This window comes from Coregonus clupeaformis, chromosome 17 (genome assembly GCF_020615455.1).
Source record: "Coregonus clupeaformis isolate EN_2021a chromosome 17, ASM2061545v1, whole genome shotgun sequence".
Classification (NCBI taxonomy): Eukaryota; Metazoa; Chordata; class Actinopteri; order Salmoniformes; family Salmonidae; genus Coregonus; species Coregonus clupeaformis.
The window spans coordinates 28,068,289-28,140,377 of NC_059208.1; the positions used below are offsets into that span (position 1 = coordinate 28,068,289).

A 72,089-nucleotide genomic window follows, 5' to 3' on the forward strand; every position below is an offset into this window, starting at 1 on the left:
GCATGCAGAGTCTCAATTTTGTGTTTTTCCCATTTTGTGAATTATTGGTTGGTGAGCGGACCCCAGACCTCACAGCCATAAAGGGCAATTGGTTATATAACTGATTCAAGTATTTTTTGCCAGATCCTAATTGGGATGTCAAATTGTATGTTCCTTTTGATGGCATAGAAGGCCCTTCTTGTCTTGTCTCTCAGATCGTTCACAGCTTTGTGGAAGTTACCTGTGGCGCTGGTGTTTAGGCTGAGGTAGGTATAGTTTTTGGTGTGCTCTAGGGCAAGTGTGTCTAGATGGAATTTGTATTTGTGACCCTGGCAACTGGACCTTTTATGGAACACCATTATTTTTGTCTTACTGAGATTCACTGTCAGGGCCCAGGTCGGACAGAATCTGCGCAGAATTTCTAGGTGTTGCTGTAGGCCCTCCTTGGCTGGGGACAGAAGCTATGACAACAGGCACAACTCAGATATAAAGTACCCTTTTTTCAATGTTGCCGAATTGCCACGTGTATCCACTTATATCAGCGCATTCATAACACCTAAGATTTATGAAACTTCTATTAGATCAAATAAGCGTCAAGTAGCAAATGAGCAATTACATTTTTTTGTTGACCAAATTCTTCACATCGTTGGCTTATTTTCGAGGACAGATTTTGGGACGATTAAAACTTCTCACTTCGTCGCTTCCTCTCTGAGCAAACGGAACGAGACCGGGAGGGCCCTACCTACATTTGTCCAATATAAACTCTAGTTTTCGTTGCAAAACGTTTTCCGTTTGGAGTAAACGGCTTCCGTTGTAAAACGTTTTGCAACAGACCAAACGTTTTACAACGGAATCAGACTAGTGAATAATCTCCTGAAGAAGAACGCGTCTTTTTACTGACACTGTGGTAGATGAGATTTCGGAAGATACACACCTCTCCGCCACAAATTAACTCTGGTATGGTCAAATACAATTATTTCCACAACAGTTGGTAGGCGTATTCGATAGGCTATCTTGTCGGAGACAACGCAATGCAATGTTATGGATTCTGTGTTTATATGACAACCTCAAAACTAATAATAGCCTAGCCAAACCTAACTAATAAGAGCCTATAGGGTGACATCAGCTAAATTGGGCCACTTTTTGGTAAATCGTTTGGGACAATAATACAATACCATATATGCCTTTTCCATGTGTTTTTATGATTAATAATGACTGTTTTTGATAATTTTGTGTTGAAATTATTTAATAAAATATAATTATTTAGGCCCTACAGTTCTTGAAACATCAGCTCTGCCAACATTTGTTGCATGAGCAGTTTCAGGTAAAATGGGCCACAGCTTCAGGTAAAATGGGCCAGTCAAACTCCAAAGGGAAATAGTCATTTATCATCAATTTTAATTTTAAAACACAGTTGCTTATACAGCCACATAACATTTAAACTGCATTAAACAAAAATTCAGCCATCATCCTTGTCCACTTCCTCCCTTCCTGGTCCCAGTGGTGCTTTAGACTCTTGAAGAGGGCCTTGTCCGCCGGTTGCAGCGCATGGGTTGTGTGGGGAGGGTAGCACATGATGTGCACATTCTTGCTTTTCAGTAGCTTAATAAATTCCAGATTATAGACGTGGCTACTGTGGCCGTCAAGGAGGAGAAGATGGGGCCTGGGGTCATCCCTGGGGAGGGACTGAATGAACATTTGACCCCATTCCAGAAAGAGGTCAGAGGTAATCCAGCCATTGTCTGAACACCTTACGCTGGTGTTCTCCGGGCATCCCTGTAGCCACTCAGAACGAACACGCTTCCCCTTAAAAATAATTATTGTTCGACTGTATGTACCTTCTGCATTGAACGCTGCCAGACAAGTTGTTGTCTCCCCCTTCTCTCCGGCACACACCTCCACACATGGCTGGCCAACCTGTCCAACAACCTTTGTCGAACTGAACTGGTCCTGAAGCCCAGACTCGTCACAGTTCCATATATGTGACGGTGTGCCCTCAATACCCAGCTCGACCAAAAGGTTCTCATACTGGTTAAACCACTGGCTAACCACCTCTTTGTTAAGTCCAGCAGCCCGTGCTGCAGACAGGACCTCTGGCTTGCGCATCCCAAGCTCTGGGTTTCGCTTAGAAAGTTCTGAAACCAGTAATATCCGGCCCTTCCTGCTGTCAGGGAGAAACCAGATATGTCGTTGTTGGCTGCAAAATCAAAGGCCACTTGCTGGACATCACGCTTTGTGAAGGGAAACCCCCTCTGCGCCAATGTCTTGAGGGTGGCAGCAAGCTCCCTTTCCGCCTCCTCTGGAAGGTAGGGCTTCCGCCCTGACACATGTTCACTGCCAGTCACCTTTCCGCTGATGCGTCTTTGCAGTGTGGATCGCGGCACACCCCATGCTCGTGATAAGAAGTGCACACTCACTGTAATTCCTTTCTTCACTCCCTCCCTGTATTCATCTAAGGCACCCTTCATCCTCTCCTCTTTCCACAGATTGTAGTTGTTTGGCCTTCCTTTCCCTCCCTGTTTTATCTTTGTATCCTTTCCTCTCTGGTCCTTGCTCCTCCTCTCTTTTCTCTCGTTCTGTCTCCTCTCATTTCCTCTGCATTCCTTTCTCCTCACCTGTTCTCTCACTTCCTGTCTCCTCTGCTTGTCTCCTCTCTCATCCTTCCTTCTCCTCTCACTTCCTCTCTCTTTCCTTCTCCCTCTCTCCTCTCCTCTCGCTTCCTTCTCGTTTGCCATACTCACTGTAAATAAAATACTACCATTATTACTGTTGGGGGGGGTCATGGTGTGTGTGTGTGTGTGTGTGTGTGTGTGTGTGTATGCACGTACATACACATACAAACACAAACACACACCCTTACACACAAACTCACTCACACACACTCAAACACATGTGTATGTGTGTTTGTGAGTGACACAAATGATGGCCCATTTTAGCTGAAACCATGTGGCCCATTTTACCTCAAGGGGTTAAGGTAAATTGGGCCCCCCAAAAAAGCATCACTTTTTCAAAAAATATGTTCATATACCAAACTAACAACATTATTTCTGATTGATGCCATCAAGACAGATATTATGCATAGTTTTTTATGGGCATGTTGTTGTTTTTTACAGATTTATCATCCTTATAATAGTTTAGTTAGATTTGGTATGCCAGGCTACTCACCATGCAGCTTTCTGGTGCAGTCTTGATTTGAATTATTGCACTGCCCACCATAGCAACCATGAACCAATCAAATCACCTGTTACTTGTCAAGTACAGTTATGACAACAGTTTGAAATCCTTTGCAGTCATTGGCTCTAAATTCCAGAGGGGCTGGGACCCCCAAACCTTAAATGGCCCATTTTACCTGATGGCCCATTTTACCTGATATCAACCTACTTGTATCCTGGGAACAAGATAATCATACTAACCCTCACCAGATTGTCAACATTATAACTACTGTATTTTTTCACAATAAGACATATGTCGTATGCCTGTCCTACTAGAAAAACGTGTTAGATTTCTATTCAAATGAGGAATTCCCATAGAAACTGTTCTTGTAGTGATTTATTTGCCTAAGTACCATAGAGATAGATAGAGGACTCTAGTTCTCAAAAGCCTATTTTAGCATGGGGCAGCGCCTTTGAGTACTTTCACCATTTTGAAGTAGTCGATTGGGTGGGACTTACTATGGGTTAAGGAATGATCACATAATTCCGTCCAGGTCATCAGGAGGGATCAGTCAATGAATTATATGTGTGAGCAAACGTTCCATAACTGCAGGTGGCATTTAATCACCAACCTTGGCTTTGTACCTTTTCAAACAACACACTCCAGGTGGCAGTATGCACCCTTTCACTTTGTTACTAACTCATAGAAGTAGCAGAATAACAAAATTGACTACACTGCCCATGCTCTCACAGACGCCATAATAGGACAGATACAATGTTGCGTCCTCTAACTATCTCTATGCTATGTAGGCCTACACACACACAGCATAGCACGTTGGTGGGTGTGATAACTGCGGGCTGAAGTCTACAGCCGCGCTTGCCTGTCAGTGACGTGGAGAAGCAGAAGTCAAGCAACTCTTCTGATTCCTAAGAAAGACCAGAGAAGATTCGAAATAGGTTTTTATTGTCGACTTGGGTATCGCGGGCAACCTTTAAAATTAGACCTTATTGCGACAGCGAACGAAGGACGTGGTGAGTAGCCTTGTTTATAGAGATTTGTTGATGTTAAAGGCCTACCGGTATCTCCTTTTCCGATTTGCTTCAAATGTTTCACAGTTGTACGTGACAATGTTACGTCAAAGATCAGCACATTTCTTCAGATGAAGCAATCATGAGTAAACCCTGTAACAGTGTTTATATCCACCCATAGACACTGTAACGAACGTGCGGTTCAATCCCCGCCCTCTCTCACACCAAAACATTGAGCTGTCACTGTCAGTAGCCAGCTTTAGCTGAGGTTCAGAATCAGATTTTGGAGGCAAATTAAAGTTTAACATCTTTAATACATAAAAAATCTGTTTTTAAGCCTTTGCGATTCAACTCTAAAGTAAACAGTCGAATGACACATCAATATATTGGGCTGAACCCAAGCCATAATAATGACTAAAATAGAAGGCGTTTTACAATCTAAAGTCAACTTCAGAAGTTACCGACTTCAGACTGTAAAACGCTAGCCTGGGAAAGGGAAACGGGGATACCTAGTCAGTTGTACAACTGAATTCATTCAACTGAAATGTGTCTTCCGCATTTAACCCAACCCCTCTGAATCAGACCAGTCTCTTTAGCCAAAAACCTACAAAAACTCTATTAATTTCCCCATAAGCTTTGTCCAACGAACAATGGCGGGGTTAGTGCCAACAAAAAGACGCCATTACTATTTCTCTCTATTGAACGTTGAGATTGCTGAAAGACCAGCCTCTTTGGCGATTACAAGGAGTGTCAAGGAGTGGAATGTTAGCTAAAGAGACTGGTACTCAGACTAGTAAAACGCCTCTAGGCTGAACCCCTGAACATACCACACCTTGTTAGGTAATATAAGATAGGCTAATTCCTGTAGATTGTTTTAGGCCAGGTAAAGGTGCTGCAACTTTGCACATGAGGAGCAGTAAGCAATTTGGTTACCTAGAGCAACATTTGAATGTGCAACAACCGATCATGTTTTATAGATTTAAATAGCCTAAATACATAACCAACATTGGCTATATAAAACATACAATTACTGTACACACATACTTTGACTTTGAATTGAAACATTCAAACTGAAGAATGATATTCTGGCCCTGTCGTTTTGGTCCCTGTAGGCACAGTCATGTTTAATTCATTTGTTTCCTTTCTTGTCTCTCTCCAGGCTTCACAGGGAGAGGGGAAAATGCAAAAAGGCTTGTCAGTTTCTGACAGTGATGGCTCAACATTTGCCCCTCTGGTGGTCATCGAGTTGGCTTCGGAAACCAAAGAGGAAGCCATCGCATGGTTACTAGACCGGATCAGAGACAAGCAGCAAGATGGAGGTACAGTACATTGAGCTTAGCTTACCTACTGTATGTTGGAAACAGAGATCTGAAACATTTGAAACAGTCTTTTCTCAATCCCTTTTCACTTTGCCTCTGCTTCTTCTTCTCTGTTATACAAATGTTAAAGATTTGGCTTTCACGCTAACGTGCTCTCTGAAAGTGAGCTAAACTGGCCCGATAACATATCTGGGCCCGTTTCCACAAAGAGGCTCAGAGTAGGAGTGCTGATCTAGGATCTGTTTATAAAATATTATTATGATCTAAATGGCAAAACTGATCCTAGATCACACTCGTACTCTGAGATGCTTTATTAATACGGGCCCTGATGCCACCTGTGATAAGCTATGTGGAAACAAAGCAGGCTGACCTAATCGCTTATATCATGAAATACTCACTGAAAAGAGCACGGTTCAGTACAATAGTGTGAAAGTCCCTTTTAGTTACTGTATCTATTAACCAGTCAGTCTGGCTCTGTTGATACAATATTGTTGTCCTAGGTGACGTCCCAAAATGTCACCCTATTCCCTACATAGTGCACTACTTTTGACCAGAGCCCTATGTGCCCTGGTCAAAAGTAGTGCACTATAAAGGGAATAGGGTGTCATTTGGGACCAAAACGTAGTCTATTGACACCTTCCTACCTGTCCTGATTCCTCTGCTGTGTTAGGGGCTGAGCTGCTGGTGGAGCAGCTGACCCCAGGGGCCCAGGGCATGGAGAAGGACAACCCCAATGTGTACGTGGTGGGGGCCTCCTGGCAAAGGCTCCTATACGGAGCTGAGAACGTGGGCCTCTTCAAGGAGTTCAACGACGGCTCCATGAGAGGCTTCACGTATGCCAACAAGCACAACTTCAAAGAGTTCCAAGGTAATCTAGGGTATGTCACAAATGGCACCCTATTCCTTATTGTATGTACTATAGATGAGGTGTAGTATTTTATTATTTGCTGTAATATATTATTACAACTATATTACAGTACAATTACAGTACAATGCAATAACTAGATTGATATGTTAATACAACGTGTTGTTTAAGTAAACATCATTACTACACTAGTGAGCACGTTATTGTATTGTATTGTAAAGTGACTGTAACTGTGTTAATTGTCTGTGTCTGTAAACTACAGCTGATGGGGATGGTTTTCTGAGCATGGCAGAGTGTCAATACATCATAAAACATGAACTGGACAACCTGAGGGCCAAGGATGAGGCCCAGGTGCCCGGATATCCTAAAATGAAACTATATCCAGGGAAGTCAGTCAGTAAGTACAGCATTGACCCTATGACCTCAGCCACACTGAAACACTGGGTGCACAGTCATCAAACCTGGGTTCAAATAGTATATATTTTCTTTCAAATACTCTGAGCCTGCTGCCTGGATTGGAATGCCAGATGGGCAGGGTTTGCACTTTTGGGACTATTCCATTGGTTCCATTGTGCTAGGGAAGCTCAGAGTCATGTAAGTCCAGAGTCATGTGGTCCTCTGTAGCTCAGCTGGTAGAGCACGGCGCTTGTAACGCCAAGGTAGTGGGTTCGATCCCCGGGACCACCCATACACAAAAATGTATGCACGCATGACTGTAAGTCGCTTTGGATAAAAGCGTCTGCTAAATGGCATATTATTATTATTATTATTAATGTACACTCAGTGGGCAGTTTATTAGGTACACCACCCATTCACGAAAATGGTGCGCTCCTACAGACAGTGAGTCACGTGGCCGTGGCTTGCTATATAAAGCATGCAGACAGGCATCGAGGCATTCGGTTAATGTTCGATTGAACGTTAGAATGGGCAAAACGAGTGTGATATGATCGTCGGTGCCAGGCGCGAAGGTTCCAGTATCCTTTCATGCATTACAGCGTCTAGGGTTTTCCGAGAATGGTGCGACAAACAAAAAACATCCAGTCAGCGGCAGTCCTGTGGGTGAAAACAGCTCGTTGATGAGAGGTCTAAGGAGAATGGCAAGAATTGTGCAAGCTAACAGGCGGGCCACAAACAGGCAAATAACGGCACAGTACGACAGTGGTATGCAGAATGGCATCTCGGAACACACAACTCGTCAGTCCTTGTCACGGATGGGCTGTTGCAGCGGACGACCACACTGGGTTCCACTCCTATCAGCTAAAAACAAGAAGAAGCGACTCCAGTGGGCACTTGATCACCAATACTGGGCAATTGAGAAGTGGAAAAACATCACCTGGTCCGACGAATCCCTGTTCCTGTTGAGTCATGCTGATGGCAGAGTCAGGTGTATATATCTTATGCATGGCTCTGGGCAAGCTCAATCAAGTGCAGCACGAATGAAAACCAGTACTATTTGAACCCAGGTCTGAAGCCAATACCATATTTGAAACATAACATACATAATCCTCACATTGTCTCCTCATCAGTGTCTGCAATAAGGGCAATACATATGCAAATATCAGTGGATTATTCAAATACGAGATAAGGAGTCAATGCTCTCGCTGAGCAGATAGTCTGCTATTCAGCTTAACCAATTGGATAGAAAAATAATGCAATGTTTTGGAAATAATGTCAAGAAATGACGGATGAAATTACGTTTTTCATTGCTTTTTATTTTTATACAAATATACTATTACATTATATATGGGTCCCCTCCATTGTCTGTATGTTATTGTTTTAGAAAACTAAGCTTTCTCTCATTATGAGGAAAGTTAACAGTTCAAACTCGATGGAAAACAACTCAACTGTTTTCATTGCTCTCAAGTAGCCAATGTTGTCAGAGTCATTTTTAGCACTTCAATAACTTAACAAGGGAATTATTGCTCACCAAAAGAAGAACATCTATAGACTGCATAGGCCAGCGTTTCCCAACTCCAGTCCTCCAGTATCCCCAACAGTACACATTTTTACTGTAGCCCTGGACAAGCACATCTGATTCAACTTGTCAGCTAATCATCAAGCCCTCAATGAGTTGAATAAGGTGAGTTTGTCCGAGGCAACAATAAAAATGTGTTCTGTTGGAGGTACTCGAGGACTGGAGTTGGGAAACACTGGCATTGGCTACTAGTTCAAATTTCGTTATGTTAATATAATAAAGATGGCTAGAATCACATGACAAATAGCGTCAGGAGACTTGGGGAAAATGTGAATGGACTGACTCTTCTGTTTTTAATCTAATCTCAGTACGCAGAATGCAATCAAAGGGGATCCTTGTCCAAGTTTTCCCTCTGCATGAGAAGGAGGAACTAAAGAGGCTTTCCTTTTCCTGGTTCAAAAAGATCAAGTTGTCCTTCCAGCCTCTTGGTAAGTTACAGTCGCCGTGGCTTTATCATTTAGCCATTTGAATCCTAAGGCTACACTTAGGCTACACCTAAGGCTACACTATGAACTTCACTGGTATATGTAAAGTGATTAGGCTATCACCATGTACAAGACACCGAACATTCTAAGCACCTTCGAATACCTAGTTTGTGACTAAATCCTCCCCATGATTAGGTGAAAAATCTGTCGATGTGTCCTTAAGCAAGGCACTTAACCCTAATTGCTACTGTAAGTCGCTCTGGATAAGAGCGTCTGCTAAATGACTAAAATGTAAATGTAAATGTAATGATTCCCCATGGTCCATCCAGATGACATCAGGCATTACTTTGGTGAGGGTATGGCGCTCTACTTTGGTTTCCTGGAGTACTTCACCTTGGCCCTGATCCCCATGGCCCTCATAGGGATCCCCTACTACCTCTTCGACTTTGAGGACTACGACAAGTTCACGTTGTTCGCCGGCTTCAACCTGGTGTGGTGCACGGTGATCCTGGAGTTGTGGAAGCGCCTCAGCGCCTCGCTGGCATACGGCTGGGGCACCCTGAGCAGGAAGAAAGCATTTGAGGAGCCGAGGCCGGGCTTCCACGGCGTCTTGGGCGTCAACCCCGTCACGGGGCGGGCGGAGCCCCTCTACTCAAACGCCAAGCGTCAGCTGAGGATCTACCTGGTGTCTGTTCCTTTTGTGCTGCTGTGCCTCTACCTGTCTCTCTACGTCATGATGATCTACTTTGACATGGAGGGCTGGGCGTTGATGATCCATGATGAGGAGCCTACCTTCTGGACGGGAGTGCTGATTTTTATCCCCAGTATTATCTATGCTGTGGTTATAGAGATCATGAACCTCATATACCGATATGCTGCAGAGTTCCTCACTGGCTGGGGTGAGTGGGGTTGGATGGGTGGATGAATGGATGGGTGGATGAAAGCATTTTAGTTCATATTTTATAAAATATACAAGGTTTTAACTATGCAGAAAACAACAGAACACACAAATCATTGAGGCTAAAAATACATTTTCTTAATGCTACAGAGGTGTCTCCTGTGTTTCTCTTGTTCTTTTTGATGACTGTAGGGAAAGTTGTTGACTTGATTCATGCGTACCATTCTAGATAGAAGATAAAATGTTTCTGAAGTCAAAATGTTATTTTTGTTTTAGAAAACCACAGGCTTGAGTCAACATTTCAAAATCACCTGGTCCTTAAAGTATTGGTGGTGAGTCTTAAATAAAATTGGTTTGTTTCCATGATAATTTCAAGTTACCATCGATTTTGTAAATCCTTTTGTTAACAGTTTTTCTGTAATCTCCTCTCTTCTCTCCCCAGTTCAACTTCTTCAACTGTTTTGCCTCCCTGTTCTACATTGCCTTTGTGATGCAGGACATGGTGCTTCTCAGACAGGTGGGTCGCTACCAATGATGTGTACAGTGAGGGGAAAAAAGTATTTGATCCCCTGCTGATTTTGTACATTTGCCCACTGACAAAGCCATGATCAGTCTATAATTTTAATGGTAGGTTTATTTGAACAGTGAGAGACAGAATAACAACAAAACAATCCAGAAAAACGCATGTCAAAAATGTTATAAATTGTTTTGCATTTTAATTAGGGAAAAAAGTATTTGACCCCTCTGCAAAACATGATTTGGTACTTGGTGGAAAAACCCTTGTTGGCAATCACAGAGGTCAGACGTTTCTTGTAGTTGGCCACTAGGTTTGCGCACATCTCAGGAGGGATTTTGTCCCACTCCTCTTTGCAGATCTTCTCCAAGTCATTAAGGTTTCGAGGCTGACATTTGGCAACTCGAACCTTCAGCTCCCTCCACAGATTTTCTATGGGATTAAGGTCTGGAGACTGGCTAGACCACTTCAGGACCTTAATGTGCTTCTTCTTGAGCCACTCCTTTGTTGCCTTGGCTGTGTGTTTTGGGTCATTGTCATGCTGGAATACCCATCCACGACCCATTTTCAATGCCCTGGCTGAGGGAAGGAGTTTCTCACCCAAGTTTGACGGTACATGGCCCCGTCCATCGTCCCTTTGATGCGGTGTAGTTGTCCTGTCCCCTTAGCAGAAAAACATCCTTAGAGAGCTCTTTGGTCTTGGCCATGGTGGAGAGTTTGGAATCTGATTGATTGATTGCTTCTGTGGACAGGTGTCTTTTATACAGGTAACAAGCTGAGATTAGGAGCACTCCCTTTAATAGTATGCTCCTAATCTCAGCTCGTTACCTGTATAAAAGACACCTGGGAGCCAGAAATCTTTCTGATTGAGAGGGGGTCAAATACTTATTTTCCTCATTAAAATGCAAATCAATTTATAACATTTTTGACATTTGTTTTTCTGGATTTTGTTGTTGTTATTCTGTCTCTCACTGTTCAAATAAACCTACCATTAAAATTATAGACTGATCATTTCTTTGTCAGTGGGCAAACATACAAAATCAGCAGGGGATCAAATATTTTTTTCCCTCACTGTATATATACAGTGGGGGAAAAAAGTATTTAGTCAGCCACCAATTGTGCAAGTTCTCCCACTTAAAAAGATGAGAGAGGCCTGTAATTTTCATCATAGGTACACGTCAACTATGACAGACAAATTGAGATTTTTTTTCTCCAGAAAATCACATTGTAGGATTTTTTATGAATTTATTTGCAAATTATGGTGGAAAATAAGTAGTTTGTCACCTACAAGCAAGCAAGATTTCTGGCTCTCACAGACCTGTAACTTCTTCTTTAAGAGGCTCCTCTGTCCTCCACTCGTTACCTGTATTAATGGCACCTGTTTGAACTTGTTATCAGTATAAAAGACACCTGTCCACAACCTCAAACAGTCACACTCCAAACTCCACTATGGCCAAGACCAAAGAGCTGTCAAAGGACACCAGAAACAAAATTGTAGACCTGCACCAGGCTGGGAAGACTGAATCTGCAATAGGTAAGCAGCTTGGTTTGAAGAAATCAACTGTGGGAGCAATTATTAGAAAATGGAAGACATACAAGACCACTGATAATCTCCCTCGATCTGGGGCTCCACGCAAGATCTCACCCCGTGGGGTCAAAATGATCACAAGAACGGTGAGCAAAAATCCCAGAACCACACGGGGGGACCTAGTGAATGACCTGCAGAGAGCTGGGACCAAAGTAACAAAGCCTACCATCAGTAACACACTACACCGCCAGGGACTCAAATCCTGCAGTGCCAGATGTGTCCCCCTGCTTAAGCCAGTACATGTCCAGGCCTGTCTGAAGTTTGCTAGAGTGCATTTGGATGATCCAGAAGAGGATTGGGAGAATGTCATATGGTCAGATGAAACCACTCAACTCGTCGTGTTTGGAGGACAAAGAATGCTGAGTTGCATCCAAAGAACACCATACCTACTGTGAAGCATGGGGGTGGAAACATCATGCTTTGGGGCTGTTTTTCTGCAAAGGGACCAGGACGACTGATCCGTGTAAAGGAAAGAATGAATGGGGCCATGTATCGTGAGATTTTGAGTGAAAACCTCCTTCCATCAGGGTCTTTCAGCTTGACAATGATCCCAAACACACCGCCCGGGCAACAAAGGAGTGGCTTCGTAAGAAGCATTTCAAGGTCCTGGAGTGGCCTAGCCAGTCTCCAGATCTTAACCCCATAGAAAATCTTTGGAGGGAGTTGAAAGTCCGTGTTGCCCAGCGACAGCCCCAAAACATCACTGCTCTAGAGGAGATCTGCATGGAGGAATGGGCCAAAATACCAGCAACAGTGTGTGAAAACCTTGTGAAGACTTACAGAAAACATTTGACCTATGTCATTGCCAACAAAGGGTATATAACAAAGTATTGAGAAACTTTTATTTTCCACCATAATTTGCAAATACATTCATAAAAAATCCTACAATGTGATTTTCTGGAGAAAAAAAATCTTATTTTGTCTGTCATAGTTGACGTGTACCTATGATGAAAATTACAGGCCTCTCTCATCTTTTTAAGTGGGAGAACTTGCACAATTGGTGGCTGACTAAATACTTTTTTTCCCCACTGTACCCTGGATGACTGACAGGGGGGCGCTGTATTGAAGCCACTGTGCAGCCATCTTGGTACTCCTCCATTGTAAACAAGATTTTGGAAGCTATAGAAATGCATTTATAAATGTCTACATTTGTTTTTGACATGTTTATTCTATTACAGACACCTTATTGCAAAACAAAAAATATATACTTTTTTTTGGGGGGGGAGAGTTCTATTGTTACTGTCCTCACTACAACAACAAAATATCTTAAATACATGTAATTTTATTGAAATACTGTAGAATTCCATTCATTCCTATGGAGTTCTGCTCCTACTGGGGAGTGCCAATATGGCCGACTGGTGGCTTCAAAGCGTCTCAAATGGCCAATACATAACATCAGCAATCCAGAGTTTATACACATCATTGGTCACTACTAGCCTTCGGCCTTAGACATTCCTATTCAAGTGATCCATCATACCAGACATGGACGGCTAGAGGCACTAGCAACAGAGACAGAGATAGATATATAAGACTCTCACTACTAGCAATATCCCCAATGCTGTTATTGTGTTTCATTGTAAAGGGAAAAGGGTACAATTTGGGATGCTGCCAGAGTCGTTTACTGCTACTAGTACTACTGCTGCTGCTACTATTACTACTGCTGCTACTGCTGCTACTACTGCTACTACTACTGTTACTGCTGCTGCTACTATTATTACTACTGCTGCTACTACTATTGGTACTGCTTCTACTACTACTACTACTACTACTGCTACTACTACTGTTACTGCTACTACTACTGCTACTGCTACTACTACTGTTACTGCTGCTGCTACTATTACTACTGCTGCTACTACTATTGGTATTGCTTCTACTGCTGCTACTACTACTGTTACTTCTACTGCTACTACTACTGCTACTACTACTACTGCTGTTACTACTTCTGCTGCTGCTACTACTACTACTACTACTACTACTGCTACTACTACTACTACTACTGTTACTACTACTGCTACTACTACTGTTACTACTGCTACTACTACTACTGTTACTGCTACTATTACTGCTGCTACTACTATTGGTACTGATTATACTACTGCTGTTACTACTGCTGCTGCTACTACTGCTGCTGCTACTATTACTACTGCTTCTACTGCTGCTACTACTGCTACTACTGCTACTACTACTGTTACTGCTGCTGCTACTATTACTACTGCTGCTACTACTATTGGTACTGCTTCTACTACTACTACTACTACTGCTACTACTACTGTTACTGCTACTACTACTACTACTACTGCTACTACTACTGCTACTGCTACTACTACTGTTACTGCTGCTGCTACTATTACTACTGCTGCTACTACTATTGGTACTGCTTCTACTACTACTACTACTACTGCTACTACTACTGTTACTGCTACTACTACTACTACTACTGCTACTACTACTGCTACTGCTACTACTACTGTTACTGCTGCTGCTACTATTACTACTGCTGCTACTACTATTGGTACTGCTTCTACTGCTACTACTGCTACTACTACTGTTACTGCTACTGCTACTACTACTGCTACTACTACTACTGCTGTTACTACTTCTGCTGCTGCTACTACTACTACTGTTACTACTGCTGCTACTACTATTGGTACTGCTGCTACTACTACTACTACTGCTACTACTACTACTGTTACTACTACTACTATTGTTACTACTACTGCTGCTACTACTACTACTACTGCTACTACTACTGCTGCTGCTGCTACTACTACTACTACTACTACTACTGCTACTACTACTACTACTACTGCTACTACTACTGTTACTACTGCTACTACTACTACTGTTACTACTACTGCTGCTACTACTACTACTACTACTGTTGCTACTACTACTACTACTGCTGCTACTACTACTACTACTGCTACTACTACTGCTGCTACTACTACTATTGTTACTACTACTGCTGCTACTACTACTACTACTACTACTACTGTTACTACTGTTACTACTACTGCTACTACTACTGTTACTACTGCTACTACTACTACTGTTACTACTACTGCTACTATTACTGCTGCTACTACTATTGGTACTGCTGCTACTACTGCTGTTACTACTGCTGCTGCTACTACTGCTGCTGCTACTATTACTACTGCTACTACTGCTACTACTACTACTACTACTACTACTACTACTACTACTACTACTACTACTGTTACTGCTGCTGCTACTATTACTACTGCTGCTACTACTATTGGTACTGCTGCTACTACTATTGGTACTGCTGCTACTACTACTACTACTACTACTACTACTACTGTTACTGCTGCTGCTACTACTACTGCTGTTACTACTACTACTACTACTACTACTACTACTACTGCTACTACTACTACTGTTACTACTACTGCTACTATTACTGCTGCTACTACTATTGGTACTGCTGCTACTACTACTGTTACTACTGCTGCTACTGCTGCGACTACTACTACTGCTACTGCTACTACTACTACTACTATCAATATCCTCTTCTATTGCCTTTCAGAGTCTGGCCACGCTGCTGATAACGTCTCAGATCCTGAACCAGATCATGGAGGCCTTCCTACCCTACTGGCTCCAGAGGAGGAGGAACAAGAAGGCCCATAAGAGAATGATTAAGACCATGGGAGACAGAGAGCTGCCCCTCTCTGAGCAGGTCAAGCTGGAGGCGGACATGAGCACCTACCTGGTGAGTTGGAGGAATGAATGTGTTACTAGGGAGGTTGTTATGAATATGAACGATACTGCAACGGACATAAAGGTGTCTTTACATTACATTTGAGTGATTTAGCAGACGCTCTCATCCAGAGCGATTTATAGGAGCAATTAGGGTTAATGCTTTGCTCAATGGCACATTGACAGATTTTTCACCTAGTCGGATCGGGGATTCGAACCAGCGACCTTTCGGTTACTGGCCCAACGCTCTTAACCACTAGGATAGCTGTCTTGACTGGTTACGCTGTTATGAGTGCCTTATGCACAGTATACCCCCATCAAGTGAAGTATTACTGCAGTGTTTAGACAAAGACATAGATGAAGGAAGAGTCCAGTGGCTGAAGTGGGTATTGTAATGCTCTAGTGTAGTCTAACCTCCATGTATTTGTATAAACTCTGTTGTATTCTATTAAGGGAACATTTGATGACTACCTAGAGCTGTTCCTGCTGTTTGGCTATGTCAGCCTGTTCTCCTGTGTCTACCCTCTGGCCGCGGTGCTGGTGGTGCTCAACAATGTCACAGAGGTCTACTCCGATGCCTTCAAGATGTGCAAGGTGTTCAAAAGACCCTTCTCTGAACCTGCAGCCAATATAGGGGTGTGGCAGGTAAGACTGACCTAATAGCTCTTTCTACTTTGTTTAGTTCACTATTGTACATTTTAGTTCAGAGATCAGTTCACTTTAGTGTGGTTGGTTGGTTGGTTGCTTGATTGACTTAATTTGATAACATTTTCTAGGATAAAAAAAGTTTGTCTGACCGATTCAGTTAATCACTCTGATGATTGTTTTGAATGGGGGTGGAAAGGGAGACCAGTCAGTGGGGAAAGTTCCTGTGTTTTCTTTTCTTCCAGCTTGCCTTTGAGGCCATGAGTGTGATCGCCGTGGCGACCAACTGTGCCTTGATTGGCATGTCCCCCCAAGTCAAGTCCTATTTCCCAGAGTCAGAGACACAGCTCATACTGTGGGTGGTGGGCTTTGAGGTACTGTACCATTTTCACACCTCTCACTATTCACACACACAATCTGACTAGACATGTACGAAATCATTTCCTACAAATGTAAATATCTTATTTCCCAGATTGTGTCTCAGTTTGGTGCTTCTTGCGCCTAAATAGAGTTGAAGCAGGCTGATCAGCAGAATAGAGTTGAAGCAGGCTACTCAGCAGAATAGAGTTGAAGCAGGCTACTCAGCAGAATAGAGTTGAAGCAGGCTGATCAGCAGAATAGAGTTGAAGCAGGCTGATCAGCAGAATAGAGTTGAAGCAGGCTACTCAGCAGAATAGAGTTGAAGCAGGCTACTCAGCAGAATAGAGTTGAAGCAGGCTACTCAGCAGAATAGAGTTGAAGCAGGCTGATCAGCAGAATAGAGTTGAAGCAGGCTGATCAGCAGAATAGAGTTGAAGCAGGCTGATCAGCAGAATAGAGTTGAAGCAGGCTGATCAGCAGATGGCGCCAGAGAGTCATAGAATGAGAGATCCATCTTTGCTGCTTTGGTAGCATGTGTGAAGATGATGATGACAGGGTGTTTATGTCCTGGCTATACTGTAGGTCTCCTCCACTGTGTCTTTGAGTGCCACTGTAAGCAGGGGAGAGTACAGAGGGTAGGCAAATAGATAGGACCTGTGTTAGTGGGGGAGATATGTGTGGATAATACACTGTTCCAGGTTCCAGCCCCAGAATAACTCCAGTCAGTCCACGTCTGTTAGGATCACAATTGGGGGAGCTCGTTGTGCAACATCCTCTGCATGCACCTCCAGCCCTCGAGAGAAAATGCTTAAAATAACTAAGAGAAAAAAGAGCAGAGGGGGGGCCTGAAGCAGAGGAGACGTAGTTCATTAGAATAGAATACATTTTTACATTTGAGTCATTTAGCAGACGCTCTTATCCAGAGCGATTTACAGTTAGTGAGTGCATAAATTTTTTTCATACTGGCCCCCCGTGGGAATCGAACCCACAACCCTGGCGTTGCAAGCGCCATGCTCTACCAACTGAGCTACAGGAGGCCTAATAGAAATGTATTTTATTTTATTAGTCCTTGGAGGCCATTCTAGTGTGGTTTATCACCTTGCTCAAACAACATTGTATTTTTACAGATTTTAAATGAGGTCATGTTGATTTGCTGGCTGCATGTTTGGTTGAATATTGTTTTTGCATTGGTCTACAGACCTGCCGCAGAGCAAGTAAACACGTTCCCTTAATACTAACTGAGTATGACAACCCCTTCACTGCGGTTCAAACATTTCATATTTGTGCACTATTTGTGTATTGATTTCCTGTCTTTGCACCAGCTAATACAGACCAGCACCAATACAGACAGAATCATGGACAGACAGACAGCAGTAAATACAACACACTTGCTCCTGCACATACTGTATGTCTCCAGCGCCCAGGGAGTTGCTCTGACCACTCTGTGGAGCCTGTATACTCTGTGCCTGGGCTCTGTGCTCGGCTGCTCGGGGCTTGATGTTGTGTGGTAATGTAATGCCTTGACCTCTAACCTCGGTGGCTCAGAGGCTGAAGTTGGCACGGTGGTGAGGTGAGCTGCTGCAGGGTGAATCAGGGCTTATTTTTTTTCTCTCTGCAGTCCACCTCACACTGTAGAACATGTGATGTCACACACACTGCCACGGTTAAACCTACAGCACGGGGGTTATCACACTGGATTTGTGTGTGTGTGTGTGTGCGTGCGTGCGAGCGTGCGAGATGAACCTACCTCACTAGCTTATTGTACATCCAGGCACATTTCACACTGCTGGAAGCAGCACATTTCCTGTAGATCTGTGGGCTGGCGTCTCCCTGCCAGATCATTCAGTCCATTACAGACTGGAGCAGCAGAATCTGCCCTGCTACTCAGCATGCAGGGACAGGGTACTGTTATGATTTAACTGGATAAGAACCCAAATGCAGACAAGTACACCAAGCCAGAGAAGTTTTAACAGGTTTATTTACAATGTTCAAAGTCCAGGTTTCCAAATATATGGGAAGCGCAAGTCCAGGTACAGGGAGGGTAACAGATCCAGATCAGGGCAGGTGTGGTACCGTAATGTCCTAGTGTCCGTGGTGAGTCCAAAAGAGAGGTCCGGTAATGGAGAGCAGGATGGTGGTGGCAGGAGTGAAGCGGAGGCAGGAGTCAGGTTCCAAATATCTGTGGCACAGGAGAAAAAGTAAATAGAACAGACCAAAAACACAAAGAGCAAAAATAACCAGGTTGAGTCGGCAGCGAGACTAACATGGTCGTCTTGACTATGATCTGACGATGAGTGGTAAGTTTGACCGGGTCTTAAAGGCTGAGGTGATATGGTGAATGAGCTGCAGCTGGAACCCTGACTCCCGCACACCAGACTTCACTCCTGCAATCAAGGACAGACAGAGGGGAGGGAGAGAGCAGAGAGAGCTACCTATCAGCAGTAGGCCTAACAGTACCCCCCTCTACGGACGCCACCTGGCGGCGGCCGGGGCTTATCGGGATGTAACCTATGAAACTCTCGGACCAGATCAGGATCCACAATGAAGCTCCTGGGCACCCAGGAACGTTCCTCGGGACCATAACCCTCCCAATCCACCAGGTACTGGAAACCACGACCTCGGCGGCGAACATCCAGAAGTCGCCGGACAGTGTAGACCGGACCCCCACCCACGATCTTGGGCGGAGGAGGGGGACGAGAGGGCGGGCACAAAGGGCTAACCGACACAGGCTTAATCTGGGAAACATGAAAGGTGGAATGAACCCGTAGGGAGGCAGGAAGCTGTAGCTTAACCGCGCAGGGGTTAACAATAGACAGTATCTTGAACGGTCCTATAAAACGAGGCGCCATCTTCTTAGACTCCACCTTCAATGGAAGGTCCCGTGACTTCAGCCATACCTCTTGACCAGGAGAGTAACCGGGAGCCTGGGACCGGTGACGGTTGGCTTGCCTCTGCATGTACGCCGAAGCTCGGGACAGAGCTACCCTGGCCTTCCTCCAGACCTTGAAGCAGCGGGCGCATGTGGGACTGCACCGAGGGTACCGCAAGTTCCCTCTCTTGGGAAGGGAACAGGGGAGGTTGATAACCCAGAGCACACAGAAAAGGAGACAAACCAGAGGAAGCGTTAGTCAAGGTGTTATGAGCATATTCCACCCAGGGGAGCATGGAGCTCCATGACCCAGGGTTAGACCCAGTGACACAGCGAAGAGCGGTCTCCATCTCCTGGTTCGCTCTCTCGGCTTGCCCGTTGGTCTGGGGGTGATATCCAGAGGACAGGCTGGATGTAATGCCCAAAGCTTTACAGAAAGCTTTCCACACCTGGGAGACAAACTGGGGACCCCTGTCAGAGACAATATCCGTGGGTAGACCATGAGAGCGGAACACATGTTCAACCAAAATATCAGCCGTCTCTCTGGCAGTGGGCAGTTTAGGTAGGGCCAAAAAATGAGCGAACTTAGAAAAACGATCAATCACCGTAAGAATGACAGTCTTACCAGATGAGGGGAAGTCCAGTGACAAAATCCATAGCGATATGCGACCAGGGCCGGCTGGGTATAGGTAGAGGTCGTAGATGACCAGCGCTGGCCTGGGTGGAGTTTTTACTTCGTGCACATACCGTACAAGCAGCAATGAAGGCTCGAGTGTCCGCCTCCATCGTGGCCCACCAGAACTTCCGTCGCACAAAGTCAAGGGGTCCGCGAAACTCCAGGGTGACAGGTAAGGGGAGACGAGTGAGCCCACTGAAGTACCTGGGAGCGAGCAGACTCAGGGACAAACATCCGGTTAGGAGGACCCCTCCCAGGGTCAGCTTGATGATGTTGAGCCTGTCTAACAATCCCCTCGATGTCACATGTGATGACTGCAATACTGCAGGTAGGAGGCAAAATGGGTTCAGGGTTACTACCAGTATCAACAGCCGAATGAACACGAGACAGGGCGTCAGGCTTGACGTTGCGTGACCCAGGACGGTAAGACAGAGAAAAATTGAATCTCCCAAAAAATAGTGCCCACCTGGCTTGACGGGGGTTGAGCTGCTTCGCTGACTGGAGGTAAGCCAGATTCTTATGATCCGTCCAAACGATGAAGGGTTGTTCCGCCCCCTCCAACCAATGTCGCCACTCCTCGAGAGCCAGCTTAACGGCGAGCAGTTCACGATTTCCAACATCATAATTCCTCTCTGCCTGAGAAAGTTTCCTTGAGAGAAAAGCACAGGGATGCAGTTTGTTATCTTCAGGAGAACGTTGTGACAACACTGCACCTACCCCAGTGTCGGATGCATCCACCTCCACGACAAACTGGCGGTCGGGGTCCGGCTGCATCAGAATGGGAGCCGAGGCGAAGCGATGTTTCAGTTCTTCGAACGCTGATTCGGCCCCTTCATTCCAAGCGAACGGTCGTGAGATGGAGGTGAGAGCGGTGAGTGGCGCCGCAATGCGGCTGTAGTCCTTGATGAACCTCCTATAGAAGTTCGCAAACCCCAGGAATCGTTGAAGTTGTTTGCGGGTAGAGGGAGCTGGCCAGTCCGTGACAGCAGAGATCTTAGCTGGGTCCATCCGCAGCTCCCCCTGAGCTATGATGTAACCCAAAAAAGAGGTCTCAGACACATGAAATTCACATTTCTCCATCTTCACAAACAGTTTGTTCTCCAACAACCTTTGCAACACCTGGCGCACATGCAGTTCATGTTCCTGGGAGGACTCTGAGAAAATCAAGATATCATCCAGATAGACAAAAACAAACCGATTCAACATGTCCCGAAGGACATCATTGACTAGTGCCTGAAAAACAGCAGGGGCATTAGACAACCCAAAAGGCATAACCCGATACTCAAAATGTCCCAAGGGTGTGTTGAAGGCAGTCTTCCATTCATCACCCTTACGAATGCGCACCAGGTGATACGATTTCGTAGATCCAGTTTCGTAAAGATGGTAGCACCATGAAGGAGGGGAAAAGCAGAATTAATCAAAGGCAGAGAATACTTGTTCTTAATGGTGATGTTGTTAAGTCCACGGTAATCAATACAGGGTCTGAGGGTCTTATCCTTCTTAGCAACAAAAAAGAATCCCGCTCCTACAGGTGACGAGGAAGGACGCATAATACCTGCCGCCAAGGAGTCCCGAATGTAGTTCTCCATAGCCTCCGTCTCCGGCCGGGAGAGATTGTACAGGCGACTGCTGGGGAGCGGGGCTCCTGGCTGGAGGTCAATGGCGCAGTCGTAAGGCCGGTGAGGAGGAAGAGAAGTAGCTCTGTGTTTGCAGAAAACGGATGCCAGGTCATGATACACGTCAGGAACAGCAGAAAGATCCATGGACTCCAGTGGAGGTTGAGGCACAGTACTGGCAGGAGTCTGAGCAGAACACAAACAATTCACATGACAAAATGTGCTCCATGAAACAATGCTACCTGTCACCCAATCAATGTGTGGATTGTGTTTTATGAGCCAGGGAATACCAAGGACCAGGGGAGTCTGTGGGCAGTCGATAATATGGAATTGAATGTTCTCCTGATGATTTCCCGACACTCTAAGACAAACAGGAACAGTCTGATGGGTAATGCGGGTCAACAATTGTCCATTTAGACCCTTAGCCTGCAGCGGACAGTCCATAGGAACAGTCTCCAAATCCATTTGTTGAGCCCACTCTCTATCCAAAAAGCTTTCGGGCACCAGAGTCAATCAGCGCACTAACAGAGAAATTCTGGGACTGCCACTGGAGGGATGCCTGGAGCAGAATGCGGGGAGAAGAGGAAGAATCCGCTGCTCGGCTCACCAAAACTTCTCCCATTAATGATGAGCCGGCCCTTTTCCCCGGACGAACTGGGCAGGAAGGAACGAAATGACCAGCTTCTCCACAATACAGGCAGACCCGAGCCTGAATACGACGCGTGCACGCTCCTCTGAGGACAACCGTGCACGACCCACCTCCATGGCTTCGGGTTCAGTGCTCCTCGTATCGACTCGGGAAGACACGGCCTCTCCGTAGGGACGATGCAGGGAGGAGTTTGTTGATGACAGACAGGTTGCTTGGAACTAACACTCCTCTCCCGGCGGCGCTCCCGAATCCGATTATCCAACCTGATAGTGAGTGAAATAAGATTATCCAGCGTTGGCGATTCATCATATGACACCAATTCATCTTTTAAGGTCTCAGACAAAGCATTGATGAACACTCCTTGTAATGCCTCGTCATTCCAACCACTCACTGCTGCTAAAGTCCGAAACTCCACTGCCATCTCCGCCACACTACGAGCCCCCTGCCGAAGAGAAAACAGCCGTTTCGCAGCCTCCTTGCCTCGTACGGGGTGGTCAAAAACCTTCCTCATCTCCGTGGTGAAGGCAACGTAAGCGTTGCAAATGTCCGACTGACTCTCCCAGACCGCGGATCCCCAGGCACGAGCGGAACCGCTAGTAGAGTTGATAAGGTAGGCAATACGGGCTCTTTCTGAGGCGTAGGTGAGGGGCTGTTGTTCAAACACTAACGAGCATTGAGTCAAAAATCGCCACAGGTTCCCATGTTCCCGTCATAGCGCTCTGGAGCAGGAACAAAAGGCTCTCTGATCTGGGCTGAAGGGGTAGTAAGGGCAGCTACTTGATTGGAGAGTAATTGAACCTGATTAAGCAGCACCTGACTGTCCTCAGCAATCGTTTTTAAACAGGGTATCATGTTGGCCAAGTAAAATGCCCTGATTGGCTATGGCAGTCCAAATTTGAGTGCACTCTGGGGTGGTATCCGAGCTACTGTCTGCTGGGTTCATGTTGGTCAGATCATACTGTTATGATTTAACTGGATAAGAACCCAAATGCAGACAAGTACACCAAGCCAGAGAAGTTTTAACAGGTTTATTTACAATGTTCAAAGTCCAGGTTTCCAAATATATGGGAAGCGCAAGTCCAGGTACAGGGAGGGTAACAGATCCAGATCAGGGCAGGTGTGGTACCGTAATGTCCTAGTGTCCGTGGTGAGTCCAAAAGAGACGTCCGGTAATGGAGAGCAGGATGGTGGTGGCAGGAGTGAAGCGGAGGCAGGAGTCAGGTTCCAAATATCTGTGGCACAGGAGAAAAAGTAAATAGAACAGACCAAAAACACAAAGAGCAAAAATAACCAGGTTGAGTCGGCAGCGAGACTAACATGGTCGTCTTGACTATGATCTGACGATGAGTGGTAAGTTTGACCGGGTCTTAAAGGCTGAGGTGATATGGTGAATGAGCTGCAGCTGGAACCCTGACTCCCGCACACCAGACTTCACTCCTGCAATCAAGGACAGACAGAGGGGAGGGAGAGAGCAGAGAGAGCTACCTATCAGCAGTAGGCCTAACAGGTACACACACACACACACACTGATCCTTTTCTGGATGCATTGTTTGTTTATGTATTCATTGAACGTAGTCAATACATAATCACCACAAAATATCTGCCAGAAACTATTTGAGAAATATTAATGAATCACTGATCCACATGATACACTGTGGCAGAGGCTATGAATATCTAGATTATATTCTATGAATATCTAGATTATATTCTATGAATATCTAGATTATATTGATAGATTCTAAATAAACAGAGTAAAAACTCACGGAAGAATAGTAAAGCTCAAACCAAGTTTATTCACCCAGCTACATAAGACAAGACATATTCACACAAGCACTGGTATTTAAACCCTCCTATGCTGAGTCTCTATCCTTACACATCTGGACAGCCAATACATCTCTGTTGCTAGACAGGACTGATGCCTGTTCTTTCTCACTTCATCTAACCTGACCTTGGCCCAAATTCCTCCCTAACTCACGGCTGTCCTGTTGACTTGTACCAGACTGTGGCCCTTATCCTTTCCATAGGATACCTGATGTCTAACAATAACATGTTCTGACAGAATGTAAACGTTCTTCATTCCCCTCTCTACCTCAGTGACATTATTAAGGATATTTCAAGTTCATAAGTCAGAACCCCATCACTATTCTATGAATATCTAGATTATATTCTATGAGTAGTGCTACAGAGACAGTCAATGTTGGCAGACATAAAGCCTGCATTCCAAATGGCACCCTATTCCATATACTGTACTTTGGGCCCTGGTCAAAAGTAGTGCACTATAGGGAATAGGGTGTCATAATAACCCAGCCAGTTTGTCACGAGAATTTCTATCTCTAATTAATCAAACTTAATGCTCTGAATAATTCCCAGAGGGTGTAAATTCTCTGGTTTAATCATGAATTAAACAAAGGTCCGCAACCAGCAAGAATAATCTGTATTTTTAATCATGGAGAGCTCTGGCGCCAAAAAACATACATACAGCTTTTATATCCCTTGACACACAAAGGCACTTTGCTCCGCCCACCTATAAACCGTTTCTTAGTCCCCTTCACCCTGGAATGCTTTCAACAGTTTCTAACTCCCCCCCTCTGTTAGTGGGTTGACACTACATTATAACTCTAACACCGTTCACACATTTATACTGTATTTGGGGTGAAATCCTTTAGTCATTATTCTTAAAATACAAATTAATCTATCAATCCACCCCTTTGACTAAATGTTTTCACATTCAGGATAAATGTATTTACAAGCATGATTAATCTCAGAGATTACGTCAGAACTAATAAACATTTCATCCAATGGCGGTCTTTCAGGGTCAAAATCCTCATCATCCACCAAGCCTGGAAGATCGTTTTTCACATTCCCCTGTTCAGAGTCCGGATTCGGTCCATCTCTCATCATTGTTGAGATACTGCATTTCACCAACGCCTTACTCACCAATCCTCGGACACAGGGAACAAGACAACAACCACATAATACAAGAATACCCATACAAACACTGACCGCCCCTAAGATGGTGGCTGCTATGGTTTTCCATTTACCAACCATTTCATCAAATCACCCTATCCACGATGTACTAACTTCTGAGTTCTCAGTTCATTCTTCACTTAGTGCAGTTAATTCTGCAAGAGCTCTGGTGACTGTCCCATCCAGTGTGGTGGTGTTAGGGATAAATGTGCAACAATGGCTTATCATTCTATAGACACCGGCCCTTTCTGCCTGATGGGATGGCGGATAATTGCTTGGAGATCCCCTTTACTGCATCTCTAGTCTGGTTAATAAATCGTTGTTGGTCGTAAAATATATAATTAATCCACTTCACAATTTTGTTTGTCACCCACCAAAAGAACGTGGTAGTAAACCCTTCCCCTAATTCTTTCATAGCTTGTTATCCATCCGATACCCCCCTTGGTATCCCAATCGCATCCATCTAAATAGGGCTATTCTCCTTCTTGTTAAAACTCCTCCTACGTCTGTTTAACCCTTTCCTTGGTTCCTGGTGACTAGTTCTAACTAGCTGAATCAGTAGAACCAGGGCGCACGTATCCAGCCACCCTTTTGGTATTCTCTGCCTTATACTGCCTTTACTGGCACACGCCCACCACACATCGGTTACAGGGGCTGTAAGGTTCATAATTCTCTCCTGTGCTTCTGAACTCAAGTCAATCACATTACTACTATCTGCAATTGATAATTGGTGATGTCTTTGTTTCTCTTTACCCCCCATCTGGATGTTCAGTCCCGCCCGGTCTCATATTCCCGTCCCCAAGTGTGTTTAAACACTTGAGTCTAGGAACAATCCGCCGTGGGGGCCAAACACAAATATAATGGGATTTTATAATCCCAAATTGCTTATTGACATGTACCCCACCCATTGGCTACGTCCCTAACCCTTATTCTGAATCTGACAGTCTGCCCTTCTCTGACTCCCATTTTGTAGGCCACTCGTTCTTGACGGTCAGTATGTCGGGTCGCTTCTCTTCTCTTTTACTTCTTAACAATGGTAAGGGCATAGCGTAATTGGTGGTGGATCTTGACATATCAAGACCATTGCCGAGACTATGATGCAGCTCAAGTTACCCCTATTCCCAAAAACCGCCAACCCTCTCCTGTCCTCAGTCTTTCTGCTTGGTATCACCCCATACTCACACCCTAAGAACACAGTGATGATAGGTCGGGGTAGGAGATCTTCGTTAACAGAGGTGATCCCCGGACCCTATTGGTCCAGTTCTTCTCTCTAACTCTGCGTGTGTTCAGTGGTGCTTGTATGTGTTCTTACCTTTTTGCAGTGGGTAACGTGGACCCAGGTTGCTCTTTCTGCTATTCTAATGGCAAAGGCAGTGACCAATATCACCTGATAGGGCCCTTCCCAACAGGCCTGCTTCCAGTCTTTCTTCTTTAGGGACTGGATGCTCACCAGTCACCTGGTTAGATAGAGTGGGTCACCTTCTCCTTTAGTTCACCTGTGGGGCACAAAACCTCTGACATACCGCTCACATCAGTATTCTCTTTCTAGACTGTATCAATTTTATTTATTTTTTAAAAGTATTTTGTCCTCTCCTTCGTATATTATTTAATCCTACCACTAGCCTCTTCCCCCCTCTTGACACATGGTTCTGCTCATGTGTCAATATTACCACCTACCTAAACAATCACTTAGGTAATATTGGTAATTTATCATCCAATTGCCATCCCTTATTTATTTTTGAGACTGTCCCTTGCTTCATTATTGCTCCTCCCACTTCCTTTGTCTTTTATGGCGGCTAAATTCGACTTTCATTCAGTTCAGAATCAATAGTAATCCAATCAATCAATCTCTTATCTTGTAAAAACACTCATGTTTAGTTCAAACTGTTCTACCCCGGCTCTCCCGGGCTTGACCTGAAGACTGATGGTTGGACATGACAGGTCCATACTTAAATCTTTCAAACCTAACACAAACCCCCCTTCATGCTGTAATCAATCAAGAAGATAGCAAAGGAGAGACAGGTTTTAGCCTGAACTCTGCTCAACCCTGGTGACGCTCCCTTCACAATGTTTGAAGAGAGACAAAAGACAGCCATGGATTGAAGTAAGAGCAAGCACTTCGACCCTAGATCACCTAAGTCTTCTGCCTAGCAACAAAGAATAAAAAAAACTCTATGTTCGTGATTAACCCAGTTATATCTAATAGCCCACTAAAAAAAACTCCCTCATCACCATATTTAAATCACAACCAATGTCATATATCCCTCTTTACTCTCTACCATTTGGGTAAAATCCCTGTTATATGTGGGAAAAGCTAAGACTGTTTGGGAAGTGAGCAACTTTTTTCTCTTCATAAATTGTTCTTCCTCCTCAGAGTTCCAAATTATTTTACCATGGGCTGCCATTGCCTTCCCATAGATAAGATCACTTAATTTACCAGTATGCAGTACATAATGGAGTACCCAAGCTTTACAGCAGTCTATCATTCCCAAAAATATTTCATATTTCTGGACAGCTAGTCCCTATCTTAAATGATCCTATCCAGCTTCCTATTATTACTATCTTCCTGATCTTATTACTAAATCAATGATCTAGGCAATAGCTGTTTCGCATTAGATTGTGCCTTCCTCTGATTACTGCAGCTCATTGTATTAATTTAGTTTCAAATACCAACTTGTTGTTTATTAAAGCATAATAAAAATGAAATGTAAGTGACAACATTTGATAATATCTCAACTTACTTCTATCCCGTAAAAGTAATCCAAGATTAGTACAATTGACTAGCAACAGGTATCTTTCATTCAGGGAAAGCTCTCTCCCTCTTCTGTTATTTAATGTTTCAAATCCTATTATTACCAAATTATAATCTTCTTCACACTTTTCACAGCACTATAAATTACCTTCAATTTGATAAAATAAACCATCCCAAAGTCCTCCTCTCATGCCCCCAGAACTACCAGTGTGGATGACCAATCAACACCAGAAAGTCAAAACAGATCCCAGAGGCCATTGAAATCACCCAACAAACCGTTCTATCCCACAGCATAGTAAACACCACCTATGAACTGTTGAAAATCCCCTAAATTCAACATAACAACCCTTTATAAACATCATGCTGGGTGTGTTGTTTTTTATTTGAAAAACAACAATCAAAGAAAGCCAGGCCCCACTTAATTTGGTAGCTCACTTTTACGACCTAAATACTGCCTAACTTCACTACTGCTCCCCCTAGCCCTGGGCAACATTCCAATGAGATAAACTAATCTCTTTCTCCTGGTTATACATTTTGTCAACCTTCAATTACCATCAGTAATCTAAAGATGGTAAGTACACACAAAACATGATACAGATATCCCCAGTCCTAACTCATCAATAATTGTTTGTATCAATCTAATTCCTCATAACTAATCTCACAATGATTATTGAACCCCTAAATCTGCTCCATGTGATCTCATCTCAAATGATCCAACACCATAGGAAAATCTGTCTCCCCTTCTATTGTTCCTTTCGCCCCTGTAAATGTCATATTTCATTCATTAGCCAACTCCGTGTAAGTAAGACATTATATTTTATCCCAGGCATCCCCTTAACATAATGCTATAGGAGACTTCCATCAATCCTGGAAGACACTATATAATACCACGTTTCATTAAGTTCACTACACCTTCTAATATAACCCCTTTCTATTAATTTAATCATTGCAACCTGTTACATTGATGTTTTAAAAATATAAACCTATTGTTTAATAACTTCATACTTATAACCAATGTTTATTCAATCCATCATCCTAATAGTAAAAACGATATCCCATTGTTCACGTAACGAAACCAAATTATCGTTTTAGAATTCACCACTTATTTTCATACACCACTGGTGTTACCCAACCTATACAATAAAGTAATAACCATTTGAATTTATCAAAGCACTTCCTTCCAGTCAAGTATTTAAACCTCTACTTGAAATCTTACAGCTCAATATAACTCGCTGGACTGTCTCTATTTTTTCCCGCTAACCCGAGCAATAAATTATTCTCCTTTGTCCTCAACTCAATTTTCACAGCTCTATCGCCATTTCAGTTCGCTATTCAATTTCTTTAACTGTTCTCTCTGATTCGACCCTAATTAATAAAACAAATACTTGATATCATTGATAAGCATACATTTAATGATATTCCTATCATCTGAACTATGTACTGTCTCTCACTCCACCCCCCCGCCGCTCCTTCCTACACAACGGGGGAGGCGCGGGGACCTGCCCTAATCATCTTCCTTCTTAGGAAATAAATGTCATTCGTACTTGTAACATATTTTCATAGACCTATCTAGAATACTTCTAAAGCTATCTAATTCAACTTTTAATAAATGTAAAAACTCTCTCTCCCTACACCCATTCCCTATTGAATAAGTGAGTCTTTCTATTTAACCCCAACCACGCTTCAAATCTTCCATTCAACATCAACAAACCAAATACTCAGTAGTATCCGGTTACCATTCATACCAGCCGTTGAATTCACTCATACACACAGATTTCACCTTATGCCATTGAAATGCCCAACAAAACATAATAGTTCAATGGAACCCTCTATTGGCTCTCTACTATTTATACATTACTTCTATAACCACATTAGTTATGGTCCGATTACCCATTAAACCTTATCACATAACCGTATCACATAATCAAACAACGGCACAACCTTAAACTCATATGGGGTGGCAGGTAGCCCAGTAACCAAGAGCACCGTGTCAGCAACCGAGAGGTCGCCGGTTCCAATCCCCGAGCCAACCAGGCGAAAAATCTGCCGATGTGCCCGCGAGCAAGGCACCCAACCCCAATTGCTCCTGCAAGTCGCTCTGGACAAGAGCGTCTGCCAAATGACCAAAAATGCAAATGTATTTCCTTTCTACTCTCCCTGAGCTCTGTAAGTTCTTTCTGTAAAACTTCCCGCTCTTTCTTACCTTTATTAGCCTCCCTACCCTCCCCCTCTTTCAACATTCCGGCTTGGCCGTCATATGGTGGGGGAGGGAGGGAGAGAGGGGGGGGAGAGAGAGAGAGGGAGGGAGAGGGAGGGAGAGAGAGAGAATACTGTTGTCATTGCCAAGTTGAATGTGTTTGTACATTTGCACAGATTATGTAATAGAATCGTTATAGTTAATGCATTTTGTGAGATGTTAACCAAACCTTTCATGCATTGTCCGTTAACAAAAGCACATACTATCTATACCTTTTTAAAACAACAAGGAGAAATCGGGAATAAATATTTATATTTTACCTTCCATCCTATTCCCAGATATAGCCTGTACTATTTAGGCTAGTAAAAACAATGTGTAGCTAAAAGCTCCATCTTGCACATCAACAGTTTTTGTTGTGTCACTTTCTCCATGAGGTTTATTTTAGGCAGGGAATCAGAGAGCCAATCCCATTAAAGGGGTTTTCAGATAATCAGATGAGAATCCAGCAGCAGGTTTGCCATGCCCCAGGCCCTGGGCACTGATGGGGGTTGGCATTCCCTGTACCAACCAATCTAATCCCTATATAGCAAGTGCACTAGGTTTGACAAGGGCCCATAGTGCTCTGGTCAAAAAGTAATGCACTATGTAGGGAATAGGGTGACATTTGGGACTCATCCTGTGTACCAACGTAATCCCTGAACCCTGCATCTAGTGTAGGGACATGGCTTTTACTCTGCTGTTTGATTTAAATATGTAAATGTATTTATCTCTATCAAACAGTGACACATTGTAGAAAATGTTACCTAAGCTCTCGTGTGTGCGTGTCAGGGTTTTCGTTATGAAAATGTGGCGCCGGACATTTGACCTGCAGCATTTTCATTTACCGGACATTAGAAATGTACCGGACCCATATGACCACCGTGGTCAGAATGACAGAAATCACATTTTGATTATGGTAATTCATTTTAACAGAACATGCAAGTCGAGGATGCAATGACGTGTGTCCTTAACGCGCACTTTGAAGACGTTAGAATAACTGTCCACATTTACTTTTTCTCAGCCAACAAGACAAGTGACGTACAGCAAAATTACTAGCCTATGCATAGGCGGAGCGTGAGTTTCAAGTTTGGGAAAGCAATGCACCTTTATAATACAGCATTCCATTCATCATCGCATTTGCAGATTTATGTAAAATAGCTTACTATTCCTAATTTGATGAGTAGATTGGATAGTCATAATTTAGGCTAATAATAGAACTCAATCACTGTTCGCAAAAAAATACCAGTTTAATGCATGGCTGAGCACGTATAGTGTTAAGCAGCGTTTCCCAAACTCGGTCCTGGGGACCACAAGGGGTGTACGTTTTGGTTTTTGCCCTAGCACTACACAGCTGATTCAAATAATGAACTCAACTTCAAGCTTTGATTATTTGAAGAAGCTGTGTAGTGCTAGGGCAAAAACCAAAACGTGCACTCTTTGGGGTCCCCAGGACCGAGTTAGGGAAACGTTGGTGTAGAGGCCTGAGCTGTAGGCTTTATCAGATACGTTTCATGCTAAAATATACTACACTTTGTATTACATTCTGTTAATGCATGTATTAATTACAGTCATTTACCATTCTCATTATTGGAGTGGAAATGTTATTTGCAGAGTTCACAACCTGCTACACTTGTGAGAAACAAGTTTTGTTTATTTCATAATCATTATGAGTTTTGTCAATATTTTCATTGTATTTTGTTCATCCTGATAACGTTCAGGGAGGCGCGCGTGCCTGAGCACACATAGAAGTAGGCCTACCTGGACTTCTGGGTGCAAGTGTAGAAAAGTGCCCATTTGGCAAGGTCTGATTGTCTTAACTCCCCACGTCCACCACTAATAAGCTGAGCTTCTCAGTCATGTTTTCTTCACCTCACACATTGTCAACGAAGTCTGTTTTTTTAACATCCATTGCGAAAGATAGTTCCTCCAGAATTTGAAAAATCTTTCCAACACTCCCGGCCTCGATAATCACCAAGCCTCGGCGTGAAAGAGCAAAATACCATGTTCTGATGATCCCATATATCCAGTGGAAACGTCATAAAAAACAGCTGTCTGTCCCGAGTTCACTGGCACAGAATCTCTGAGGAGCCGGAATAGGCTAGTTGATACAATGTTTCAAGTTCGCTAGCAACAGCTTTTGGCCAGACCCAGTTGATGATTTGATACAATGTTGCACTTCACTAGCAATAGCTCAAGTAAAGACAGACAGAAAGGGAGGCAGAATTTTCATCAGGATATTTTCTACTGTTTTTATTTTTCAGCATCAGGCCTACTGCTGCATTGGCTTATAGGCTATCTCTGACTTCTATGCGCTCTTCTTTAGTAGCCTATTTTGAATGATTTTATTTATTTCTGTATAGGCTATATCATTTTGGTAATTTTAATTCCATTTACTTAAGGAAAGTTTAGCTTCCCCTAACCTTATGGACTCGTTGCCTATGAGCTTATGTCAATCTACTATCCCCCATAGTAGAAAAGTTTACCTATTCTATTGGTCAGCTTGTGGAGAAAGGAAATAGCCCAAAAAGATCCTGGGTCAGTTGTGGGACGATAGAAAGCATCTGATGCAACAGATCAGAACATTTAGCTGAAAATTACAATTGGCTGGTGGCAATTTTATTTATTGGCTTTTCTAAAAAATAAAATAAAAAGCCAAATGCCAGCTATTACCAGCTAACTGAAACCTGTGTGTGTGGACAGAAACAGAACATCCAATGACAGCATTCAGACAGACAGAGGTTTGTCCTGTAATTCACAACCCAGGATGAAATACTAATGACCTGTCTGGGGGATGCATAGAGGATGTCTAGGAGAGGAGAGGATAGTCACTCACTCAGTCAGTCACTCGGTCTGTCCTGGTGATTTATCTAAAACAAAGATTGACACAGAGGAGAGAGGAAGGGGAGTTGTGATTTATGATTGAGTAGGAAGTACCTCTGTCTGGACACAGAAGCTGGGCTGGCACACTGCTACTGCAGAGGTGAAGTGAAAGATGGCCGTTTAGCCTGCTGATGATCAAGGACGCAGGTGTAGACTTCTTCTTAAGATGGGACATAATGTAAATGAATGCAGTCCAACCGTACTGCAGACTATGTATGGTCTTATTAGCCACTCTTACTGTGTCATTGGTGTTACAGCCAGAATAACAGGATGGTGTCACAGACCCTTACCACTAGTGTGCTGACGATATCCCATCTGAATTGCGCCTCTGAAATCGTGTTGCAAAACCCCAGATGGTTGGTATTTCACATGAGTCATAATGAACGGGGGCATGTATCTACTGTAGGTATGGGTAGTGGGAGAGAGGCTGTTCTTTTCATGGTCATGAACTGAAATTGAACTCACCCTGTAGATAAAGTGGGCTTGATATTCACTGCAGTGTTAAGGGCCGTACACACCTAGGACGATAACTATAATGATAACTATGATTGTTATCTTTTTATCTTGATAGATTTTGTTATAGTCATCGTCCTAGGTGTGGGCGGCTCTTAAAGATGGTTATCAGGAAGTGTTTAGTACTATGACGGAGTCAATAGATGTCAGAATGTATAGGGAGGACAGAGGTAGCCTAGAGGTTAAGCGCATTGGACCAGTAACTGAAAGGTTGCTGGTTCGAATCCCAGAGCCGACCAGGTGAAAAATCTGTCTGTGCCCTTGAGCAAGGCACTTAACCCTAATCGTTACTGTAAGTAACTCTGGATAAGAGCGTTTGCTAAACGTCCCTTCTTGCCTTGGTCCTTGCTGTTTACAGCCCAGTCCTTTATAATGCTGATAACACTGGCTGGTATAATGCAGCTGGCTTTATTTGTTTGGCGCCTGACAACGCTGTCTGTCAGTCTCCCTCTTGCTGTTTGCTTCGCCAAAGGGAAATCAGCCACGGTCCTCCAAAGCCACTGTGATGTAGTCTGTGGTATGTGTTGTTGAAGTCCAGAACCCTTTGTACCCAGTAACTGAATGTGTCTGACTCTGCCACCATGGTTGTGGTTCCTTCTTTTATATACTGTAGAGTACTATTGGCCTTCTGCTAGCTCTAGTCATATCTGTGTATTGACAATGGCACCATATTCCCTATTTAGTACACTACTTTTGACCAGGGCCCATAGGTCTCAGGTCAAAAGTAGTGCACTATATATTCAATAGGGTGCCATTTGGGACTCAGCCTGTGTAGTAATTCAGTGTACAGTAGCTCTGTGTGAGGCTGTGCCACCCTGCTGTACTGGCAACTCTATTTCCAACCCTTTGTAGTCCTGCTCAATGCTATTCTACTACTACATATGGCTCCAGTCTAGTCTCATTGAAGCTACCTACCTACCTGCCTGCTGTACTGAATCATTTCTGCAGGCCTGGAGACCTATCCACAACCCCTCCTGTCTCCTTTGCCCACCAACACCCTGGCTGTGACTCAAATAGCACCATATTCCCTATATAGCATATTACTTTTGACCAGGGCCCATAGGGCTGTAATGAAAAGTAGGATAGGGCTCTGGTCAAAATAAGTGCACTATGCAGGGAATAGGGTGCCATTTTGGATACACACCCTGTTTGTCCCAAGTGAAAATCTCAATCTTAACATTCCATAATCACAGCATCCTCCTGATAGGCCCCTCTCTTCTGTCAATGAGTCTCACACCGACTTCGTGGTGCATCGAGGAACAGGTCTCACACTGACCTCGTGGTGCATCGAGGAACAGGTCTCACACTGACCTCGTGGTGCATCGAGGAACAGGTCTCACACTGATCTCGTGGTGCATCGAGGAACAGGTCTCACACTGACCTCGTGGTGCGTCGAGGAACAGGTCTCACACCGACCTCGTGGTGCATCGAGGAACAGGTCTCACACTGACCTCGTGGTGCATCGAGGAACAGGTCTCACACCGACCTTGTGGTGCATCGAGGAACAGGTCTCACACCGACCTCGTGGTGCATCGAGGAACAGGTCTCACACCGACCTTGTGGTGCAGTACCTGCCTAGAGAGATCAATAAACTGAAATTGGATCAGGCCGAAGTAACTCTGTATCAGGCCGAAGTAACATCTTGATACAGTCATTCATTCTCATGTGGGAGACGTGCCGCCTCCTTCTGCATTAAAGTCTCTCTCTCATATCCTTATAGTAGAACACAATCTGCTGCCAGACTCTGGCCTGTCACATTGTGTGAATGTACGGTGCTCCATGAGGCTCATTCTCACTCTGCAGTTGGCTGTCCCAAGGGTTACTGCAGTACCATACATGTCTCAGCAACATGTCAATGTGTTTATGGCAAGCCACCAACGGCTGCCTTTCAGACAAGCTCTATTCACAAACCCCCGACGTGAAAAGTTAGATTTAGAAATTGAGTTCATGCCGCTTCACAGAATAAATGACTCCTGATCAATTGGAATCAAGGTGGATTGAAATGGTAATTTGCTAAATGAACAAGGTAGTGCAGTTCTGGCCACAGCTACATGGGGTGAATACTGAGCAGAGGGGATTATGGTACAAAAGGCCACAGATTGCCATGCTAGCACTTACAGGTACTGTCTCAATTCACACTTATACACCGTTTAGAGCATCATAGAAAAGTAGAGTTTGATATTGAGTCCGACCTCAAGATGAAATGTACCCCTTTCAACAATAACATTTGCATTTATGTTAGTGTTCTTGTATTTTCCAACGTGTGCCAAGCCAACCTGTCTCCCTAAATGCTGATAAACTCTTATTGTCAAGTACCAATCAGCTAAAAGGCTGTGGTGTTTAATGTTGCATTTCAATCAGTGTAACAACCTCAGTCAGCACTGAGGCCAGACATACTGGACTCCCTTTGCCCATTGCACTCACTATACTATACTATAAATTCTACTACTTAGCTCACATTGGCTGCATCCCAAATGGCACCCTTTTCCCTACATAGTGCACTACCCCTAAGGGCCCTGGTCAAAAGTAGTGTACTATAAAGGTAATATGGAGCCATTTGGGATACACAGTTGTCTGTAATAAAGTACTGTAGGGCTGAAAGACTGAGAGAGAGGGAGAGCCACACCTCTCCATGCTTCTAACCCAAACCACCTTAGATGAAGAACACTTTCCATTGGAAAAAATGGCCTGTAATAACTGTATTTGGATGTTTTCAGTCAACAACATTTGTCAGGCCTAACATGTATGAAGCCTTTTACTCAGATGAAAGCGGTGGATAAATCAAATGGAATGGTGGCTGGCACATACTGATGAGGTACGGTGTGTTGTGGCAGCTGGCAATTGTCCAGCAATGACAGACCTGCATAGGCTCTCTCTCTCTCTCTCTGTCTCTCTGTCTCTGTCTCTCTGTCTCTCTGTCTCTCTGTCTCTCTGTCTCTGTCTCTGTCTCTGTCTCTGTCTCTGTCTCTCTGTCTCTGTCTCTCTCTCTCTCTCTCTCACACCTCAAAGGGGCTGTGAAGATAGCAGGTGTGCTCCTTGCCACCAGAGCCCTCCTCCACCTCCTCACCTCACTTCCCCTTAGTCTGCTGTTCATCTGTCTCCCCCAATCACCTCAACAGAGGGAGGAGGATGGGCCAGTGTTGTACTGGGGCTACTCTTTCTGTATTCACAGCTCTCTCGCTCAATTCAATTCAATTTAAGGGCGTTATTGGCATGGGGAAACGTATGTTAACATTGCCAAAGCAAGTGAAGTAGATAGTAAACAAAAGTGAAATAAACAATAAATATTAACAGTAAACATTACACTCAGAAGTTTCAAAAGAATAAAGACATTTCAAATGTCAAATTATGTATATATACAGTGTTGTAACAATGTGCAAATAGTTAAAGTACAAATGGGAAAATAAATAAACATAAATATGGGTTGTATTTACAATGGTGTTTGTTCTTCACTGGTTGCCCTTTTCTTGTGGCAACAGGTCACAAATATTGCTGCTGTGATGGCACACTGTGGTATTTCACCCAGTAGATAAGGGAGTTTATCAAAATTGGGTTTGTTTTCGAATTCTTTGTGGATCTCTGTAATCTGAGGGAAATATGTGTCTCTAATATGGTCATACATTTGGCAGGAGGTTAGGAAGTGCAGCTCAGTTTCCACCTCGTTTTGTGGGCAGTGTGCACATAGCCTGTCTTCTCTTGAGAGCCAGGTCTGCCTACGGCGGTCTTTCTCAATAGCAAGGCTATGCTCACTGAGTCTGTACATAGTCAAAGCTTTCCTTAAGTTTGGGTCAATCACAGTGGTCAGGTATTCTGCCACTTTGTACTCTCTGTTTAGGGCCAAATAGCATTCTAGTTTGCTCTGTTCTTTTGTTAATTCTTTCCAATGTGTCAAGTAATTCTCTTTTTGTTTTCTCGCGATTTGGTTGGGTCTAATTGTGTTGTTGTTGTCCTGGGGCTCTGTGGGGTCTGTTTGTGTTTGTGAACAGAGCCCCAGGACCAGCTTTCTCTCTCGGTCTCGCTCTCGCTCTCTCCCTTTTGAGAGATTGTGATTGTATTTTCAGCAAAGCCCTCTTGCCTGCCTTTACCATAACTGTTTAATATTGAGCTCCAGTGAACTGCTTAGGCGCTGATTTATAGGGTCCAGAAGGGTCCTGAGCTTCTTAACTCTCACACAGAATAATCATCTTACTGTTTCCCTTACTGCATATTTGTCACCCTGTAGTCTCCTGTTTTGCTTACAGTATTTCAAGACATATTCTTTGATTATCTGGTCCTTACTTAAGAGGCGTGATCTCTTAAATGGTAACCCTTTCAGTATTATTATTCTATGGTTTGGCGTGTTTATGGTTGTACGGGTATGGGTTCGTTCATACTTTGACCTGACGCAGGTTTCATGTGACAACAGGACAGTTTTCATACTTTGTGGGTCAGGTCAGCTGCTTGTTGTTAGCCTGGATCTGAGAAGGAATGGAGCTAGTTCTGAGAGAACAGGCAATGTTCTGGTTAACTTTACTTTACTGACTTTACTGTCCCCTTGGGGAAATGTTGTTGCAGTATCATGTACATGTTTAATGTGGGGTTTAAATACAGTAGACTACAAATTACAATAAAAAATTCATAACTGTTACATACAGCATATACCGATGAAAGCAGACCAGCCGGCTGGCCTTACTGGGTGGATAGGAACATTGGTTTTGTTTGTTTGTCTCCCAGAGCGGTTTAGAACGCGTTGTGACTTTTCACTTCAGCAGTGTATCACGTTGCATCTGTTCAATCAGTTAAAAACAATTCATTGAATCTGCCTAATATATTTATGTTTCTGAATTCAAGGATAATGGTAGGATAAGCTATATTTCTATATATTATATCACATTTTCAGTTTAACAGTACATAATAATACATGTCTATTTTTCATGTTACATGTCCTAAAGTCTCACCATACTTCCCTGTTGTTCCTCTGTCTGTTGTTGTTGCAGCACTTCCTCCTGGCCTCCAAGTTCATCCTGACCTTTGTGATCCCAGACGTCCCCAAAGACATCCAGATCAAACTGTCACGTCTGGAGTTTGAGTCCCTGGAGGCTCTGAAGAAAAGGGTAAGTTAGTCCCCAAGTAGGTTTGACTGACTGAACCCCTCAACTGTATGGTGTGGTGTGGTGAATAACGCTAGCGTGACATACATAGTGGTTTGACCTAACTTGAGTCTATCAAGGTGAAGAAAGCAGGTACCATCGCTCAACCTTAAATTTTGTGTACATTTTTTAATTATTTTGGTGTGTTAAACCAAAAAATTATGAAGTCCCCCAAAAATAAAATGAAGGGACTTCAAGGTGATAAAATGTAATAAGAAACACTAGATCAAGGAAAGCCACAGACTTCTGTCTGGATAAGCTGGGTATATGAGGTGTACGACTGATGTGACTCACACAGTCTCTCTGAGTCACCCATCAGGTTTATCATCTAAGTCTGATGGTTTAATGATCCATGTAGGTAGTTCACGCTGAAGCTAACTAACTAACTGTGTGTGCGTGCAATATTGTAATGTGTTAATGAGGCTCTGCTATTTTGGCAGATGTTTATCACCTTGTACGCAGCTCAGAAGTAGGTCACACACACACACACACACACACACACACACACACACACACACACACACACACACACACACACACACACACACACACACACACACACAGAGGACACAATCATCTGCTTTCCCAGCACCAGAAAGAGCCTGTCTATAAACGGCTTACATACCGTGTATAGTTAAGGACAAAACACCAAATTATTTAGCAGACCTATACAGTTGAAGTCGGAAGTTTACATACACCTTAGCCAAATACATTTAAACTCAGTTTTTCACAATTCCTGATATTTAATCCTAGTAAAAAATCCCTGTCTTAGGTCAGTTAGGATCACCACTTTATTTTAAGAATGTGAAATGTCAGAATAATAGTAGAGAGAATGATTTATTTCAGCTTTAATTTATTTCATCACATTCCCAGTGGGTCAGAAGTTTACATACACTCAATTAGTATTTGGTAGCATTGCCTTTAAATTGTTTAACTTGGGTCAAACGTTTCGGGTAGCCTTCCACAAGCTTCCCACAATAAGTTGTGTGAATTTTGGCCCATTCCTCCTGACAGAGCTGGTGTAACTGAGTCAGGTTTGTAGGCCTCCTTGCTCACACACGCTTTTTCAGTTCTGCCAACACATTTTCTATAGGATTGAGGTCAGGGCTTTGTGATGGTCACTCCAATACCTTGACTTTGTTGTCCTTAAGCCATTTTACCACAACTTTGGAAGTATGCTTGGGGTCATTGTCCATTTGGAAGACCCATTTGCGACCAAGCTTTAACTTCCTGACTGATGTCTTGAGATGTTGCTTCAATATATCCACATAATTTTTCTTCCTCATGATGCCATCTATTTTGTGAAGTGCACCAGTCCCTCCTGCAGCAAAGCACCCCCACGGCATTATGCTGCCACCCCCGTGCTTCACGGTTGGGATGGTGTTCTTCGGCTTGCAAGCCCCCCCTTTTTCTTCCAAACATAACGATGGTCATTATGGCCAAACAGTTCTATTTTTGTTTCATCAGACCAGAGGACATTTCTCCAAAAAGTACGATATTTTTCCCCATGTGCAGATGCAAACCGTAGTCTGTCTTTTTTATGGTGGTTTTGGAGCAGTGGCTTCTTCCTTGCTGAGCAGCCTTTCAGGTTATGTCGATATAGGACTCATTTTACTGTGGATATAGATACTTTTGTATCTGTTTCCTCCAGCATCTTCACAAGGTCCTTTGCTGTTGTTCTGGGATTGATTTGCACTTTTCGCACCAAAGTACGTTCATCTCTAGGAGACAGAACGCGTCTCCTTCCTGAGCGGTATTACGGCTGCGTGGTCCCATGGTGTTTATACTTGCGTACTATTGTTTGTACAGATGAACGTGGTACCTTTTCTAAAGTCTTGGCTGATTTCTTTTGATTTTCTCATGATGTCAAGCAAAGAGGCACTGCGTTTGAAGGTAGGCCTTTAAATACATCCACAGGTACACCTCCAATTGATTCAAATGATGTCAATTAGCCTATCAGAAGCTTCTAAAGCCATGATATAATTTTCTGGAATTTTCCAAGCTGTTTAAAGGCACAGTCAACTTAGTGTATGTAAACTTCTGACCCACTGGAATTGTGATACAGTGAATTATAAGTGAAATAATCTGTCTGTAAATAATTGTTGGAAAAACGATAGTTTGATAACAAGACATTTGTGGAGTGGTTGAAAAACAAGTTTTAATGACTCCAACCTAAGTGTATGTAAACTTCCGACTTCAACTGTATCTCTCTCCATAACACATTACTGCAGACCCATATCTCTCTCCATAACACATGAATGCAGACCCATATCTCTCCATAACTAATGAATGCAGACCCATATCTCTCTCATAACATATGAATGCAGACCCATATCTCTCTCCATAACACATGAATATAGACCCATACCATATCTCTCTCATAACACATGAATGTAGACCCATATCTCTCTCCATAACACATGAATGCAGACCCATATCTCTCCATAACTCATGAATGTAGACCCATATCTCTCTCCATAACACATGAATGTAGACCCATATCTCTCTCATAACACATGAATGCAGACCCATATCTCTCCATAACACATGAATGTAGACCCATATCTCTCTCCATAATACATGAATGTAGACCCATATCTCTCTCCATAACAGCTTCATGTAATGTATTCAGTCCCTCAATACATCTCCCAGAGCACTTTGGTAAAGATAAATTACAGGAGTTACGTTAATGGTATTGATATGAGTATGCTGCTGAGCAGTAGCTTGCCTCAGCTTGGCACTGCAGTCATTTACTGGATTGAGGATGACTGCTGAGTGCTTCAGCAATTAGCTAGCATGTCTTATCTAGCTATCATTTCTCTCAGTACTGCAGAAAGAAGGGCGGGGCCATGAAATACATCACATTGATTGGTGGTATTTCTGATGCTTCTTGTTCTTGTCCAGCTGAATGTTGAATTTAAGCAGATTTTAACAGGATTGGTTGATTTTCTTGGTTTATTTGTGCAGAGCCAGGCCCATGGGCGGTAAGTTGCTTTGGGTCGTCTGACTTAACTCTGCTATGCAGGTTGTGAGTTTGTCTGGTCATGGTTTGAATTGAAAGCTTCCCCTATAATACCTAATGCCTCGTATTACTCCTGTGAATCGAGATAGATAAGCTACTTAATAATGTCTAAATGTCTTGTGGTGCGGTGTGTTGTGATGGTACTTGGTTACTGCCTTGTGTTTAACTGACTATGTTTTCAACCCAGTCCCAGGCACATGAGTAGTGCCCCAGTTACCATGGCTATTGAACGTCTTGCAGTTTGTTTTCATACCTCTTCCTCATAATGAATCCATTTGAATCTCCCTCTAACACTGTCCTAATCCTCATCCAATCCATCATAACCCAGTGAATACAATCTTGTGGCTCTCCGTCTTGATTAATAATCATTACAGATATTCTCAAGCTTGACATGGCCTTTGCTTCATCAGGTTAAACGCTCTTGATTAAATTAATTCACTCCACCTTTGGCCTTTTCTCTATATCACTAATGATCCCAGCCAGCCAGCCAGGGCAGGGCAGGCAGTGAGTCAGTCAGCCAGCCAGTCGGCCAGCTAGCCAGCCAGGGAAGGCATTGAGTCTCTTGAGTGACAGGAGTTGATGGACCTTTCAGACAACCCCAAGGTGTTGTGTCATGTCAGCTAGTCAGTCAACCCCAAGGTGTTGTGTCATGTCAGCTAGTCAGTCAACCCCAAGGCGTTGTGTCATGTCAGCTAGTCAGTCAACCCCAAGGTGTTGTGTCAGGTAGTCGGTCAACCCCAAGGCGTTGTGTCATGTCAGCTAGTCAGTCAACCCCAAGGCGTTGTGTCAGGTAGTCAGTCAACCCCAAGGTGTTGTGTCATGTCAGCTAGTCAGTCAACCCCAAGGTGTTGTGTCAGGTAGTCGGTCAACCCCAAGGCGTTGTGTCATGTCAGCTAGTCAGTCAACCCCAAGGTGTTGTGTCAGGTAGTCAGTCAACCCCAAGGTGTTGTGTCATGTCAGCTAGTCAGTCAACCCCAAGGTGTTGTGTCAGGTAGTCGGTCAACCCCAAGGCGTTGTGTCATGTCAGCTAGTCAGTCAACCCCAAGGTGTTGTGTCAGGTAGTCGGTCAACCCCAAGGCGTTGTGTCATGTCAGCTAGTCAGTCAACCCCAAGGTGTTGTGTCAGGTAGTCGGTCAACCCCAAGGCGTTGTGTCATGTCAGCTAGTCAGTCAGAGCCACAGCCTTCCACTGGATATGTCATTATGCATCACCTGCTGTCTCTACTGATGATGCAAGAGGAGTAGAGCTGATGGAAAGAGAGCCTCTATTCCACTGGAGTTCTATCCGGAGTCAGTTGTGAGAGGAGGACGGAGGGACGGTCATCTTCCTGTGTCTGTCTGCATCTGGCCTAATCAATCCAGCGTTTTCCAGCACTTCAGCAGGCAGAGGTGAATAACTGTCCTGCCAGCCAATTGCCTACGTGGCCTGGGGGAAAGCCCCTTCCTTCCTCTGGCACAAGGGGAAGTGATCAGAGCAGGTGCTTCGTCTAATCAGTCCAGCATTTTCCACCGCTTCAGCAAGTGGAGGAAAGCCATAGATACATACTGTACAACTAGCTAAGTTGATCTATCACTGAAGGGAGCATCCGATGTCCTGGGGAAAAGCCCCTTCCTTCCTTTGGCACAGGGGGAATGTAGTACTGATCAGAGCAGGTGCCTTACTGGTGGAAACCCCCCATCAACACCTTAGTCGTTGGCTGTTCTCCAGCACAAGCCACTGCTGCCAAAGGTGACAGTGACCCACTGGAGAGAAGGCCACAGAGACAGATACTGTACTATAGAGAGGAGAGACAGATACTGTACTATAGAGAGAAGAGAGACAGATACTGTACTATAGAGAGAAGAGAGACAGATACTGTACTATAGAGAGGAGAGACAGATACTGTACTATAGAGAGAAGAGAGACAGATACTGTACTATAGAGAGAAGAGAGACAGATACTGTACTATAGAGAGGAGAGAGACAGATACTGTACTATAGAGAGGAGAGACAGATACTGTACTATAGAGAGAAGAGAGACAGATACTGTACTATAGAGAGGAGAGAGACAGATACTGTACTATAGAGAGAAGAGAGACAGATACTGTACTATAGAGAGAAAGAGAGACAGATACTGTACTATAGAGAGGAGAGAGACAGATACTGTACTATAGAGAGGAGAGAGACAGATACTGTACTATAGAGAGGAGAGAGACAGATACTGTACTATAGAGAGGAGAGAGACAGATACTGTACTATAGAGAGGAGAGACAGATACTGTACTATAGAGAGGAGAGACAGATACTGTACTATAGAGAGAAGAGAGACAGATACTGTACTATAGAGAGAAGAGAGACAGATACTGTACTATAGAGAGGAGAGACGGATACTGTACTATAGAGAGAAGAGACAGATACTGTACTATAGAGAGGAGAGAGACAGATACTGTACTATAGAGAGAAGAGAGACAGATACTGTACTATAGAGAGAAGAGAGACAGATACTGTACTATAGAGAGAAGAGAGACAGATACTGTACTATAGAGAGGAGAGAGACAGATACTGTACTATAGAGAGAAGAGAGACAGATACTGTACTATAGAGAGAAGAGAGACAGATACTGTACTATAGAGAGGAGAGAGACAGATACTGTACTATAGAGAGGAGAGAGACAGATACTGTACTATAGAGAGGAGAGAGACAGATACTGTACTATAGAGAGGAGAGAGACAGATACTGTACTATAGAGAGGAGAGAGACAGATACTGTACTATAGAGAGAAGAGACAGATACTGTACTATAGAGAGAAGAGAGACAGATACTGTACTATAGAGAGAAGAGAGACAGATACTGTACTATAGAGAGGAGAGACGGATACTGTACTATAGAGAGAAGAGACAGATACTGTACTATAGAGAGGAGAGAGACAGATACTGTACTATAGAGAGAAGAGAGACAGATACTGTACTATAGAGAGAAGAGAGATGGATACTGTACTATAGAGAGGAGAGACAGATACTGTACTATAGAGAGAAGAGAGACAGATACTGTACTATAGAGAGGAGAGACAGATACTGTACTATAGAGAGGAGAGACAGATACTGTACTATAGAGAGGAGAGAGACAGATACTGTACTATAGAGAGGAGAGACAGATACTGTACTATAGAGAGGAGAGACAGATACTGTACTATAGAGAGGAGAGAGACAGATACTGTACTATAGAGAGAAGAGAGACAGATACTGTACTATAGAGAGAAGAGAGACAGATACTGTACTATAGAGAGGAGAGACAGATACTGTACTATAGAGAGAAGAGAGACAGATACTGTACTATAGAGAGAAGAGAGACAGATACTGTACTATAGAGAGAAGAGAGACAGATACTGTACTATAGAGAGGAGAGAGACAGATACTGTACTATAGAGAGGAGAGACAGATACTGTACTATAGAGAGAAGAGAGACAGATACTGTACTATAGAGAGGAGAGAGACAGATACTGTACTATAGAGAGAAGAGAGACAGATACTGTACTATAGAGAGAAGAGAGACAGATACTGTACTATAGAGAGGAGAGAGACAGATACTGTACTATAGAGAGGAGAGAGACAGATACTGTACTATAGAGAGGAGAGAGACAGATACTGTACTATAGAGAGGAGAGAGACAGATACTGTACTATAGAGAGGAGAGACAGATACTGTACTATAGAGAGGAGAGACAGATACTGTACTATAGAGAGGAGAGAGACAGATACTGTACTATAGAGAGAAGAGACAGATACTGTACTATAGAGAGAAGAGAGACAGATACTGTACTATAGAGAGAAGAGAGACAGATACTGTACTATAGAGAGAAGAGACGGATACTGTACTATAGAGAGGAGAGACGGATACTGTACTATAGAGAGAAGAGACAGATACTGTACTATAGAGAGGAGAGAGACAGATACTGTACTATAGAGAGAAGAGAGACAGATACTGTACTATAGAGAGAAGAGAGATGGATACTGTACTATAGAGAGGAGAGACAGATACTGTACTATAGAGAGAAGAGAGACAGATACTGTACTATAGAGAGGAGAGACAGATACTGTACTATAGAGAGGAGAGACAGATACTGTACTATAGAGAGGAGAGAGACAGATACTGTACTATAGAGAGGAGAGACAGATACTGTACTATAGAGAGGAGAGACAGATACTGTACTATAGAGAGGAGAGAGACAGATACTGTACTATAGAGAGAAGAGACAGATACTGTACTATAGAGAGAAGAGAGACAGATACTGTACTATAGAGAGAAGAGAGACAGATACTGTACTATAGAGAGGAGAGACGGATACTGTACTATAGAGAGAAGAGACAGATACTGTACTATAGAGAGGAGAGAGACAGATACTGTACTATAGAGAGAAGAGAGACAGATACTGTACTATAGAGAGAAGAGAGACAGATACTGTACTATAGAGAGAAGAGAGACGGATACTGTACTATAGAGAGGAGAGACAGATACTGTACTATAGAGAGAAGAGAGACAGATACTGTACTATAGAGAGGAGAGACAGATACTGTACTATAGAGAGGAGAGACAGATACTGTACTATAGAGAGGAGAGAGACAGATACTGTACTATAGAGAGAAGAGAGACGGATACTGTACTATAGAGAGGAGAGACGGATACTGTACTATAGAGAGGAGAGACGGATACTGTACTATAGAGAGAAGAGACAGATACTGTACTATAGAGAGGAGAGAGACAGATACTGTACTATAGAGAGAAGAGAGACAGATACTGTACTATAGAGAGGAGAGAGACAGATACTGTACTATAGAGAGGAGAGACAGATACTGTACTATAGAGAGAAGAGAGACAGATACTGTACTATAGAGAGGAGAGAGACATATACTGTACTATAGAGAGAAGAGAGACAGATACTGTACTATAGAGAGGAGAGAGACAGATACTGTACTATAGAGAGGAGAGACAGATACTGTACTATAGAGAGAAGAGAGACAGATACTGTACTATAGAGAGGAGAGACAGATACTGTACTATAGAGAGAAGAGAGACAGATACTGTACTATAGAGAGGAGAGAGACAGATACTGTACTATAGAGAGGAGAGAGACAGATACTGTACTATAGAGAGAAGATAGACAGATACTGTACTATAGAGAGGAGAGAGACAGATACTGTACTATAGAGAGGAGAGACAGATACTGTACTATAGAGAGAAGAGAGACAGATACTGTACTATAGAGAGGAGAGACAGATACTGTACTATAGAGAGAAGAGAGACAGATACTGTACTATAGAGAGGAGAGAGACAGATACTGTACTATAGAGAGGAGAGACAGATACTGTACTATAGAGGGGAGAGAGACAGATACTGTACTATAGAGAGAAGAGACAGATACTGTACTATAGAGAGAAGAGACAGATACTGTACTATAGAGAGAAGAGACAGATACTGTACTATAGAGAGAAGAGAGACAGATACTGTACTATAGAGAGGAGAGACAGATACTGTACTATAGAGAGGAGAGAGACAGATACTGTACTATAGAGAGAAGATAGACAGATACTGTACTATAGAGAGGAGAGACGGATACTGTACTATAGAGAGAAGAGAGACAGATACTGTACTATAGAGAGAAGAGAGACAGATACTGTACTATAGAGAGGAGAGACAGATACTGTACTATAGAGAGAAGAGAGACAGATACTGTACTATAGAGAGGAGAGACGGATACTGTACTATAGAGAGAAGAGACAGATACTGTACTAAAGAGGAGAGAGACAGATACTGTACTATAGAGAGAAGAGAGACAGATACTGTACTATAGAGAGAAGAGACAGATACTGTACTATAGAGAGAAGAGAGACAGATACTGTACTAAAGAGGAGAGAGACAGATACTGTACTACAGAGAGAAGAGAGACAGATACTGTACTATAGAGAGAAGAGACAGATACTGTACTATAGAGAGAAGATAGACAGATACTGTACTATAGAGAGGAGAGACGGATACTGTACTATAGAGAGAATAGAGACAGATACTGTACTAAAGAGGAGCGAGACAGATACTGTACTATAGAGAGAAGAGAGACGGATACTGTACTATAGAGAGAAGAGACAGATACTGTACTATAGAGAGGAGAGAGACAGATACTGTACTATAGAGAGGAGAGAGACAGATACTGTACTATAGAGAGGAGAGAGACAGATACTGTACTATAGAGAGGAGAGACAGATACTGTACTATAGAGAGAAGAGACAGATACTGTACTATAGAGAGAAGAGACAGATACTGTAAGATCGTACTTTTTGGAGAAATGTCCTCTGGTCTGATGAAACAAAAATAGAACTGTTTGGGCATAATGACCATCGTTATGTTTGGAAGAAAAAGGTGAAGGCTTGCAAGCCGAAGAACACCATCCCAACCGTGAAGCACGGGGGTGGCAGCATCATGCTGTGGGGGTGCTTTGCAGCAGGAGGGACTGGTGCACTTCACAAAATAGATGGCATCATGATATATTGAAGCAACATCTCAAGACATCAGTCAGGAAGTTAAAGCTTGGTCGCAAATGGGTCTTCCAAATGGACAATGACCCCAAGCATACTTCCAAAGTTGTGGTAAAATGGCTTAAGGACAACAAAGTCAAGGTATTGGAGTGACCATCACAAAGCCCTGACCTCAATCCTATAGAAAATGTGTGGGCAGAACTGAAAAAGCGTGTGCGAGCAAGGAGGCCTACAAACCTGACTCAGTTACACCAGCTCTGTCAGGAGGAATGGGCCAAAATTCACCCAACTTATTGTGGGAAACTTGTGGAAGACTACCCAAAACGTTTGACCCAAGTTAAACAATTTAAAGGCAATGCTACCAAATACTAATTGAGTGTATGTAAACTTCTGACCCACTGGGAATGTGATGAAAGAAAGAAAAGCTTAAATAAATCATTCTCTCTACTATTATTCTGACATTTCACATTCTTAAAATAAAGTGGTGAACCTAACTGACCTAAGACAGGGAATTCTTACTAGGATTAAATGTCAGGAAATGTGAAAAACTGAGTTTAAATGTATTTGGCTAAGGTGTATGTAAACTTCCGACTTCAACTGTACATTCCTCCTACAGATAACCATTAACTTCTGGTGTAGAAACCAGACTATGGCAATCCTCATTTCCATAGGATAACTGATGATTAAGAATATTTCAAGTTTAGAAGTCAGAACCCATCAGTTCCAATGACATGTTGACTTACTAGTGTATACTACAGGGAGAGGGGCTGGCTGTAGGAGGGAGGGGTCTGTACGGTAAAGTGTGCTGGAGCTTTGTTACAACATAACCGTAGACTTCCCATCCAGTGTCTCTCTCTCTACCTCACTGCCTGGCCCTCTCCTCCCTCCTCTCTCTCTACCTCTCTACCTGGCCCTCTCCTCCCTCCTCTCTCTACCTCACTGTCTGCCCCTCTCCTCCATCCTCTCTCTCTACCTGGCCCTCTCCTCCCTCCTCTCTCTACCTCACTGCCTGCCCCTCTCCTCCCTCCTCTCTCTCTACCTTGGTACCTGCCCCTCTCCTCCCTCCTCTCTCTCTCCTTGTCCTCTGATAAGTGGTGTGAACTGCGAAGGCATCATTTATTGCCATGGGTGTGAAAGCCTCCCTCGTAGATGACTTTGTGTGGCTCCCGGCAGGATCCTGGCAGCCATTGAACAAGTCTATCTGAGCAAGAGGAGTTTGATTTCTGTTACTGTTGTTGTTACAAATGGGATGAATGTCCTCTGTGGCGTGAGTGTGTATGTGTCTGTGTGTTTTTTGTTGCACTGTAGGTATGGCGATTTATAACAACAAGTGCAAACAAGTCTGTCAGAAGGACAACCTCAGAATGTTCCGGAAAGAGCAAACAACAGCATAACTCCAGACTGCATTTACAGACCATGACACACTATTAATGTGACTCTCTGTTTGGTTTTCCATAAGAAGTAGCTGCAGTAGATTAGCCCAGGGCAGGGTGTTGAGTACAATCCGCCACACTCTATCCCTGTGGGGAACCGTAGGCCTATGTATTTAACCCTGCTCTCACCCTATGGAAACGACTATGAATAAAAAATACTTCCATCAGCAAAAAATCTCCCATTGATCTGTGTTTTTGATTGAAACCTTAATTGCGCGTAACACATTTGAACCCAGAATGTAATTTGCTAGGGAGCGCTGGAGGCAGTGGAATGAATTGATTAAATGTAACTCAGCCGGGATTAGAGTCTGGGGAGAAGGCCTGTGATGTAGAAAAGTATTCTATTTAGAAAATAACTCAATCTGGGTGAAGATCACCAGGTCTTGTTAAGGGGTTCCAGAACCACTGTAATTTTGAGATGTAATGCTGTTTTAAAGCTCTGGTTTCCTCTCCTCGGGAGGCTTAATGTCATTGAGTGAGAGAGAACAACAGAAGGATAACTCTGAATTTGTTAAAGCAAGCTAACAGTGTGCTTGGATGTTTGCTGTATTTTAAAAAGCTGATTTGGTTATACTACCACCATTTATCAATACTTTTGTTCTCTCTCAGTTAACTTTTTAACCTGCTCCAACACTGAAAATATGTAATATTTATATATAATAATATATGCCATTTAGCAGACGCTTTTATCCAAAGCGACTTACAGTCATGCGTGCATACATTTTAAGTATGGGTGGTCCCGGGAATCGAACCCAAGCGCTATGCTCTCCATTACGAAAAAAGATTGCAATCAGAGTGCAGTATGCTGCAAATACTGCGTCCAAAATAAGATACTAATTTACTGCAGTAATTATGCAGTGTAACTGCAGTATAACTGCAGTTCAACTGCAGTACAGTGCAGTAATTATGCAATTACAGCGTCCAAAACACCACAGTCGACTGCAGTTACTGCACTTTTACTGCAGTTTCAGAACGGCAATTTACCAACTGAGCTACAAAGGACAACGTAATAGTTCTATGGAGCATGTAGTCTGTCTGGGTGACATCATCAATAAAAGGCCTAACAACAGGTAGCCTATATTTCATGTGGTAGTTTGGTAGAACATAAAAGAGATATTAATCACATTTTACACTGTTACAGAAAATGCTGGAGGCCTCGGGGATCCCAAAAACTGATAAGTGATGAGGAGAGAAGAGGCCGATCGTTCAGATACTGAAAAGACTAAGATGGGCTACGCTCCAGATGGAAGATGCCCTCCGAACCAAGAAAGATACACTTCACTTCGGACGCTTCAAATAGACCGTTTTCTTTACACCACCTCAATTAGCTCAAAACCTATTTATGCATAATATCTTTTTTTTCTTTATTTTTTAACGGTTGGTTGTTAAACCTGGTTTAACACTTAGCCTTGGCCTTGTTGACTAGGTATTTCTGTTGTTTGTTTTGCTGAGTTTGAGTGTAGTGTACTAGCTGCATACGTCTATAGAACATTAATGGATGTGATTAACAGAATCATGAAGACTAACCTCTGAACTAAAGATTCAGATCTGACCAGATAAAAATCCTTTATGTTAATGTCCTCAGTATACCACTGTTGTAAATGCATTGCTACGTACCAAAAGTATGTTAAGGCAGGGCTTGACATTCAGGTAAATTTGCCAATGGCACACTGGTCCAGTGCCAACTGAACGCTACTGGCCCGAATGAAATAAATACTGTCCCGGGTCAAGATCTGGCAGGCAAGCGAATGATGCGCGCATAAATTCAATAGCTAGTGATTTTATCTTTCATTTGGGCTGAGCAAGTAGCCTACAGGATTCATACAGACATTGGCAAGTCAAATTCAAATACTTTTTCTAGCACTTAATTGTAATTTTCTTAGGACCTACATTTTTATATTGAATTGTTTTAATAGAAAATGCATGTTTTATTAAGCCTTCCCAATGGCATTATGCATATGCAATGACATTACAATTATTTGAACATTCTAAAACATGTCCGAATAATGTGGGCATTGCCTGACTAAATAGACTGCATGTAGATCAAATCAAATCACATTTTATTGGTCACATACACATATTTAGCAGATGTTATTGGGGGTGTAGCGAACTGCTTGTGTTCCTAGCTCCAACAGTGCAGTAGTATCCAACAATTCACACAAATCTAAAAGTAAAATAATGGAATTAAGAAATATATAAATATTAGGACGAGCAATGTCAGAGTGGCATTGACTAAAATACAGTAGAATAGTGAAGCAGAATAGAAATGAGTAAAGCAGTATGTAAACATTAAAGTTAGATGCTCCCAACACAAACACACTAATGAAGTCTGTGGTAGCTAGTCAGGCTCGCCATTTGAAATGTTGACAAGTTATTGAGGGGTTATTGTGTGTTTTTAAAACAAAGTGAGCAAAAAACGGATTCCCTTTGTAATGGAACGATTTGTATGGAAAACCAAGTTGAAGCCAACATTTGATGTTGTCTTGCTCATAATAACTGCACATGGTTTGACCGCAAAGATAGCAACAGACTAGCGCGGGAAACGTCAGGAAACAAATTAAAAGCGGCTAGATCTCTCACAAAAACTGATCAGCAATTAAATCAAGGAATAATTATATTGCAGTAAAACTTCTAAATCAGCTACCTTAACTTCAAGGACTTTTCAAGGACCAAATACCCTAGAGGAAATGTCTGATTATCAAGTTAGGCTATTCTATGATGACTGAATTGGGCAAAGCAAATATTCAACCAAGATGGAACTTTTTATACCTGGTTTGCGTACCCATTCTTGCCTTAGCATTTACTGGTATATATCATAACTTGGAACATATTTTCTACCGCTTTCCGACCCCTACCGCTGTCGGTCTTCAGTGAGCTGCTCCACGCAACAATCTCAAGCTACATATGTGTAGCCTACCGCGCGCGTGTGATAAATAATCGACCTAACGAACTAACAGCTTCTGGAATTCTTTATTATATAGCCTAGATGAAATCTGGCATTTTTACAATATTTTTTTCACTGGCCCAGACGGGCCCGGAGGGTTTCCAAAACCTAACCGGGTCAGCGGGCAGCCCTGAATGTCAAGCCCTGGTTAAGGTGTTGAATAATAGGTCATTTAAGGTGTATGGATACGGTTGAGAGTAATATACTGTGTTACATAGACTTTTCATGTTCATATGGCTATAGGTTATTATGGAATTGGTGGAGGCGGTTCAGTTTTGAGATAGATGGCCTATGGTAATTATATCCAAACAGTATTCCAACAACCGATGACATGAATTACTTTTCAAAAATAGGTTTTCACATTAGTTTTAGACCGACAGGTTTGCTTAAAAGCCACTATAGTCAGTTATAGGGTAGGGTTACATACAGTATCAGTAGGCCTGTCAGAGACCGTTATCTAAGTATAACTGTTTTCAAAATGGAGGACTCTAAACACGTGAAAGTCTCAGGAATTCTGTTATAATTATGCATTCTGTAGCATTAAAGAGGTCCTTGAAACACTTACAACTTTTACATAGTAGTGCCAGAGTATAATATATGCCATTTAGCAGCACTTTTATCCAAAGCGACTGACAGTCATGCGTGCATACATTTTACGTATGGGTGGCCCCAGCAGGAATCAAACCCACGATCCTTGGCGTTGCAAGCGCCATGCTCTACCGACTGAGCCACACAGGACCACACATCCAGGGTATTATCTGATCCATAGTGATACTACACATGGAGATATAAGAATCGATGGTGATGCTTCAGTATGATACAGAGGTTTGTGGGAGGAGCTATAGATGGACGGGCTCATTGTAAAGACTGGAATGGAATAAATGGAACGGTATCGAACACATCAAACATATGGAAACCACGTTTGATTCGGTTTCATTTATTCAATTCCATCCGTTACAATGAGCCCGTCCTCCTATAGTTCCTCACACCAGCCTCCTCTGTAACATACTGAAGCATGGTATGATACGTACCGCTTGCAACTAGCATGGTCACGGTTTGTTACTCTAATCAATGACTGTCCATCAGAAGTAGTGGCACTTATTACTTAGAATGTGTGTGAGTGGAAATTAATTGATTTATTTTTAAGTTGTTTATGCTATTAGTCCATGCACTCTTGAAGACCCCCTCAGAGCAGGCTGGTGCCTTTGACATGACATGTGATGCTGTCAAGATTTGTTTTATATGCTATATACTGTAAACACACACACTACAGTTTGCCACCACAATATCACCAAGTGTATCAAAATGGTTCAGAACAGCATTATTGAAAACCAAACAAACCTAGCATCCCTTTCCTCAAATAAATCTATACAAAAATCTCTCACATATGCTTACAAGTGTCTCCATTCCCTGTTGCAGGGTTTCCTCAACTGGCGTCCCGTGGGCCGAATTTGGCCTGCAGGTGGTTTTAATTGGCCCCAAGTTTTCTTAGGCAAAAATATATACAGTGCTTTCAGAAAGTATTCATACCCCTAGACTTATTCCACATTTTGTTTTACAGCCAGAATTCAAAATGGATTAAATTGACACACAATACCCCATAATGACAAAGTGAAAACATGTTTTTAGACATTTTTTGAAATGTATTGAAAATGAAATACAGATATCTAATTTATATCAGTATTCACACCCCTGAGTCAATACTTTGTAGAAGCACCTTTGGCGGCTATTACAGCTTTATCATCTTGGGTATGACGGTATCAGCTTTGCACATCTGGATTTGGAGATTCAAGTGTTTCCACAGATTTTAAATGGGATTCAAGTCTGGACTTTGGCAGGGCCACTCAAGGATGTTCACATTCTTGTTCTGAATCCATTCCAGCATTGCTTTGGCTGTATGCTTCGGGTCATTTTCCTGTTGGAACGTAAATCTTCTCCCCAGTCTAAGGTTGTTTGCACTCTGAAGCAGAGTCTCATCAAGGATTTGCCTGTATTTGGCTCCATTCATTGTTGCTGCCACCACCATGCTTCATGTTAGGGATGGTGTTAGGCAGGTGATAAACTGTGCCTGGTTTGCTCCAGACATAGCGCTTTGATTGGATTTGCATTCAGGCCAGAGAGTTACATTTGTCTCATCAGACCACAGAATCTTTTGCCTTATGCTCTGTCTTTCACGTGACTTTTTGCAAACTCCAGGCGTGCTGTCATGTGCCTTTTTCTCAGGAGTGGCTTCCGTCTGGCCACTCTCCCATAAAGCCCAGATTTGTGAAGTTCTGTAGATACTGTTGTCCTTCAGCCAAGGAACTCTGTAGTTCTGTCTGGTCATTGGGTTCTTGGTCATGTCCCTGACCAAGGTCCTTCTTGCCCGGTTGCTCAGTTTGGTCGGACGGCCAGCTCTAGGCAGAGTCTGGGTAGTTCCATATTTTTTCAATTTCCCAATGATGGAGACCACTGTGCTCTTGGAAGCATGGTGGTGGCAGCATCATGCTATGGGGATGCTTTTCAGTGGCAGGGGACTGGGAGACTGGTAAGGATGGAGGGAACAATGAATGGAGCCAAATACAGGCAAATCCTTGATCAAAACCTGCTTCAGAGTGCGAATGGTGGCAGCATCCCTCGCCCTCCATTTGGCAAATCTGACCATAACTCTATCCTCCTGATTCCTGCTTATAAGCAAAAACTGAAGCAGGAAGCACCAGTGATTCGGCTAATAAAAAAGTGGTCAGATGACGCAGATGCTAAGCTACAGGACTGTTTTGCTAGCACAGACTGGAACATGTTCCGGGATTCTTCAGACAGCATTGAGGAGTACACCACATCAGTCACTGGCTTCATCAATAAGTGCATCGATGATGTCGTCCCCACAGTGACCGTACGTACATACCCCAACCAGAAGCCATGGATTACAGGAAACATCCGCACTGAGCTAAAGGGTAGAGCTGCCGCTTTCAAGGAACGGGACTCTAACCCGGACGCTTATAAGAAATCCCGCTATGACCTCCGACGAACCATCAAACAGGCAAAGAGTCAATACAGGTCTAAGATTGAATCATACTACACTGGCTCTGACGCTCATCGGATGTGGCAGGGCTTGAAAACTATTACAGACTACAAAGGGAAGCACAGCCGCGAGCTGCCCAGTGACACAAGCCTACCAGACGAGCTAAACCACTTCTATGCTCGCTTCGAGGCAAGCAACACTGAAGCATGCATGAGAGCACCAGCTGTTCCGGACGACTATGTGATCACGCTCTCCGTAGCCGATGTGAGTAAGACTTTTAAGCAGGTCAACATTCACAAGGCCGCAGGGCCAGACGGATTACCAGGACGTGTACTCCGAGCATGTGCTGACCAACTGGCAAGTGTCTTCACTGACATTTTCAACATGTCCCTGACTGAGTCTGTAATACCAACATGTTTCAAGCAGACCACCATAGTCCCCGTGCCCAAGAACTCTTAAGATAACCTGCCTAAATGACTACCGACCCGTAGCACTGACGTCTGTAGCCATGAAGTGCTTTGAAAGACTGGTCATGGCTCACATCAACAGCATAATCCCAGAAACCCTAGACCCACTCCAATTTGCATACCGCCCCAACAGATCCACAGATGATGCAATCTCTATCGCACTCCACACTGCCCTTTCCCACCTGGACAAGAGGAACACCTACGTGAGAATGCTATTCATTGACTACAGCTCAGCATTCAACACCATAGTGCCCTCTAAGCTCATCACTAAGCTAAGGATCCTGGGACTAAACACCTCCCTCTGCAACTGGATCCTGGACTTCCTGACGGGCCGTCCCCAGGTGGTAAGGGTAGGTAACAACACATCTGCCACACTGATCCTCAACACAGGGGCCCCTCAGGGGTGCGTGCTCAGTCCCCTCCTGTACTCTCTGTTCACCCATGACTGCATGGCCAGGCACGACTCCAACACCATCATTAAGTTTGCCGACGACACAACAGTGGTAGGCCTGATCACCGACAACGATGAGACAGCCTATAGGGGGGAGGTCAGAGATCTGGCCGTGTGGTGCCAGGACAACAACCTCTCCCTCAACGTGACCAAGACAAAGGAGCTGATCGTGGACTACAGGAAAAAAAAAGAGGACTGAGCACGCCCCCATTCTCATCGACGGGGCTGTAGTGGAACAGGTTGAGAGCTTCAAGTTCCTTGGTGTCCACATCACCAACGAACTATCATGGTCCAAACACACCAAGACAGTCGTGAAGAGGGCACGACAAAGCCTATTCCCCCTCAGGAGACTAAAAAGATTTGGCATGGGTCCTCAGATCCTCAAAAAAATTCTACAGCTGCACCATCGAGAGCATCCTGACTGGTTGCATCACCGCCTGGTATGGCAACTGCTTGGCCTCTGACCGCAAGGCACTACAGAGGGTAGTGCGTACGGCCCAGTACATCACTGGGGCAAAGCTCCCTGCCATCCAGGACCTCTATACCAGGCGGTGTCAGAGGAAGGCCCTCAAAATTGTCAAAGACTCCAGCCACCCTAGTCATAGACTTTTCTCTCTGCTACCGCACGGCAAGCGGTACGGAGTGCCAAGTCTAGGTCCAAAAGACTTCTCAACAGCTTCTACCCCCAAGCCATAAGACTCCTGAACAGCTAATCATGGCTACCCGGACTATTTGCACTGCCCCCCACCCCATCCTTTTACGCTGCTGCTACTCTGTTAAGTATTTATGCATAGTCACTTTAACTCTACCCACATGTACATATTACCTCAACTACCTCAACTAGCCGGTGCCCCCCGCACATTGACTATGCAACGGTACCCCCCCTGTATATATAGCCTCCCTACTGTCACTTTATTTTACTGTATATATAGCCTCCCTACTGTCACTTTATTTTTACTTCTGCTCTTTTTTTCTCAACACTTTTTTGTTGTTGTTTTATTCTTACTTTTTTGTTTAAAATAAATGCACTGTTGGTTAAGGGCTGTAAGTAAGCATTTCACTGTAATGTCTGCACCTGTTGTATTCGGCGCATGTGACCAATAAAATTTGATTTGATTTGATTTGAATGACAGACTGGAGCAAAGAATTACGGCCCAACAGGACAATGACCCCAAGCATACAGCCAAAGCAACGCTGGAATGGCTTTAGAACAATAATGTGAAAGTCCTTGAGTGGCCCAGCCAAAGTCCAGACTTGAATACCATTGAACATCTGTGGAAAGACTTGAAGATTGCTGTTCACCGCCACTCCCCATCTAACTTAAGAGCTTGAGAAAATGTGCAAGGAAGAGTAGGAGAAAATCCCCAAATCCAGATGTGCAAAGCTGTTACAGACCTACCCAAGACTCAAAGCTGTAATCATCGCCAAAGGTGCTTCTACAATGTATTGACTCAGGGGTGTGAATACTTATGTAAATGAGATAATTCTGCATTTAATTTAATATATTTGCTACAATTTCTAAAAACATATTTTCACTTTCATTATGGGGTATTGTGTGTAAAATTATTTTTTTAAATCAATTTTGAATTCAGGCTGTAACACAATGTGGAATAAGTCAAAGGGTATGAATACTTTCTGAAGGCACTGTAGGCGAAGGATCTATAAGCTGCTCTTCAGGGGTTACTGGTGTCTTCTGGCAGTAGCTTAAGGTGTTGTAAATCCTGGTAGAATAGCTTTCAGCAGAGCATATTTAACTGGTCTCTACTCTGGAGGGAATAGTCTCTGGAGTCTGGACATGGTGATGTGCCAAGACTGTTCTAATAGAGTTGTCTTTCTAGGTTGTGTGTCCCAACTGGCACCCTATTCCTTATATAGTGCATTACTTTTGACCATGCAAAGTAGTGCACTATATAGGGAATAGGGTGACATTTGGGTCACATCAACAGAGATTAGGCTGATTATTAATCTTGAGGGCCACCAGGAAAAACTACCAGCACACTGATCAGTGATCAACCTCTAGGAGGAAGCTCTGAGGTAAATAGTTGACAAGATAAAGTTATGGTTAAACAGTTATGGAGCAGCACATGGGATCTGTACAGTGTAATGGATTATTTTTGGTCAATTCCTTTAGCAACAAGTGATCGAAGTTGCATCTGACAGAACACAGACCCACATGGGAGACAGGCGTGTCATCAATGCATCTGACAGAACACAGACCCACATGGGAGACAGGCGTGTGTCATCAATGCATCTGACAGAACACAGACCCACATGGGAGACAGGCGTGTGTCATCAATGCATCTGACAGAACACAGACCCACATGGGAGACAGGCGTGTGTCATCAATGCATCATGAGCACAGAAAATGAAAAAAGAAGACAGGACTAATTTATAAGACAGCATTTTCCACAACATTTTATTTAGGATATTACCATAGATATATGTAACTTTTGACAACAGGTATCAACTACAGAATAATACATTTAATAATTCTGCCATTTCATATTTTTTCCAATTTTCCTTTAGCCAGTACATGGTTTGGTCCAGTAACATTCAGTGGATGATTCTTCCTCGCTCTCTTGATGTCCTTGGATCGATAATGTTAAACATATAACACATGCACATGTCATTCACCTGTATACATTTGGGTAAGACAACGGTCAGACTTATTTTCTTGGAGACACCCATTACTAATAAGGCTATACTTACAGCTATGCACCAAAAGGTTCACTCTGCTGTTTCTAAATATAGAGCACCATATTTACATTCTATTTACAGACATTTTGTTTAAAAAGAAAAAGAAAAAAATACAAGATATTTTTCTCTGTTAGTTTTTAGTCCGAGGTGCCTTTCAATCTAAGGCTGTACAGGGTTGAAATATAAAATGAAAATATGTTTATTTACAGATAGCTGCAACATGTAGCTTATTGCCAATGCCCTTAAAATATATCCCCACATCTCACCCATACCCCATTTCTTTCTTTACTAAGCCTGGTCCTTTAAAGCTTACAGAGAGGAGTCTCTCCTGAAAGGTGCATGTGCTCTACTGAACCACTAATCCTGAATGTGAAACCTCAATTCTACCCTTCACCCTGCAGTGTCCAGTAAGGTGTGGGTGTGACACACACACAGCGATGTTAGTCCCCAACGAAAGACTCACGGGCCCACTTCAACACAGAACCATTTTTAAAACAGCAGATCGTTCAAAAGTCCAAAAATAAAACTTTTTTTTAAACATATATACATATACTCAACAAACACCCTTTAAAAACAAACAAACCAGCCTGCCAGATCAGTCAGAAGACCAGCCGGCCAGACAGAAGACCAGTTACAGTAACAAAGTAAAACAGTCTAACAAAGCAAAGACATTGGTGTGTGCACACGGGTCCACTGGAATACAGAGACCCAATGCAGTTTTCAATTAATTCATTTTCTTTTAGATTCTCATGCCCTTCTATGGATCTTAAAATGCATTTTCTAAGATGTTATGTCAACAAGACAGGTGGTCAACCAAGGACACGACCAAAACGTGAACGGGACCAAATCTACACCACATGAAACCCGTGTGGGCCTGCCTGCTACCTTAAGGCCCAGCACAGGAAAACACACACTACTACCGTACTTTACATTCAGTTTGACATGTTGTCATGTACTTTCAATCATTTCAGGAGTTTGGCCATTTTGCAAATGAATAGCAGTAGTTATACTTACAGATGAATGACCCTTTCTGTTAGAATAGTGTCTAAAAGATTGCAGCTCCTACCTGTAGTCACTATACAATAGTAAGTATAGTAGCATTTGACCCGAATAGGTTAATTTATTCTGCCTCAGAAGAGGAGTGCATTTAGATTGGAATAAAGACTGAGCTGAAGCCTTATTTTCCCAGGTTACAGTCTCAGTAACACCAAAGTAAACCAGGTGTTTTGAAGTAGCACTTCTTAAATGGCGGTTTGGACACAATAATTAATGTTGCCTTCAAATCAATTCAGTGAGAGCTGTATAGCCATTAGCCATCTAAAATGCATCTTTAATTCCATACACTTTGAAAATACAAACATAAAACAGATTGTCTGTGTGCAATATCAAAGTAAAATAACTTCAGACAGTAGTTTCCATCTGTCACTGTAAAATGAGGTTACTCAATCAAATCTCTAGAAGTTACATACCACCAAGTTTCTTCTCAGTTGGTCGTCGTGTTTTAAGACTGCATGGGAGGAGCTTATATCAACATGAAGGTTACAGGTTACTTCCCTTCCTCCAGGCCCATATATGGTGACTGGTATCTCTGTCCTTCTCTACCTCTCCCAGCTGCATGGTGACTGGTATCTGTCCTCTACCTCTCCTAGCTGTATGGTGACTGGTATCTGTCCTCTACCTCTCCCAGCTGTATGGTGACTGGTATCTGTCCTCTACCTCTCCTAGCTGTATGGTGACTGGTATCTGTCCTCTACCTCTCCTAGCTGTATGGTGACTGGTATATGTCCTCTACCTCTCCTAGCTGTATGGTGACTGGTATCTGTCCTCTACCTCTCCCAGCTGTATGGTGACTGGTATCTGTCCTCTACCTCTCCCAGCTGTATGGTGACTGGTATCTGTCCTCTACCTCTCCCAGCTGTATGGTGACTGGTATCTGTCCTCTACCTCTCCTAGCTGTATGGTGACTGGTATCTGTCCTCTACCTCTCCTAGCTGTATGGTGACTGGTATCTGTCCTCTACCTCTCCCAGCTGTATGGTGACTGGTATCTGTCCTCTACCTCTCCCAGCTGTATGGTGACTGGTATCTCTGCCCTGTCCTCCTCAACCTCTGTTAAAAGTTGTATTTTTTACCCCAAAATATAGGTAATCTAAAATCACATCCATATTTATATCAACACCCCAACTCACCTCAGAATTTAGTTAAGTTCCGTTACCTCGTCTCATCAACAACACCCCAACTCACCTCAGAATTGAGTTAAGTTCTGTTACCTCGTCTCATTCCAGGGGGAACTAGTGATAGTAGCCAAAACAAAAGAATCCCTAGCAGCATGCACCTCATAGGTCCTAGTGAAGAAACAAAAACAATAAAATAACAAAAAGTGTAATCTTTTAAGACAACAGCAGAAGGCAGGTTTTGATGGTGAGGTGTTCTGAGGTCAGACGTATGCTACAGCAGTGACTGTGGTTGGACAGATTCGACTGGCAGAGTCGTGTCGGAGGGCGCCAGGGCGGTGTGTGTATGTCATATGACCTGGCAGCAGCTGGCCTGAGAGGAGGTACACAGGAGCCCTTCTCTGGGGCTGCGCTGGATGTTCACAGAGATGGTCTTTTCACACAGAGGTAGCTGGAGCACATTGTTTTTCAGGTTGTTCAGCTTATTCTTCTCCTTGGTGGCCAGGGCCAGTTCGCTAAGTGCTGCTGCCGCCGTTTGGTCTGCGTATGCCCTTGGAGTGTTGACAGCGGTGGTTGGCAGAGCGATGGTGTCTAGCTCCAGGTCCAAGCTGCCGTTGGAGCCAATGCACATCTTCCAAGAGGACGTCTCCTGTGTCTTGACGCTGCCGGCTGACAGGCTGCTGGACAGACTATTGGAAAGGTTCTGAGGGTCTATGATGAACTTGCCCACCCCTCCCGCCAGGCCGGGGCCTCCACTTCTCCCCCTCTGCTGTAACTGGGAGCTGAGACACAGGCTCATGAGCTTCAGGCTCTCCATCAGCTCTGCTGCCCCGGGGCTGCGCGAGGCACAGTGTCTCCGCATGGACCCTGAGCCTGAAGAGGAGTGTTTACTGCTGCCGTTAGAACAACTGGAGGGTGAACCCTGTCCCTTACCACCCCCTCCTCCACTACTACCACCCCCTCCACTGTCACTACTCCCCCCACCTCCCCCTCCAGGAGGACTGCCCCTGTCTGGTCCTGAGCTGCCCCCCTCCCCGGGGGGTTTACTTTGCCCTCCGCTGCTCCCTCCACCATTTCCCCCTGAGTTTCCAGGCGGGCCCTCACTGCTGTCCCTGCGGTTCCAGCTGTAGGTGAAGCCTGTGTCCTTGTCCAGACGCCGGCGGTGGCTCTCTGAGTCGTCGTCACTGGTCTCCGAGCTGGAGCAGGACGAGCCGCGGCCTTGGCTCTTGCGGCGGTGATAGCGTTTCTGAGTGGTGCCCGGTGACCCGGCCGCTGCGGCAGCAGCGACGTTCATCTTTAGCCGGCTGAGTTTGGGTGGCAGCCCCTCATCCATATCGAAGTCGTCGTCTGACTCACCCTCCTCCTCAAAGATCTGGTTGAGGACCGGGGCGCTCTTCCTGGAGGTCAGCCGGTTGGTGATGGACGGAGCCTTGCGACGCAGGATCACTTGGGTGGACAGAGAGGACGGGTCCGGTTCCTCTTCCTCCTCTTCGTCCTCCTCTACCCTGAACAGGCAGCTGCGCTGCTTGGCTGAGGAGGTGGAGGGTGTGGGGGCCGTGGCCCCAGCTCTAGGGGGCCCAGAAACGGGAGCAGGGGCACTGGAGGCCCCTGCGTTGCTCTCATCCCAGCGGAGCTCCAGCAGGCCCTTGGTGCGGTGTCCGTTGAGAAGGTTCTCAGTGCTGCGGGCGGGGGACTGGGGACCACCAGCGTGGGAGATGGAGGAGGCTGCCAGACTGTCCTCGATGTCCTGATGCATGTCAATCTTCGTCGGCCAGGACTGTCTGGAAGGGCAGAGAGCAGACCAGAGTTACCCAAACTATTCCCCTGGTTAGTATACGCTGCACTGACTTTATATAAAGTCAGAGGAGAAAATAAACTAAGATAAAATAAACAGTATGATCTTAGAATAATCCAGTACTGAACCTGACTAAACAGCTCAGTGAGTCAACATTCTTCTAATCGAGAAGGTCCTTGTTGACATGGCAGAGCAGGAAAACAAACAGAGAACAGAGCACTGGGATCTCTCTCGACGGAGCCCGGCCAAGTCCCAGCGGCACGCAATATAACACAATTAATCCCATGGTAGTCCTGCCTGCCTGCCGTGTGTATGTGAAACCCCCCACGCTGCTGCATGGCGGTGGAGGCCACAGGGCCCTTAGTGCCACTCTGCTACCATCCTAGTTCATTCAGCCAGGCTTTCAAAGGCTTAACTACAGTAGAATATCTCAGACACACACACACCTCAGCTGTGTGACACCGCTCTGGCTCCATTCATTAACTCTCACAACCGCAGACGATCCCGAAGAACTCTACAGACAATCCCTGAAGCCAACTACCTGATAAAGCTCAGCTTCAGCCCACGATGGCACAGAGAGAGAGGGAGGGAGAGCGAGAGCGGGGGAACATTCCCCCTCTTGTCAAGGTCACTGTTTTGGGCGTATATAAACTGGCATGCATATGGATGATGAATAGTAGACTGTTGTTATTCCTAAAAATAATTTAAGCACTATCAGAAAGTAGTTTTTTTCTGTTATGACAGCATGTTGCCTGATGCCACACGCTGACACAGTGTTTCTGTGTTAAAATACACAACAGTACAACACTCAATGATCAAAAACAATGTGCAGTGAACTGAGGAGCTCAGGGCAGTAGAAACAGTAGGGCAGTAGAAGCCTGTACTGCTGCACCATACATTTCAGTGGATTTGGCTCACATTCTACTCCTGCACCAAGGGGGCCACGACCCAGGAGCTATAATTGGGCCTTCTCCCTCCGAGCACCTGTTTGTCCATGGGTTTCTGGTCAAATGGGTTACAGCGAGCAGGCCAGGAGGGAGCAGCTTCAGCCTGCATGTGTTTGATCTCTCCTCTCTTCTTCCTCCAAAAGCAGTCTCGCTCCCTCTCTCTGGCTTTGATATTCCGAGAGAGAACCAGACTTCCATTTTCTAGGTCACTCCAAAGAATTGACTGCAGTCAGACATTAAAATACATTTGTCACCACATTGAGGGATCAAATGACGGAGGGAGCGGGATGGGAACTAGACCAAGAGGAAAGGACAGCGTGGGTTCTCCTCCTAATGACAGGCACGGTCCTCCTAGTCAATGAGGAATCATCATTATGACATCTGAATGGCCCCAATAAATGGATGAATGTGTGTAGTAGGCCATTAAACAGGCATTGGTATTGCAGTCAGAGTGGTTGGATCTGGTGGGTTTTATCTGGAGGGGATAGTTTTGGTGTTTATGCATCACACACGCATGTGTGTGTGTATGTCTGTGTGTTCTGTGTTGCATGCATGTATGTATGCATGTATGTGTGTGTGTGTGGCGCATCTGTGTTGCACGTGTGTATGTTACCTGAACTGGGCCTTGATGTTACTGGGGCTGGAGGAGCGTGTCTGGACCTCCTTCTCCTGTTTCTCTCTCAGGATCCTCTCAGCCAGCAGGAAGTAGGTGGCAGTGATGTGGTTGTACTTGTTGGTCTCCAGGGCTCTGGAACAACACCATGGACAGGACAGCAGAGGACATGTTAGGACAGGCTGGGAGAGAAGGCCAAGAGAGGGTTACACACCCACACACACAAGAGACAAGTACGGTATGTCAACAGACAAGTCACCGCAGGGCAAACCCAATCACGTCGGCATTTAAAGAAGCCATTTGATACATCTAAATGTAAACAAAGCAAGATAACAGGTTCTAACCTTTAGCTGCCCTCTAACCCCTCTGGAATCAATGAGACAATAGATAGCTGGTTCACATCCCTCGACAGCCTCTGGGATTATTCTACACTGTGTTCTCGACAGCCTCTGGGATTATTCTACACTGTGTTAATGAACAATCAAGTGAACTCCTCAGCCAAGTGCTGTGGTGTGTGTGTGAATGAGAATGTCTGTCTGTAAAGTGGGAGGTGGGGGCTTCAGCGGGACAATAATCTCTTGAATGACAGGGAAGTGGGGACTCCCTGCATCCCTCTGTCTTTCCTCCTCATCAGTAAAGCCCTTCCTTCAGACAGGGTTAATAAAGGAGGCCAGTGTTCCTGTGAGGAACCTCTATCCTCACTGTGTGCTTTAAAGTGGAGTCAGTATGTATGTTTCAAATCACATCCATGATTCATGTTCAGGGTAGGAGGATAAGGAAGGGCTGCTGTTGAGTTCACATTACAGTTCAACACTTTGGTCTCTTATCTGCTGACTGAGTCCCCTCAGATGTTCAGGTTCAGTTCTATGCGTTAGTAGTGCAGATGTTAGTAGTGAGTGTGACAAAGAAACAGGTTTGGTGGGTTGCAGTTGTAGAACCCTCAATATGAAAAGGGCAAATGAAGAACAGACTTCACAACATAATTATTTCATTCATGCCTCGACAGAGCAAATGTCACAGTCAGTCAATCATTGGGAAAAGTCAACGCCAAATAAATTATTTCAAATACCTCGTGACTTTCAGAAGACTAACGGCCGTCTGCAATTGTGTGTGTGTGTGTGTGTAGGTTAGGGCTGTGGCGGTCATGACATTTTGTTAGCCGGTGATGGTCATGCAAATAACTGTTGGTCTCACGGTAATTTACCGTTAATGAACATAAACATGTTTAGCATCTCCTGGCTTCCACGCCTAGCCTACAAGTCACTGATGCAGACCTTTGGAACATCTACATGTTAATATAGCCTACACCATCACAATAAATCCATTATTTATTTTAGACAGGTCTAAAGAAACATGATATGAAGAAAATGTAGTCTATTTCAGAAGAACAGAATAGCATACTCTGAGTCGTCCTTATGTTAAGCCCTGATCTGGCTATGCCATATGGCTGTGTGCAACACTAGTTAATTTAGCAGACAAGATTTGCTTAGAATTCTGTGGCATTATTTCATAGAATGAAGAATACAATTGAACATAGCTGAATAAAATAGAAAGGATATTTTCTCCAAATGATTTCCAAGTATGTGCGCTCATGCGGCTATTCTGTGTTGAGCGGTTAACAAAGAAACAGGTCCTGCTATATGCTTAATTTAGAGTTATTTATGCGACTTTAGTTGTGATAAACATTAGGCTATATGTTTAGATTTTTAATACATTCTAAGGCTGCATGATGCAACTAATGATTTGGAAAAAAGTTACATGAAAGGCATGAGCTCTGTTCTGTTTCTGCACACACTTCATCAGTCTCATGCACAATTTTACAAGCACTTGATAATATTCTCAGCCATCAGACCATTCTCAATTTAATCTGGTCTTTACATATATAATACATGTGTGGAATTATTTTTGATTTCGAATGGCCCGCTACTTTTTTTTTTTTTTACGTAATCCGTAGCCTGCACTCGAATAGCGGAATGGAGGTTACGTGTGGCGTGTCCATAAGGCTAGGGGAAGCTTTCCCTAAAGTAAAGTAAATTGACAAAATTATATAGCCTAAATTAGCCTACTCCTGTCTATACAGAAATACATAAAATCATTCAAAATAGGCTACTAAAGCATGATTTGGCCACAGAGGAACATTAGCTTCTTTAAAAAAAATAAGTTGGAAGGAAAGGCAGCGTGCGCAATTTGGGTAGATTATTGTTGAGTTCCGACTGTCTGAAAAGTAGAGAAGCCAAGCCAGGCATATCGCAATATTCAAAATACAATCGCGGGAAAACATAGATTAGAAAGCAAATTGTTATTGCTGTAAAGAGAAGACAAGGAAAATACAAATCTGTCTTTTAGTTATCAAGATTCTCAACTAAATTGAGCTAACAGTAGTATAGCCCAGCGTTGCCAACTCATTTTCAGGGGAAGTTGCTTGAGGCAGGTCGATTTGTTGCTAAAAGACGTTGTGATGTCATTGCGTGATGACATCGTTACGTAATAATGTAAAACTGCGTCATTACGTAGAATACACAATAACGTTACTCAAATTGACTGGCCATCTTGGTGACATTTGTTAGTTTAGATTTGTTAGTTTATTATCACATATTTTATTTGTAAAAGTAATATTTTTTATATTTGTTATTTCACCTTTATTTAACCAGGTAAACCAGTTGAGAACAAGTTCTCATTTACAACTGCGACCTGGCCAAGATAAAGCAAAGCAGTGCGATAAAAACAACAACACAGAGTTACATATGGGGTAAAACAAAGTCAAAAAAATACAACAGAAATACATATATATACAGTGTGTGCAAATTTAGCAAGTTATGGAGGTAAGGCAATAAAATAGGCTATAGTGCAAAATAATTACAATTAGTATTAACACTGGAATGATATATGTGCAAGAGATGATGTGCAAATAGAGATACTGGGGTACAAATGAGCAACATAAATAACAATATAGGGATGAGGTAGTTGGGCGGGCTAATTTCAGATGGGCTGTGTACAGGTGCAGTGATCGGTAAGGTGCTCTGACAACTGATGCTTAAAGTTAGTGAGGGAGATAAGTGTCTCCAGCTTCAGAGATTTTTACAATTTGTTCCAGTCATTGGCAGCAGAGAACTGGAAGGAATTGCGGCCAAAGGAGGTGTTGGCTTTGGGGATGACCAGTGAGATATACCCGCTGGAGCGCAGACTACGGGTGGGTGTTGCTATGGTGACCAATGAGCTAAGATAAGGCGGGGATTTGCCTAGCAGTGATTTATAGATGGCCTGGAGCCAGTGGGTTTGGCGACGAATATGTAGTGAGGACCAGCCAACAAGAGCGTACAGGTCACAGTGGTGGGTAGTATATGGGGCTTTGGAGACAAAACGGATGGCACTGTGATAGACTACATCCAATATAAACCCAACACATTTTATATGATCAGATTTTTGAACAATTACTTTTTATTTATTTTCTTATTAACTAGTAAACCTACACATTCTGAACAAGTATAGTTTTAAGCAGTGTACTGGTAGTTAGTTAACATGCTACCTAACTGATCAACAATTATAGGTACAAGCTAATAACAAAGTATATATGCTATCTTATTGAACAAGCAACTTAAGTCAAATAATGATGTGTGCGCTAGGCATCTCTCTCCAGGTTGTTGTGCTGCTTGCTAGCCTGCTGCTGTCTGTGCACGAGCTGAGCGCCTGCTGCTGACGTTACTCACAATGCACTTTTGCAGCCAGGCATGTGTGTGACAAAGAAAATCGTTTTTGTGTAATTTAGAGGGAAAATGTGTGCATTTTAGCGTTTGAGTCACTTTTCAAAAGTTGCTAAAAGTTCCATAGAAATTGTTAAAAGTAGCTACATTTGTTGCTAGGTGCTGTTTGAAAAAAAAGTTGCGAGGGTAGTCTGAAAAGTTGCTAAATCTAGCAACAAAATTGCTAAATTGGCATCACTGGTATAGCCTATCTTATTGGCACCAGCGGAGAATATCAGCAATATCCCCGGTGAGTGCGCATTGCGCAGATTCACTATTTATCATTTTTGGGTCCGTGCTACTTAAAAGTTAGCGATTGAAAACAGTGAATGAATTATATTATTAGCCTATGACTATCCAATCTACTCCTCACATTAGGAATAGTAGACTTTCTTACATAAGTCTGCAAATGCGATGATGCATGGAATGCTTTATTATAAAGGTGCATTTTTATGGTGGAAATGTGCTACCACAAACTTAAAACTCACGCCCCGCCTATGTATGCCAGGTAGGCTACATCGGTTGTAAAGCGGATTAATGTGCTTAATTTTAATAATTGAGTAATAAACATAGCAGCACAAGAAAGTTGGGATCCTCTTTTAAATAGTGGCCAGTCAAAACTGTTTTCACATGCGATTGCGCAATGACTGAGGTTATAAGGAGTGATTAGAGAGTGATTAGAGGGACAATAGAGCACTGAGTACCAGGCCATTAGCGACTGGCAGTTAGCAAGTTTGGTAGGCTACTAATGACCATCAACGGCATCAGAGCACAGTTTTAGAGAAGCCTAGTTAACTGAGACTAAACGGCGTGGCGGTAATACGGTCACCGTAACAGCCCTAGTATAGGAACACGTTTGTATATTACATTTACGTCATTAAGCAGACGCTCTTATCCAGAGCGACTTACAGTTAATCTATACATGCGTCCATGTCTGTGTTAACTTACTCTACTATGGTCTCTCGGTCTGCGATGTCCCCCAGCACCATGCGCTGTATGATGCCGTTGTGCTCCTCCTCAGACAGGCTCTTATGGGACACCAGGGGGGTGTTGAACTTGGTGGCTGGGGACGGGTCCACCCCCTGCAGCCAGGCATGGCTCTCGATCTCCTCCAGAGACGCACGGCCCTTCGGGTCCCGCTGCAGCATCCGGCCTACCAGACTAGAGAGGAAAAAGTATTCATTGTTTTTGTCATGATTGACTGAATTTGCTCTTATAGGTTTGCTTTGGTAATGTAAGAGGATGTTTTATCATGCCATTAAAGCTCATTGAATTGCATTGAGAGAGAAACAGAGGCAGAAAAGAGAGGGAACCATGTTAGTCACATTGCAAACGACCACAGCACCCCCTGCCCTATGTAGGGCTGGCACAATTACCATATAACCAAACGTTATGAAGACAGTCATGGGATACACTGAGTGTACAAAACATTAAGAACGCCTTCCTAATATTGAGTACTACTGCCATACCCTGTTCCAACAGCACTTAAATATTTTGTCTTGCCCATTCATCCTCTGAATGACACACATACACAGTCCATGTCTCAAGGCTTAAAAATCCTCCTTTAACTCGTCTCCTCCCGTTCATCTACACTGATTGAAGTGGATTTAACAAGTGACGTCAATAAGGGATCATAGCTTTCACCTGGATTCACCTGGTCAGTCTGTCATGGAAAGAGCAGGTGTTCTTAATGTCAAAGTGGAATTATGTTTTTAGAAATGTTATACACATTTCAAAACAGACTCAACCACAAATACCAGGGAGGTTTTCCAATGCCTCCCAAAGAAGGGCACCTATTGGTAGATGTTTATATATATTTTTTAAACAGACATTGAATATCCCTTGATCATGGTGAAGTTATTAATTACACTTTGGATGGTGTATCAATACACTCAGTCACTACAAAGATACAGGTGTCCTTCCTAACTCAGTTGCCGGAAAGGAAGGAAACCGGCCAGGGATTTCACCATGAGGCTAATGGTGACTTTAAAACAGTTAGAGTTTAATGGCTGTGATAGGAGAAAACTGAGGATGGATCAACAACATAGTATTTACTCCACAATACTATCCTAATTGACAGAGTGAAAAGAAAGAAGCCTGTACAGAATACAAATATTTGAAAACATGCATCCTGTTGTTTGCAAAAAGGCACTAAAGTAAAACTGCAAAAAATGTGGCAAAGAAATTAACTATGTCCTGAATACAAAGTGTTCTGTTTGGGGGCAAATCCAACACAACACTGAGTACCACTCTTCATATTTTAAAACATGTTATGGGTATGCTTGTCATTGGCAAGGACTAGGGAGTTTAAGGATTAAAAATAAATGGAATAGAGCTAAGCACAGGCAAAATCCTAGAGGAAAACCTGGTTCAGTCTGCTTTCTAACAGACACTGGGACACATTCACCTTTCAGCAGGACAAAATAAACATGTATGGCAAGACTTGAAAATGGCTGTTTAGCAATGATCAACAACCAACTTGACAGAGCTTGAAGAATTTAAAAAGAATAAATGTGCCAATATTGTTCCATCAAGGTGTGCAAAGCTCTTAGAAACGTAGTCTTTCTGAGTAACAGTGGTAATCGCTGCCATAGGTGATTCTAACATGTTTTGACTCAGGGGTGTGAATACTTATGTAAATTAGATTTCTGTATTTCATTTTCAATACATTTGCAAAAAGTTCTAAACATGTTGTTTTCACTGTCATTATGGGGAGTTTCATCCATTTTGAATTCAGGCTGTAACAACAAAAATGTGGAAAAGTCAAGGGGTATGAATACTTTCTGAAGGCACTGTATATATTTTTTTTTTTACGAACAGCTGACTGAAGACGGGACGGCAGGCCATTCGTGCAGTTGTCAGTTTCTGCGGTAACATGGACTCTTAACAATGTGATGAAACGGTTGCTCCTTGCTGAAACAAGAAACTAGCAAACAAGTCTTTGGTTACCTAGGCAATGCCCCCCACAATGCAGCACATAGAAATAGAATGGATAGAACAGGCTTGGAACCTCTAACCCTAGCAATTTGAGCCATAAACCCATTGGTACACTTGCAATGGCTGCCTGGTATTGTGATGCAATAATTTCCATGGTAATGTGGAATGTTCGTTCAAATGATGTGGCTCATGCAATGGAATGTATTTTGTGTAATGTCAGTTGAGTTGACTCAACAAATCATAGCACATGTGGATGGGTACACATCCTGCTTGGCTCCTATGGGTGCACACGCAATGGCCGCCAGTCCACCCATTATGCCATCATTGACTTGAATGGGGACGCCCGTTCTATTCATTCTACTTATATGGCAGCACATGCAGTCAGGAGAGAAGTAGAGGAGAAATGTGAAAAAAGATTTGTATATAAATTATTATTTTTACAGAATGCTATTGGAAAGGTTATTATGGAGACCACGGTCATTTGGCTGGCCAATTACCATCATCCAAAATTCCATGACCGTCACATCCCTCCTTCTCTACAGGCAGGTAGCCATGCTGTTCATTACATCACTTTACTGTCCTATACTGTGACTCTGGCTCAGGGATCCATCCA

General features: G+C 43.5%; 2 protein-coding genes across 4 annotated transcripts in view; one reads left to right on the forward strand and one right to left on the reverse strand.

Moving 5' to 3' along the window:
• The first annotated feature begins 834 nt into the window (after nucleotides 1-834).
• LOC121543293 (anoctamin-10) lies at nucleotides 835-51,802 on the forward strand. Of its 3 annotated transcripts, none has more exons than XM_045226265.1 (13): nucleotides 835-936; nucleotides 5,320-5,479; nucleotides 6,150-6,347; nucleotides 6,607-6,741; nucleotides 8,628-8,747; nucleotides 9,074-9,643; nucleotides 9,919-9,974; nucleotides 10,085-10,159; nucleotides 15,292-15,474; nucleotides 15,915-16,106; nucleotides 16,352-16,480; nucleotides 38,601-38,717; nucleotides 49,587-50,316. In XM_045226265.1, exons 2-13 carry the CDS (start codon nucleotides 5,341-5,343, stop codon nucleotides 49,707-49,709), a joined length of 2,037 nt encoding a protein of 678 aa, XP_045082200.1. In that variant the 5' UTR covers nucleotides 835-936; nucleotides 5,320-5,340; the 3' UTR covers nucleotides 49,710-50,316. The 3 variants fall into 3 exon arrangements, with proteins under 3 accessions (XP_045082200.1, XP_045082199.1, XP_041708985.1); XM_045226264.1 differs by lacking the exon at nucleotides 835-936 and adding an exon at nucleotides 3,966-4,163; XM_041853051.2 differs by lacking the exons at nucleotides 835-936; nucleotides 49,587-50,316 and adding exons at nucleotides 3,968-4,163; nucleotides 50,853-51,802.
• Nucleotides 51,803-58,975: 7,173 nt separating this feature from the next.
• LOC121543291 (SNF-related serine/threonine-protein kinase-like) overlaps nucleotides 58,976-72,089 on the reverse strand; it is a 52,220-nt gene continuing 39,106 nt past the window's right edge. The window contains exons 4-6 of the mRNA XM_041853046.2: nucleotides 69,488-69,700; nucleotides 64,800-64,934; nucleotides 58,976-63,225 (exon numbers count right to left, since the gene is read on the reverse strand). Of these exons, the coding sequence (XP_041708980.2) occupies nucleotides 61,794-63,225; nucleotides 64,800-64,934; nucleotides 69,488-69,700 (1,780 nt within the window). The 3' untranslated portion in view covers nucleotides 58,976-61,793. The remainder of the gene's footprint in view (nucleotides 63,226-64,799; nucleotides 64,935-69,487; nucleotides 69,701-72,089) is intronic.

What these genes read in the sequence shown, in the direction of transcription:
- LOC121543293 (XM_045226265.1), top strand. Translation starts at nt 5,341, where the DNA reads ATGCAAAAAGGCTTGTCAGTTTCTGACAGTGATGGCTCAACATTTGCC. An exon ending in AGACAAGCAGCAAGATGGAG is followed by an intron (nt 5,480 to 6,149) that starts GTACAGTACATT and finishes CTGCTGTGTTAG; the next exon opens with GGGCTGAGCTGCTGGTGGAG. An exon ending in CAACTTCAAAGAGTTCCAAG is followed by an intron (nt 6,348 to 6,606) that starts GTAATCTAGGGT and finishes TGTAAACTACAG; the next exon opens with CTGATGGGGATGGTTTTCTG.